Source organism: Apium graveolens, chromosome 10 (genome assembly GCF_009905375.1).
Source record: "Apium graveolens cultivar Ventura chromosome 10, ASM990537v1, whole genome shotgun sequence".
Taxonomy (NCBI): domain Eukaryota; kingdom Viridiplantae; phylum Streptophyta; class Magnoliopsida; order Apiales; family Apiaceae; genus Apium; species Apium graveolens.
In genome coordinates this window covers 131,231,185-131,303,273 of record NC_133656.1, presented here as the reverse complement: position 1 = coordinate 131,303,273, position 72,089 = coordinate 131,231,185, and the positions used below count along the sequence as shown (strand labels likewise).

The 72,089-nt window shown below is 35.6% G+C and overlaps 3 protein-coding genes across 3 annotated transcripts; 1 reads left to right on the top strand and 2 right to left on the bottom strand.

Moving 5' to 3' along the window:
- The first annotated feature begins 40,017 nt into the window (after positions 1–40,017).
- LOC141688787 (photosystem II reaction center W protein, chloroplastic-like) lies at positions 40,018–41,375 on the top strand. Its single transcript, XM_074492901.1, has 2 exons — positions 40,018–40,194; positions 40,947–41,375. Exons 1-2 carry the CDS (start codon positions 40,101–40,103, stop codon positions 41,258–41,260), a joined length of 408 nt encoding a protein of 135 aa, XP_074349002.1. The 5' UTR covers positions 40,018–40,100; the 3' UTR covers positions 41,261–41,375.
- LOC141688786 (phospholipase A1-Igamma2, chloroplastic-like) lies at positions 40,946–44,497 on the bottom strand. Its single transcript, XM_074492900.1, has 3 exons — positions 44,028–44,497; positions 42,962–43,900; positions 40,946–42,310 (listed from the first exon to the last, which is right to left on the bottom strand). The coding sequence occupies exons 1-3, from the start codon at positions 44,366–44,368 to the stop codon at positions 42,067–42,069; spliced, it is 1,524 nt and encodes a 507-aa protein (XP_074349001.1). The 5' UTR covers positions 44,369–44,497; the 3' UTR covers positions 40,946–42,066.
- Positions 44,498–66,194: 21,697 nt separating this feature from the next.
- Positions 66,195–66,566, bottom strand: LOC141691000 (uncharacterized). Its single transcript, XM_074495751.1, has one exon. It carries the CDS (start codon positions 66,564–66,566, stop codon positions 66,195–66,197), a length of 372 nt encoding a protein of 123 aa, XP_074351852.1.
- Positions 66,567–72,089: the final 5,523 nt, after the last annotated feature.

Below are 72,089 nucleotides of genomic sequence, written 5' to 3'. Positions count from 1 at the left end.
TCTTCAAGAGAAGTCATTCTTGTATGTAGAGAGCAGAAGTTAGAAATGTCATCAGCTGATAAAGTTGGAGTTTCCTGAATGGAATTGAGCTTTGGTATGATAGTGGTCTTGAGATCTGAGATATCATTCCTGATGAGTGCCAGCTGATTGTTGACAGAGGTGGAAGAAGAAGACCGTTCAACCACTTGTGCTTTGAATGATTTAGCTTCAGCTTGGCTTTTAGCAAGTTCTTCTTTTAAAGCAGCAATTTGAGCTAACAGGTTTTCAGTGTCTGTGTCTGTGTGTGCTCTCACCTGAATTTCACTCGTGTTTGGTTCACTCACCTCACGTGCTTGTGTTTCTCTCAATATAATTGCTCGTGAGGAGTCTTCCTGTTGCTGTTCTTCTGTACCTGCAATTAAAATCACCCTAGCCTCTTCAAGAGAGGTCAGTGGTGGTGCAATGGGAATTCGCGAGTCCCTATCCTCAGTCAATACTATCAGTTCATTTGAAATAGATGTCTGAATTGCTTCAGGGATAGATTGACTGAGTTGCCCTCCACTTTCTCCAGATAAATCTGCGAGTGGAGAATCCCGTGAGGGAGCCAGAGGTGTTTGATCTGGGAGGGGAGAAAATGACTCTATTAAAGGTGGCTGAGAGTCAGATTTTCCCTCAGAAGCATGTGACTGCTCTTCTGCCGTAACTATGGCAGGCACTGTAATAGACTCTATGTGCACTCCTCGCTCCGTGTCCTGAGTATCATCTACTGGTATGTATGGTTCCATTGTGAGTAATGGAATTGTGCTTGTACTCTTGGTGGATACCGATGGAGTGCTTCACACTTGAGGAGCATCTGCTAGGGATTTCCGTTCATCGTTCTTGGATCGCTATTAAAGACCTCCATCTTTCCATTAACGTAAAGCTTCTTAAGGTAAACATACTGAACTATGAATTAAATATTATTTTTCGCATGGATCCTGCAGAGGGTTTCAGATTTTTTTTTAAGATTTAAATTTACGTTTTCGTTGCGTTTATGTGCTGAAAACCCTTCAATGGCATCAGAGCTACTTGCAAAAAGTTTTTAATTCGTTTATGTATTTAACTGTTTTCGATATATGAGCATGTACGTGATTCGCCATGATTTGATGTTGATATAATATGCTTATATATGTATGGTTTTAAATATATGATATTCATGTGAGTTGTATAATCATAAGATGATTATGTAATCTGTATATATACTGATATACACATGATTTATGTTTGTTATAATTATGAAAATCATATTAGATACGGATTCTGAATTGGCTGCTGCAGATTTGCTGAAATCTGGGTCTGGTGTCCGATTTACGCAAACGAATACCCTATTCCATAGGTAAACGAGTGTCTGAACAAAACTGATAGTTAAAGATATCAACGACTCGTCTGTAAGGCGTTTGACGTCGTTTACTGCCCGTAAACAGTGATTCTTGTTTTTCTGATTTGATTCTGATTTTTCTGATTTTTGTCATATTTTTTTTATGATTAGATCATGGATAATATTATATGTTAAGATCAGATTATGTGTTTTAACATGCTTTTATGTGTTGTATGAGCATGGTGGATGGTTATGGCCTTTCGACCTTAGTGTAATGGTTTTGGTTTTGGTTTTAAATACGACTTGCATGTCGTCAATCTTTGTAATCATAAATATCGAATGTAACTCGAGTTATTCTTGTAAGTTCATTAAATTAGTTTTACTTTTAATCTATGTAATGTAAATGAAGACTCAAGAAGGCTATCCAATGGAGGTGATACAAAGAAGAAGATGAGGCATACAAGAAGTCTAAACAAAGAAGAAGACTTATGTAATAAGTAGTTGTATTTATTTTCATCACCATATTAGATTGACCTTGATCTTTATCATGAGCTTGATAAAGATCACATAGGATGGGACCATAACCAAACATATATACTTTATTGCACTTTACATTTACTTGTTTATTTAATTTTATATATGAGATATATGCTTATGTTTACCATGCGATGATAAATTTAGGTGAACTTAAATCAATATAAGGCGTACTCTAGAAAATCTAGAATATGAATCGTTTCTTGCCTTAACAATAATATAATGAATACAATCATGAGATTCTTGTGTTTATGAAACACGTAATTAAATGTGAATTTTCAATATTGAGAGAAAGGATGATTCTGTCAAAAGCAGATTTATATCTGTAAGAAAGGGGTTTTAACTGACGCCTCTTGACAATGCTTCCCCGATCTGGGAATCATCTGATTATCGATTATTGATTTGAAATATTTAATTTAAAAGGAAGAATCTCTTTATAATATGATTATGATTGTAACATAATATAATCCCTCTAAAATTAAATAATATGAAGTAGTAATTGGCCAATGACACAACGAGCTTGTGTCGGTCATAGCCTTCCAACATGGTAGAAAGTGGTTCTTATTTTTAAATCATTGTCGTTTCGTGCTACAGCCGAGGGCTTTGATTTCGAAATAATAAATACTTGTCTATTACATAGAGATGTGTACATTGAATTAGAATCTAAAGGTCGTTACGTGCTATAGCCGTGGGTCGTTGGAGACTGATTCAATTGTACGAAATGTTGGGTTAAACTTGACTTAGAATATTGAGTTTGTCATGCTACAACCGTGACTCAATTATTCAAGAGGCTAAAGTTTTATTAGGGAATAACATAAGATGTAATTGACGAGAGTTGTCAGCCTATTGAACATCACATGACATTTCGTGCTACAGCCGAGGTTGTATGATGGAATATAGGATCCCTATTCCCACTAGCATTATGAATGGTTAATTTTCACTTAGGGGTTGTATAAATTAGACAAACTAGTGGGAACCACTTATGAATAAAGCCCCAATTCATATAGTGTCTTGAAATGAAATTGAATATGTTAGGTCCCGATATGTTTGTAGAAGGGGGGTTGAATACAAACTATACCATTTAATCAAATAAAATGCGGAATAAAAAGGTGAAACAAAATTCAAGTTAAATAAAACTTTTATTAAACTTGAAAGGTGTTACAACAACGGTATCTGTTACAAGGGATTAATCTCAAATCAATTAGTACAAATCTAGAATAAATTCGACATGAACTTTTTCTATTTTTGCAATAATTAGAATCAAATGCTAAATGCGATTTGAGATTAAGTTCTAGGGATTTTGATCCGCTAGATTGTTACACAAGAACAAGATAAATAATTCTAGTGGTTTGGATTTAACTTTACAATCTAGAATTTTGATCTTAAATAAAGCAGATGAAAAATGAAATGTTTTGCTTTTGTTTCTGCTGTATTCTTGACTTGTGTGTTCTGTATGATTGATAGATTGAGTGTCTTCTGCTTTCTGTTGTTTAAGTAAATAAAACAATCCAGTTGAATCAGCAAGACTATCGGCAAGACAATCAAATGAACTGGCATGACAATCCATTTGAACTGGTAGGACTTTCGGCGAGACTATCCTTTTGAACTAGCAAGACAATCCCAATAGCTAACAAGACAATCAGAATGAACTAGCAAGACTTTCGGTATGACTATCAATTGTCATACCGATTGTCATAGTAGTCTAAATCATATTGTCTTACTGAATTATTAATAGATTTTAATCTAATAAAAATTCTGAAAATCCTTAATATTAATTCTGAATTAATTAATCAATTAATTCAGTAATTCAATAAATTAATCTTTGCAGATATAATTTATTTTCTTAATTAAATTATATGACTTAATTAATTAATAGAGAATTAATACTAATCTTGAGCAACAACCATTCTTCTGAAAATCTTCTGAAAATCACTGTCAATTATGAATCAATTCCACCACTTCAATGTTGACACTCGATGTACTGTCTGGTTCATGAGTGACTAACTTCCGTGACATTTTTTCAAGCCTTGACCTTGATACTCTTGATTTTCTTCAGACTAAATCCTTGTAATTAATTGATACCCTGACGAGATCTCTGTCACTTGATTAAATCCACAATCTTGATTTATATCACTGAGGCTTGATCAATTTCTTGAGCTTCGTCCAGTGAATTAAGTCTTCAAGTCTGTAGATGAATAATGTTTCTTAACCCTTTGACAGATGTTACTTTGTGAGATCTCTCTGACGATAGATCCACTATTTACTTATTACATTCTTATTTGAGTTGAGTTAAATCCTCGAATAAACAAATAGGCTATGACATATGCCTTTCAATCTCCCCCTATTTGCTTGTTAGACAATAACAACAAATACCTAGAGGATAACTCAACTAACAAATAAGAAAAAGATATAAACAGTAATGCAAAGTAAATAGCAGAAAAGTTCTGGATTATATTTAACATTTTCCAGATTCCAAAAGAAATTTACAAGTAAATACAAGATAGATGTTCCTCTAGCCTGAACATATAACTACATTAGTCTATCTTGATTCATAAAGCTCTAATCATATTACATTGAGTTTTGAGCTAATTGACTTCAGTTGTCTTCTCTTTTGACTTCACCTTCTTCTAAATCTTGAAGCAACTCCTTGTCAAAGACACGATCCTTTTCTGAAGTGAAGCTTGCTGGTCTGACTGGTTGAACTCCAACTGACTTCAGCTTATTCTTGAACTGATTGTACCTTTTAATATTCTTTTCACAATAAGCTTGAATCAAATCATCAGCTTGAATCTTCAACATGGATGAGTATCCAGCAGTTCTTAAATGATGTTCCATCCAGACCAGATGCTTAGCTGAGTAGTCTTTAAGAGATTGTGCATCTAGCTGACAGATTTGAAGACAATCAGACTTAAAGAATCTCACCTGATGAGGACTGTTGACCACTTGAGGACTAGCCCTGCTGGCAAACTCTTTAAGCCTTTCTCGAAGAACTTCGTTCAATTCTGAGCTTCTTTTTACTTTGTTGAGAAGAACCCAAATCTCTGACAAAGAACGATTCTCAAACAGATGAAGTGACACCTTGAAGGATCCTTCACTCTGACAATATACAAAAATGCTCATCTCATTTAGGGATCTGTCAAAAGCAGCTGTGATCCTTGAGACTTCAGTCTTTATAGCATTCATGTACATGTCATTATTAGGATTTGAGATTTCCAGCTTGTCAAGAAGATGTAGGAACTGCCTATCATTGTTAGTGCTCAGCTGAGGCATATCAAGTACTCTCCTAGCTTCATCCCATTTTTCACCAATCTTCAGTCTGACATCTCTTCTCCTTTCTTGAGCCTTAATGTCATGAAGATGTTGCTTTTGAAGAGTTTCTGTTCTTTGTATGTCTTTCCTCATGTCAATGATCTGGGAGACCTTTTTGAGTTCAACTTCTTTTCTTTTCATCTCTGACTGCTGCTGCTGAAACTCTTTCTCAAAGATAGGATCCACTGTAGCCTCCTCTTCCCATTCTCCAAAATCACTTTCCTCTTCAGCTTCAAATAAACCATCTTTATCTTCCAAGACTGGTTCAGTGGGAATGTCAAAAATATCAAAGTCATCCTGTTCTCCACTGTAGTAGACATCATCAGCCTTTCCTTTGTCTCCAGCAGAGGTATCTTTTTCTTTTCCCTTTCCACTACTCCCTTTCTTCTCCCCCTTAGTTGAGGGATCCTCTACTGACTTTCCTTTAGAACCTCCATGACCTCCATCACCTCCAGAGCCTGAGCCTCCACCAGACGGCCCTTCAAAGTAAGTTCTTTGTTCTTCATTAGGGCAGTGAGAATTCTTGATCATGAAATACAAGTATTTCATCCCTTCATTAAGATGTTCCATGCCCGTTTCTATCTTTAGAAATCTGGAGGAATCCAGTGCATGATTCATTTCAACCGGGTCTTCAAGAGAAGTCATTCTTGTATGTAGAGAGCAGAAGTTAGAAATGTCATCAGCTGATAAAGTTGGAATTTCCTGAATGGAATTGAGCTTTGGTATGATAGTGGTCTTGAGATCTGAGATATCATTCCTGATGAGTGCCAGCTGATTATTGACAGAGGTGGAAGAAGAAGACCGTTCAACCACTTGTGCTTTGAATGATTTAGCTTCAGCTTGGCTTTTAGCAAGTTCTTCTTTTAAAGCAGCAATTTGAGCTAACAGGTTTTCAGTGTCTGTGTCTGTGTGTGCTCTCACCTGAATTTCACTCGTGTTTGGTTCACTCACCTCACGTGCTTGTGTTTCTCTCAATATAATTGCTCGTGAGGAGTCTTCCTGTTGCTGTTCTTCTGTACCTGCAATTAAAATCACCCTAGCCTCTTCAAGAGAGGTCAGTGGTGGTGCAATGGGAATTCGCGAGTCCCTATCCTCAGTCAATACTATCAGTTCATTTGAAATAGATGTCTGAATTGCTTCAGGGATAGATTGACTGAGTTGCCCTCCACTTTCTCCAGATAAATCTGCGAGTGGAGAATCCCGTGAGGGAGCCAGAGGTGTTTGATCTGGGAGGGGAGAAAATGACTCTATTAAAGGTGGCTGAGAGTCAGATTTTCCCTCAGAAGCATGTGACTGCTCTTCTGCCGTAACTATGGCAGGCACTGTAACAGACTCTATGTGCACTTCTCGCTCCGTGTCCTGAGTATCATCTACTGGTATGTATGGTTCCATTGTGAGTAATGGAATTGTGCTTGACTCAGTACAGGATGCCATGGCCCTATGGCGAATTTCAATAGATTCATCCTGTTGAGAGAATGTTTCTAGTTACTGTTCATTGGCCATTTCAAAGTCCATGTCCTGTTGGGAGGACAAGGATGGGCTTTCAGATGCCTCAGTATATGTTCTTCTTTTCTTGGGAGGAGGCAGAGCTGAGGGTTCACTCACATTCAACAATACACTACTTCCTATTAACCTTCTGGGTAACATTTTAGACAGTGGGGGAGAGGTTGAGATAGGTTGTGACTCTGTGTTTGGCTCTATGACCTGGGATTGAAGCTGTGGTTCTACAACTTCATGGTCAGTCCTATCGACCACTGAGGGTCTTTCAATAGAAGTAGGAATGGAGTAAGAGTGAGGAATTACTACCTGTAATGGAAGAGCATCTGATATTGGAGGAGCCTGGGTGGCTTGAACCACTGGAGGTTGAGCTTGCTGTTCATGACCGGGAAGATTGAAAATAGGTAAGGGAATATAAGTGGCCATGAAAGCAGATACAAGTACTGGAACTTGCATGAATTTGAAGGTTGTGTCTTGGCGGGTGTAAATCTTTTTGCTTACAGGAGGGGGTTCGGTTACTGCGGAGTTAGCAAAAAGGGCTGTGTGCTCAGGTGTGAGAAGATGATCTGCTATAAGCATGAGAAAACGAGCATAGTAACACGAGACCCTATGATTTGTAGAATGATCACGTAAAGCAGTAGTAAGACGTCTCAAGAGAATGGGTAAAAGTAGTTTGCCAAAATTGATCCTTTGATTGAAACAACCGCAAGACCAATATACTGCAGAGTGGAAGTGATGTTGTGAAAGTTGGATTTAGTGCAGTTGGCAAACACTTTAGAAAGTGTATCAAAGAAAATGTCCCATTCAGACACCAAATTGGATTTTGAAAGTTTGGTTAAATTGATCACCCCCTGATAGTGAATAGCATGGAAAAAGTTTGAAATATCATTTTCAGAGGGCAAATTACAGAAATTGTCCATAGGAAAATTTAAAGCTTGATTGACGACTGTTTCATCAACCACATACTGTGTGTTTGCCACGGTGAATGAAAATGATTTAAAATCATCGGCCACAGTAGAGGTTGTGCAAATCAGTCTTAGCAGATCAACATTTAAAATCACATTTGATTTAATAGCAGAGCTAACAATCGAATGGTCATTTAAAAATCTAATTCACGGCTTAAATTTTTCTACATCACATTTATCTGGATTAAAATAACCAACAAGATTATGTGAAACAATTTGGAAATTGAGAGCCATTTAAAAATAATAATAAGATACACACTTTCAGAATTCTAAGAATAATATTAAGAAAATTCGAATTAATTAAATTAATTTAATAATTCGAATTAAATCAATTATAATCGAAAAATTTAGAAAGTAATGTATCTCGTTAAAATTCTTAATTCACAAACGCAGATTTGAAAAGCCAAAAGACACAAAACAGAAATTAAAATTAAAAATACCCAAAATCAACAAACACAAACTGATTTTTTAACAAAAATTCAACAGCACTTCTGTATGTATATACTTGTATGTATATATCACAGGAGTGATGATTTTTGTATGCTGAGTAAAAACTCGAGCAAGGAAGACAAGGAAGCAGTTGAGTTTGATTCGAATATGAGAGAGAGAGAGAAGAGAGAAAAAAACTGAAAGACTGTTGAAATTTTTAACAAAAACAAAAGAACTGATTGAATGACTTAACAAAACAACAAAAAAAACTTATAAGTAGACAACCGGTATGATAATTTGGGATAGTCTTACCGATTGTCATACCGATAGTCTTACAAGGCAAAATCAAATTAGAAAATAGAAGAAATAAAAGTAATAAAAATAATAAATACTAAATATATATAACTGGTATGACAATCTGATAGTCATACCGATTGTCATACCAGTATAAAATAAAAGGAAAATATTTATATATAAGGTTTATAACTGGCAAGACAATTGATAGTCATACCGATTGTCTTGCCATTATAAAACTATACTGATAACAAAATAAAATAATTATATACTGAAATGACTTTCAGCAAGACAATTTCAATTGTCTTGTCGATTGTCATTCTGAAAATAAAACAATTATAAACAGAATTAGTATATACATATTTATATATATATATGTACTGAAATGATTTTCAGCAAGACAATTTTAATTGTCTTGCCGATTGTCATTCCAGTAGAAAGACAATTATATACTTACAGAAAATATTTATAAAAACAAAGACAATATTTCAGAATTAATTATTTTTATTCCAAAAATAGATTTCTGTTGAATTTTAGCAAATAAAATTCATAGAAAAATATTTTTAGAGAAAATAAAATATTCTGAGATATTTGAAATTAACAAGTAGAGTAAATAAAACAGATAAGATAATATAAATTACATAGAATTAAGCAAGAAATATGATAAAATGATAAAATAAATTTGCAAATGAATTTTTCATTTATGAAAAATTCATTTGTAAATTCATTCAAGAACAGATCTCAGATATTAACTAGATTAATCACTAAAACTATTCAACATACCCAATTTACCAACTAATCTGGTAAATGTGGATTCATCAAGTGGTTTAGTGAAAATATCTGCTATTTGTTCTTCTGTTGGAACAAAAAATAGTTCAATAGTACCATTCATGACGTGCTCTCTAATAAAATGATACCTGATGTCAATGTGCTTTGTCCTCGAGTGCTGCACAGGGTTGTTGGTGATGGCTATTGCACTTGTATTGTCACATAAAATAGGAATTTTGTTCAATACAGAGCCATAGTCTCGTAGCTGGTTCCTAATCCACAAGATCTGAGCACAGCAGCTTCCAGCAGCAATATATTCAGCCTCGGCCGTTGAGTTGGAAACTGTTTGCTGTTTCTTGTTGTACCATGAGACTAGTCTGCTACCTAGGAATTGACAACTCCCTGAGGTGCTTTTCCTATCAACAACACTTCCTGCATAATCTGAATCTGTATATCCAACAAGGTTAAAACCAGATTTTTTAGGGTACCAAATACCTAGATTTGGTGTTCCCTTAAGATATCTTAAGATTCGTTTAACAATAACGAGATGAATATCTCTAGGATCCGCTTGGAACCTTGCACATAAGCATGTAGCATACATAATATCTGGTCTACTTGCAGTAAGATAGAGTAACGAGCCAATCATACCTCTGTAGCTTGTGACATCTACCTTAATAGAGTTTTCACATGGTCCAAGCTTGACAGCTGTAGTTGATGGAGTCCTTGCTGATGCAGAATCCTCTAGATTGTACTTTTTAAGGAGTTCCTTGAGATACTTGGATTGACAAATAAATGTTCCATCTAACCTTTGATTTACTTGTAATCCAAGAAAGAACTTCAGCTCTCCCATCATGCTCATTTCAAACTTGATGTACATTAACTTAGCCAATCTCTTACAGAGATTATCATTAGTAGACCCAAATATTATATCATCCACATAGACTTGGACTAATATAGTATCATTCTTATGTTTTTTAGAAAAGAGAGTTTTGTCTATGACACCTCTAATAAAGCTATTTTTAATAAGAAATTCAGAGAGAGTGTCATACCATTTTCTCGGAGACTATTTGAGTCCATAGATAGCCTTGAAAAGAAAGAAGACAAAATCCAAATGATCTGGATCTTCAAAACCAGGAGGTTGCTCTACATATACCTCTTCATCCAGCTTTCCATTCAGAAAGGCGCTCTTGACATCCATTTGATAAACTTTAAAGTTTGAGAATGCTGCGAATGCCAGAAATATCCTGATGGCCTCAAGTCTAGCCACTGGAGCATAGGTTTCATCATAATCAATGCCTTCAGCTTGAGAATACCCTTTTGCTACCAGTCTTGCCTTGTTTCTTGTAACCACACCATCTTCATCTAGTTTATTCCTGAATACCCACCTAGTACCAACAGCTTTCTTGTGTGTAGGTCTAGGTACCAGTTTCCAGACTTGTTGACTTTCAAACTGATTGAGCTCATCTTGCATAGCAATCACCCAATCTGGATCAGTTAGTGCTTCTTCAATCTTCTTAGGTTCCATCTCAGAAAGAAATCCTGAGAACAGACATTCATTTTGAGTAGCACATCTAGTTCTGACTCCAACATCTGGATCACCAATAATCAACTCAAAAGGATGAGCTTTATTCCAGACAGTCTGTCTTAGAAGATTTGATCTTGATAATTCGCCTTGAAATTCATTTGGATGTTGTGTCCTACTAGTTGATCCTTCAGCATCTCCCCCTGAGTTGTTGCCATGTTGACTTGAAGATTCTCCATCAGTAGCAGTGGTATCTCCATTGTTGCCAAAGTTTCCATCACCATTACCTTGAGTATCATCATGATTAACAGGTTCTTCACCAGCAACAACCTCAGGTTTTTGACCATGTTCTGATTCTGAATCTGACATATCACCAAACTTTAGTTTCTCAGAAGGATCTTCAGTTTGGATACTAGGGAGTTTAGTGTCATCAAATATAACATTGACACTTTCAGTTACTTTGTGTTGATCAATGATATACACTCTGTATGATCTTCTTCCATATCCAACAAAATTACCCTCATATGCCTTTGCCTCGAATTTACCACGACGATCATCTCCATCCTTGAGCACGAAGCATCTGGCACCAAATACATGAAAGTATTTGATAGAAGGTTTCTGTTCATTCAAAATCTCATAAGGAGTTTTCATGAAGTCTTTGTTGATTAGAGTTCGATTCTGAGTATAACATGTAGTTTTGACAGCTTCAGCCCAAAAGTACATTGGAAGACCTGATTCACTGAACATCGTTCTTGCAGCTTCAATCAATGTACGATTATCTGACCTTATTGCTCCATTGAGAAGTGAATTCTTGAATTCTGTTCCATTATCTGACCTTATTGCTCTAACAGGGACATTAGAATCTAACTCAATCATCTTGATATGATCAATCACAACTTGTGGTGTTTCATCCTTAGAGTGAAGAAATAAAACCCACGTATACTTGGAATAGTCATCAACTATCATAAGACAGTAACACTTCTTTGACATCGAAAGGACATTAACTGGTCCAAATAAATCCATGTGCAATAATTGCAGAACACCAGTTATGGAAGATGTGTCAGTGCCTCTATGACTTGCTTTCTTTGACTTTCCTTTCTGGTAAGCCACACATAATCCTTCTGGGGAGAATTCCAGCTGAGGCAGACCTCTGACCAGTTCTCTTTTGACAAGAGAATTCATTGTTTTGAAATTGAGATGAGAAAGTCTCGTGTGCCATAGCCAACTCTCATCTGACGATGCCTTTGCATAGAAAGAATTGACTTCAGGATTGCTTCCAGAGTTCATGTCAGCTATGAACAGATTTCCTTTCCGGATTCCCATCAAAGAGGGTTTTTCACTTTTCTTGTGCAGAATCTGACACTTCAGCTTGTCGAATAAAATATTGTAGCCATTGTCACAGAACTGACTAATGCTAAGCAGATTATGTTCAAGTCCTTGCACAACATACACATTTTCAATGATAACATTTCCAGCTAGCAAACAACCATATCCCTCTGTTAAACCTTTGCTGTTATCTCCAAAGGTAACCACTGGGCCAGCTTTCTCAACCACATTTGATAGGAGGGCTCTATCTCCGGTCATATGTCTTGACGATCCGCTGTCAAGAATCCACACTACCGGTTGTACCTGTTTAATGCCCTGCAATACAAATGGATTAGACCTTCTTCGGAACCCAAGCTTGGCTGGGTCCGGCATACTTGTAAAATTGGCCTTTATCAGGCAAAACAACATTCTTAATTTTAATATTCTCAACTTTCTCAATGACTGGACATTTGACCTTGTGAACAGCCTTGACAAATTTCTGTTTAGGCTTAGGCACAAATGTCTCCTTTCTAACTTTAGGAGGACTGGCAGTCTTAGACCTATCATGCTTTCTATTATTCACATGCTGACGAGGAGTAGTCTTATCATTAGAAACATGCTTACCATTAAAATAAGCATACATCAGATTAAAAGCACAAGATATATAATCAGGAACACCACATGCTTTATGAGAGTGATTAACAATAGGCAACTTATGCATGGTAGACATGGCATTTGTGTTATCCAACTCATGTGTGTCTGAGTTAGTCTCAGTTGCTTTCACAACCTTGACTGGAACTTTTGACACACTTGACTTGGAGACAGCTTTCTCATTAGCATTATCTTCAGCACAGATTTCTTCTTGAATAATAAATGAGGTCTCATCAAATGGTTCAGCAATTGATTCTTTATAGAGGGGTTCATCAACACCCTTAAGCACATGTGGTACTTCCCTGCCTTTAGCACAGACATGAGGAGGGGAGTTTATGCCTAATTTTCCAATAGCAGCATTGTAATCATAACCTATTCCAGATGTTTGATTAACAGCTTGCTTATTGTAAAACTCTTTGGACTTCGAACAAGAATTAAAGTAAGCTTTAACCTTAGCCTCAAGACCGGTGATCTTGTCTTTGAGAATAGTTTCAAGTTGTCTATAACAGTCAACTCTATTCTCTAGAAAAGATACTTGTTTTTTTAATTTATCTTGATTAATGTGCATAAGTCTTAATTCATTGACCTCTTTCTCAAGGTCTTTGATTTGTTGATTTAACAATTCATTATCATGACGAGCACAATCTAAGGAACCTCCTAGATGATAAACTAATTCAGCATCAGTAAATTTTACCTCTTTTCTTGACGATGAGGTGTTTGCATCACTAGCCATGATCCCAACTTCTTCATCTTCACTGTCAGTATCATCCCATCTTCTTCCCTTTGCCAGGTAAGCCCTTTCAGATTTACTCTTCTGATTAGAATCGTAAGAGTTCTTCCTAACTTGTTTTGGCTTCCTGCATTCTGTGGCAAAGTGTCCCAACTCATTGCAGTTGAAGCATCGAATGGTGCTTCGATCAACCATCCCTGTTTTATACCCACCACTACTGGTGTTAGAGGATGAAGATCCACCTTGTCTGGAATCTGTTGTAGTTGGACTTGTACTTGAACTTGGGATTCCTTTTGAATCTGACATTTGAGAATCTCTTGACAATCGAGGCCACTGACTCATCTTCCAATTGCTCCAGTTCTTCCAAGGAATAAAAATCATCTCCTGATTCATTTGTAGTAGGAGGATCAAATTCTGCTACTATCACATTTTCTTCAATCTTGGAAGACTGTACCATTCTTTCTGACTGTTGAGATTATTGATGTTGTTGATCTTCAGCTACTAGAGCAGTAGACGTGCTGACCACTCTTCCTTTCCCGTAAACTTCCTTCTGCTGAATCTGCTCCAACTCATAAGTCTTTAACACACCATAGAGCCTTTCCAAAGAAATCTCACTTAGATCTCTTGCTTCTCTTATGGCAGTAATTCTATGTTCGAGATGAGTTAGCAGTGTTAAAAGGAACTTTTTGTTGACCTCCCTGATGGAATAGTATTTACCATTAATGTTCAGGTTGTTGATCAATGCATTGTACCTCTCAAACACTTCAGTGATTCCTTCTCCTGGATTGGATTTAAAGTATTCATACTCAGAGGTTAGGATTTCTAATTTGTTCTCCCTAACTTCCTCTGTGCCTTCATTAATAACCTCAATAGTTTCCCATATATGTTTGGAATCTTTACAATTCGTCACATGTCTATTCATCAAGGGATCAAGGGAATCTACTAAAATTAATTGAAGGCTAGCATCCAGGTAGGCTTCTTCTTTTTCAGCAGGAGAAAAATCCTCAGGATCTTTCACATAAGTTCTTGCTTTGGTAATCACCACATCATTTTCTATTACCTCTGGTTCAATAACCATCGGAATTTTAGGACCCTTCTTTAACACTTCCAGATATTTGGGATTAGCAACTTGTAAAAACAATAGCATCTTCTTCTTCCACATGATATAATTTTCTTTATCAAATAGTGGAATTTAAACGGTTCCAACTTTTTGTGAAGTCATTATGAATTTTTGAATAAATAAAAATTCAAGGAGTGAAAGAAACACAAAAGTCTAGGATCTTGATTTGTTCGTTAATCAAAAGGCTCTGATACCAATTGTTAGGTCCCAATATGTTTGTAGAAGGGGGGTTGAATACAAACTATACCGTTTAATCGAATAAAATGCGGAATAAAAAGGTGAAACAAAATTCAAGTTAAATAAAACTTTTATTAAACTTGAAAGGTGTTACAACAACAGTATCTGTTACAAGGGATTAATCTCAAATCAATTAGTACAAATCTAGAATAAATTCGACATGAACTTTTTCTATTTTTGCAATAATTAGAATCAAATGCTAAATGCGATTTGAGATTAAGTTCTAGGGATTTTGATCCGCTAGATTGTTACACAAGAACAAGATAAATAATTCTAGTGGTTTGGATTTAACTTTACAATCTAGAATTTTGATCTTAAATAAAGCAGATGAAAAATGAAATGTTTTGCTTTTGTTTCTGCTGTTTTCTTGACTTGTGTGTTCTGTATGATTGATAGATTGAGTGTCTTCTGCTTTCTGTTGTTTAAGTAAACAAAACAATCCAGTTGAATCAGCAAGACTTTCGGCAAGACAATCAAATGAACTGGCATGACAATCCATTTGAACTGGTAGGACTTTCGGTGAGACTATCCTTTTGAACTAGCAAGACAATCCCAATAGCTAGCAAGACAATCAGAATGAACTAGCAAGACTTTCGGTATGACTATTAATTGTCATACCGATTGTCATAGTAGGTTAAATCATATTGTCTTACTGAATTATTAATAGATTTTAATCTAATAAAAATTCTGAAAATCCTTAATATTAATTCTGAATTAATTAATCAATTAATTCAATTAATCAATAAATTAATCTTTGCAGATATAATTTATTTTCTTAATTAAATTATATGACTTAATTAATTAATAGAGAATTAATACTAATCTTGAGCAGCAACCATTCTTCTGAAAATCTTCTGAAAATCACTGTCAATTATGAACAAATTCCACCACTTCAATGTTGACACTCGATGTACTGTCTGGTTCATGAGTGACTAACTTCCGTGACGTTTCTTCAAGCCTTGACCTTGATACTCTTGATTTTCTTCAGACTAAATCCTTGTAATCAATTGATACCCTGACGAGATCTCTGTCACTTGATTAAATCCACAATCTTGATTTATATCACTGAGGCTTGATCAATTTCTTGAGCTTCTTCCAGTGAATTAAGTCTTCAAGTCTGTAGATGAATAAAGTTTCTTAACCCTTTGACAGATGTTACTTTGTGAGATCTCTCTGACGATAGATCCACTATTTACTTATTACATTCTTATTTGAGTTGAGTTAAATCCTCGAATAAACAAATAGGCTATGACATATGCCTTTCAGAATATTTGCTAAGTGTTGTTATGTGTTCATCATTTACAGATTTACTATATTCATTATGTCTTCTGCACTATCACTCCGGAGTATACTAGATGCTCACAAGTTGACTGGTCCTAATTTTGCTGACTGGCTTCGAAACTTGAGAATTGTTCTCAGGGTTGAGAAGCTGGAATATGTGCTTGACTCACCTAAGCCTACTGAACCTGCTAGCGATGCACATAATGATGAACATGTTGTGTATCGTAAGTGGATAGATGATGCAAATGTTGCTCAATGCATCATACTAGCTTCCATGAACATTGAGCTACAGAAGAAACATGAGCATATGGATGCTCACACTATCCTTATGCATCTACAAGAGTTGTATGATGTGGCAGGGATGACAGCTCGATATGAGATATCGAAGGAACTGTTCGGTTGTAGGATGTCTGAGGGATCATCTGTGAATGACCATGTACTTAAGATGATCAATTTGATTGAACGTCTTGGACAACTTGGTTTTGCCATGGATGGGGAGCTGAGCTAAGACTTGGTCTTGCAATCACTTCTGAGTTCGTTCTCGCAGTTTGTTGTGAACTTTCACATGAATAAGCTGGATGTCAGCCTGCCTGAACTCCACAACATGTTGAAGACTGCGGAATCAAATTTCCCCCATAAGAAGAGTTCTGTTCTTCTAATTGGTGAAGGTTACAATCCTAAGTAAAGGAAGAAGAACCCTTCCAAGAAGAAGAAAGTAGGTGAGAAAAAGCCGGTTCCACCAAAAGCTGAAGACCCCAAGAGCAAAGCTGTTTGCTTTCACTGTAACAAGGTGGGGCACTGGAAGAGGAACTGCAAGGTTTACCTTGCAGAATTGAAGAAGAAGAAGGGTAGTGAGACTACCGCTTCTGATTCAGGTATGTTCATGATCGAAGTTAATATGTCACTAAGTCAAATTTCTACTTGGGTATTAGATACCGCCTATGGTTCTCATATTTGCAATTCGTTGCAGGGACTAAGGAGAAGTAGGACTCTTGAAGAAGAGGAGGTGATTCTACGGATGGGAAATGGAGCAAGAGTTGTTGTTGAAGCTGTAGGATCATTTCATTTACATATGCCTACGGGCAAGACTATTGTTCTAAATAATTGTTATTTTGTTCCCTCGATTGTGAGGAATATTATTTCTATTCCATGTTAGACTTAGATGGATTTTCGTTTGTTATTCTGAATAATAAATGTTCAATTCTTAGAGATAACGTTCTTTATGGAAGTGGTATTTTAAACAATGGTCTGTATGTATGTGACGTAGAGCATAATTTACTACAAATTGAACATACTAATAAAAGAGAAAGGGATGATGAAAATCTCACTTTCTTGTGGCACTGCGGACTTGGTCATATTAGTGAAAATAGACTGCGGATATTGCATAAGGAAGGGTTACTTGACCCCTTTGATTTTGAATCATATCCTACATGCGAGTCTTGTCTATTGGGTAAAATGACCAAATCTCCATTTAGTGGACATGGAGAGAGGGCTGCAGATTTGCTAAGATTGGTACACACAGATGTATGTGGACCAATATTTACGCAAGCCATGGGTGGATTTTCATACTTCATTGCTTTCATACATGATCGATCTAGATTCAGATATGTGTATTTGATGAAACACAAGTCTGAAGCCTTTGAAAAGTTCAAAGAATATAAGTATGAAGTGGAGAAACAAACCAAACATAGTATTATAACTCTTCGATCAGATCGAGGTGGTGAATACTTGAATGGAGAGTTTCTAGCTTATCTCAAAGAAAATGGTATAGTCTCCCAGTGGACTCCTCCATATACTCCACAGTTGAATGGGGTATCTGAAAGGAGAAATTGAACTTTGTTAGACATGGTTCGGTCAATGATGAGCTATGCGAATCTTCCAGTATTCCTGTGGGGTTATGCATTGGAAACCTCAGCATATTTACTGAATAAGGTGCCTTCCAAATCTGTTCCTCAAACTCCATATGAGATATGGAAAGAAAGGAAACCGAGTCTTAAACACGTTAAGATTTGGGGATGTCCAGCTTATGTCAAGAAAGTTGACCCAGATAAGCTGGAATCTCGATCTGTAAAATGTAATTTTATGGGATATCCTAAAGAGACTTTAGGGTATTACTTTTACACCGATCATCGGGTGTTTGTCTCCAGACATGCTACCTTCTTGGAAAAGCAGTTTATCCTTGAAGGAAACAGTGGGAGCAAAATTGAACTTGATGAAGTTCAAGAAGCACAAACTACTACGGATCAAGTGGAAACACCTGTTCAGACTGAACAACCTTCTGTGGAACAGCCCATTCGTAGGTCAGGGAGAGTGTCTCGCCAACCTGAGAGGTATTATGGCCTTGTCATTGAGAATGACAATGAGTTGTCAATCATTGATGATGACGACCCTGTGACCTATAATGAGGCTATGAGTAGTGTTGACTCAAAAAAATGGCATAGTGCCATGAAATCTGAAATGGAATCTATGTATACCAACCAAGTATAGACTCTGGTTAAGGCGCCTGAAGGTGTTAAGCCTATTGGGTGCAAGTGGGTATACAAAAGAAAGATTGGAGCAGATGGGCAGGTGGAGACCTATAAGGCCAGGCTCGTGGCAAAAGGATTCAGACAAAGGCAAGGGATTGACTTTGATGAAACTTTTTTGCCTGTAGCCCTGTTAAAATCAATTCAGATTTTGCTTGCGATTGCTGCTTACTACGACTATGAGATCTGGCAAATGGACATGAAAACGGCCTTCCTCAATGGGAAACTTGAAGAGAAAGTGTATATGACACAGCCAGAGGGTTTTCTTTCCAAGGGAAATGAACACCTAGTGTGTAAGCTGCTGCGAACCATATATGGTTTAAAGCAAGCTTCTCGTAGATGGAACATCCATTTTGATGAGACAATCAAAGAGTTTGGTTTTATCAAAAACATAGATGAACCATGTGTCTACAAAAAGGTTAGTGGGAGCGCGGTAACATTTCTTGTATTATATTGAAAGAGGAGACGTCAAGAGAGTTGACACACATAACAACGTAGCAGACCCACTCACAAAGCCTCTTTTTCAAAGTCACTTTGATCATCATAAAGACAAGATGGGTATTAGATACCAGAGTGATTGGCTTTAGTACAAGTGGGAGATCAAAAGAGATGTGTCCTAAGTCCAATCATGTATGATGATTTAGGAATAACTTTTATGTAATCTGTTTTGATTTCATTGATATTAATAAAAGACTTTTTTTGGTTTTATTACGGGCTTTATCTATTTAAGTGTTTAAATAAGATATACCATAATTTAGAGTAAAGCTTTTTATGGATTATGATGAGATCATAATAATGAGACCTAAAAGATGATAACTCTAAACTTAAATATTTCCTGGTCATAGGATGACTTACTGGTAATTAGTAATCCGCAAAGATCGGTACATACTATGCTTGCTTCATTATGAAGGTTGTCTGTTCTCATAGACATTTGTGTGGTGACACTATAGCTAGTATGTAGGTGCTTATTATAGAATAAGTTCACTGAACATGACTCACACAGCTGAACAACTGATGGAGTTCACTCACGTGTCAGCAGTTGTTCACATAGTGATAGTTGTACAAGTATCCTTAGACTTGAGGTCATCATAGTCATCTTGTGCACACTGAACTATGCTTTGGTTTAGTTTTTAGTCTCCAGGGACAATTATAAGAGCTCTACTGGGTATAGGAATTTGTACACGAAGATAGTGTATGATCAATAAAGGATCTACCCCTTCCAGTGAAGGAAGAGAATGTTCAATGTTGATCCACTTATGCTAGTTCAGGAATCTCTGGCCAGAGTGAATGAAATTAGAAAGGAGTTTATAATTTACATTAAATAGAACTAAGCATAGTGAGTGGGAAAGCAAATGATTAAATAAGATAGGCTTGACACAAGTTCCATGCCTTGTATTTAATCGTGACATTGCAGGGTAGAAGGAATTGATTGTACGGTAACTACTCACTGAATAGGTTCTTGGTATTCTAAGCAGTGAATTCGTATTATCCGGATAGTCGCGATATGCTGAGAAGTATCCCTCACGATATAGAATAAATATGATTAATTTATTAATTAATCATATTTAATGAATTAGAGAATTTATATAAATAATGATAAAACAGTTTTATTATTATTTATTTCTACTACCGGCTTAATATTGAACCTACAAGGTCACACCATAAAAGAGAATGATTTAATGGTGGAGGAATTAATTAATAATGGCTGGTAATTATTTATTTGTGAAATAAATAATTAATTAGCAGATTTAATAATTGATCGATCTTAGATCCCTATTAAATACCTCCATCTTAGATCGCTATTAAATACCTCCATCTTTCCATTAACGTAAAGCTTCTTAAGGTAAACATACTGAACTACGAATTAAATATTATTTTTCGCATGAATCATGCGGAGGGTTTCGGTTTTTTTTTAAGATTTAAATTTACATTTTCGTTGCATTTATGTGCTAAAAACCCTTCAGGATGCTTTAGAGTCCACTCGGAAATCTATAATCATAAACATATATCGTTTCGTTAGATCTTGTTCTTATTTATGGCGACTCGTACATACGCGCTACTTATTAATCGTTCTCGCAACTCATTTTACTCTTATTATTCCTTTAAGTACTCATTCATGTCACGGTCACTTTCTTTTCGAAATCCATTATGTCTGTTTACATTTCCATCGTCGGCTCCGTTTGTGATTTCTAATGGTTTTCTAATCGCGCGGTCTCGGTTCCGATATTTTTATAAAATTGAAAAATCTTTATTTTCACTTGAAAGTTTTATAGCAGTTAATGAACTCTATTTATTACTCTCTGTAAAAATTTCATGATCTTTGAATATTTTAAGTCTATCATTTCTATTCCCAAATTTTTTTCTTCGTAGCAGTTTTTGTCACGTAAATCACTTTTTCTAAAACGGTCATAACTTTTGATCCGTAAATCGGAATCAAGCGATTCAAGCGCCTAAACTATCCTCATAACATTGTATATCATAATAAAATTTTACAATTCAAGAATCTACTGTTTATACATTCGGGAAATTCTGTAGAAACTTTATATTGAGTTTTGTTTGTTTTAGCGAGGTTACGATTACAATCCGAGTTTCGTTTACGTCTTAAATCATTATACCACCCTTAACAACCATCAAATAATCATACCAACACTAAATCTTCTCAACAACATCATGTTCTTTATGCAAAAATCATCAACCTTAAAACTAATTAACTAAATATCAAGATTACCACAAATCAACCACTAAAACTAAATTTATAACTAGGATTTAAAAGGTTCTTGAAACTTAAACCTTAAATAAAGATTGGTCAAAGATTTATACATTCCTTGAAAGCTTGAGATGTGTTCTTGATGATGGTGGAGTCTTGGGGATGCTTGGTTGGGTTTATGGAACCTAAATCAACCATTAAAATCAAGAAACCTAAGAAAAGTTACTATTCATACTATTCATTATCACTTTTCTTGAATTTATTTCACCCATCAAACCTTAATAAAATGAGCTCAAAAATTTATCTTACTTTAGTTTAGGATGTAAGAATCTTGGGAATTAATAGTGGAATTTTATTATGGCTAGAAGTGGGGGTTTTGAAATTGATTTCTTGGCTTTTCTTGATGAAGCCGAATGGAGAAGAATTGGGGAAGAGAGAGATTTTGTTGCTTCTTGAATGCTACTCTTGGAAGATTTTGGAGATATGAATTAGTATATAACCTAATACTAGTAAATCTATGCATATCTTGGCTAGCTTCCTAGGTTTTCAAGCTAATCTATCTAGTTTAGATGCTAGGTTTACTATTACTAGCTTGTAGGTCATCGTGCTATCTAGTTTAGGTTACTACTTGGTAACGTAACCATGGTTAGCTTGTAGGTCAACATGCTATCATGCAGCATATCCTCTAGGGTCTGAATAGTCCTTTCACTTTTCCCATCTATTTGGGGGTGGTAAGCGGTAATCATATTTAGTCTGATGCCTACACACTCCTAGAAGCTTCTTCAAAATCGGTAGTTAAACCTTGGGTCTCTATCTGACACTATAGAAACAGGAACACCATGTCTCACTACAATTTTCTTCGAGTAAATATCCACTATCTTGTCTACAGTGTACCTTTCGTTGATTGGCAGGAAGTGCGCGGACTTGGTTAGTCTATCTATGATAACCCATATGTCATCGTGATTTTTTTCGTCCTTGGTAAACCTGTCACAAAATCCATGACTATATGCTCCCATTTCCATTCCGGAATTTCCAGGGGCCGTAATAGTCCACTCGGTCGCTAATGTTCAACCTTCACTCTCTAGCATGTCAAGCACTTACTGACCCGCTCTGCTACTTCTCTTTTCATGTTAGGCCACCAATAATATTCCTTAAAGTCATGATATATTTTCGTACTTCCTGGGTGGATCGAATATTTGGAGTTGTGCCCTTCGTGCAGCAAGTCATCCTTTAGTTCTTGCACATTTGGAATCCAAATTCGGGATGCATACCTCATGATCCCTTTCTCATCTTTCTCGCATCTGACTTCCTCACCGGTCAATGTTTTCATTTCTTCATTCATCTTCTTTTCCTGACACACTCGTATCTTTTCAGTCAGTTCCGACACTAGCTTAATCTCGAATAATCCTTCTAATCCTTTACCAGCTATTCTGAAGTCAATCTCCATCTTTTCAAATTCCTTAACTAACTCCTCAGATGTCATTATCATTTTGAGTCTCTCCTTTCTACTGAGGGCGTCAGCCACCACATTGGCTTTACCGGGTGATACAAAATTTCACAGTCGTAGTCCTTAATCAGCTCTAACCATCTCCTCTGTCTCATGTTCAATTCTTTTTGAGTAAAAATATAATTGAGGCTCTTATGGTCTGTGTAAATCTCGCATTTCTCACCGTACAAGTAGTGCCTCTAAATTTTCAGGGCGAACACTATGGATGCTAATTTTAGATCGTGGGTTGGGTATCTGATCTCATATTTCTTCAACTGCCGAGAGTCATACGCAATAACCTTTCCGTGCTGCATAAGCACACATCCTAGTCCCTTGTGCGAGGCGTCGCTGTATATAACAAAATCTCCCTTTCCATCGAGAAGAGCGAGCACTAGCGCTGACATCGGCCTCTTTTTTTATTCCTGAAAGTTTTCCTCATATTTCTTTGTCCACATAAACTTTTCAGTTTTCCGGGTAAGTCTAGTCAATGGGCCAGCTATCTTGGAAAATTCTTGCACGAATCTCCGATAATATCCTGCTAAACCCACAAAACTCCTAACCTCGTTGGGGTAGTCGGTCTTTCCCAATTGGATACCACCTCTATCTTGGCGGGGTCGACTAAAACTCCTTTGCTACTCACCACATGTCCTAAGAACTAAACTTCCTTTAACTAAAACTCGCATTTTGAGAACTTGGCGTACAATTTTTTATTCCTCAAGATTTTAAAGACTATCCTCAAATGTTCTGCATGTTCTTGCTCTGTCCTTGAGTAGATTAGAATATCATCTATGAAAACTATCACACATATATCTAGGTACTTTTTGAACACTCTGTTCATCAAATTCATAAAGGCAGCAGGTAAATTGGTTAGCCCAAATGACATGACTAAGAACTCATTATGTCCATACCTAGTGTGAAAGGCAGTCTTTGGTATATCCTCGGGTTTGATTTTTAACCGGTGATATTCTGTTCTCAAATCTATTTTGGAAAAGTGCACAACACCCTTGAGCTGGTCGAGTAGGTCATCAATCCTAGAGAAAGGGTACCTATTCTTGATAGTCAGCTTATTCAACTCTCGGTAGTCTATGCATAATCTCATACTACCATCCTTTTTCTTTACGAAACACAATCGCTATTTACATAGAAAATTCAAATACTTAGTATCATGACAAGCATGGCATTTATAAGCATGGCATTTATGCAAAAGATAGTAAAACAATCCTTTCACAACACAATAGTATATGGAGTTGGGTTCGTAACCTTTCCTGGGTACTTTGAGGTGGAGGATGCTCTAGGGTCCATTCGAAAATCTATAATCATAAACATATATCGTTTCGTTAGATCTCGTTCTTATTTATGGTGACTCGTACATACGCGCTACTTATTAATCGTTCTCTTAACTCATTTTACTCTTATTATTCATTTAAGTACTTATTCATGTCACGGTCACTTTCTTTTCGAAATCCATTATGTCTGTTTACATTTCCATCGTCGGCTCCGCTCATGATTTCTAATGGTTTTCTAATCGCGTGGTCTCGGTTCCGATATTTTTATAAAATTGAAAAATCCTTATTTTCACTTGAAAGTTTTATAGCAGTTAATGAACTCTATTTATTACTCTCTGTAAAAATTTCATGATCTTTGAATATTTTTAAGTCAATCATTTCTATTCCCAAAATTCATAATTCGTAGCAATTTTTGTCGCGTAAATCACTTTTACTAAAACGGTCATAATTTTTTATCCATAAATCGGAATCAAGCGATTCAAGCGCCTAAAAGATCCTCATAACATTGTCTAGCATAATAAAATTTTACTTTTCAATAAATTACAGTTTATACATTTGGGAAATTCTGCAGAAAGTTTATATTGAGTTTTGTTCATTTTAGCGAGGTTACGATTACGATCCGAGTTTCGTTTACGTCTTAAATCATTATACCACCCTTAACAACCATCAAATCATCAGCCCAATACTAAATGCTCTCAAGAACATCATGTTCTTTATGCAACAATCTTCAACCTTTAAACTAATTAACTAAGCATCAAGATTATCACAAATCAACCACTAAAACTGAGTTTATAACTAGGATTTTAAAGGTTCTTGAAACTTAAACCTTAAATAAATATTGCTCAAAGATATATAACTTTCTTGAAAACTTGAGATGTGTTCTTGATGATGGTGGAGTCTTGGGGATTCTTGGTTGGGTTTATGGAACATAAATCGACCATTAAAATCAAGAAACCAAAGAAAAGTTACTATTCATACTATTCATTATCACTTTTCTTGAATTTATTTCACCCATCAAACCTTAATAAAATGAGATCAAAAATTATCTTACCCTTTAGGATGTATGAAGCTTGGGAATTAATGGTGGAATTTTGCCATGGCTAGAAGTGGGGGTTTTGAAATTGATTTTTTAGCTTTTCTTGATGAAGCCGAATGGAGAAGAATGGGGAGATAGAGAGATTTTTGTTGCTTCTTGAATGCTTTTCTTGGAAGATTTTGGAGATATGATTTAGTATATAACCTAGTTCTAGTAAATCTATGCATATCATGGCTAGCTTCCTAGGTTTACAAGCTAATCTATCTAGTTTAGATGCTAGGTTTACTATTACTAGATTGTAGGTCATCACGCTATCTAGCTTAAGTTACTATTTCGTAACTTAACCATGATTAGTTTCTTACCATAGTTAGCTAGTTTAGTTAGCTTGGTTCGATACGTTTATTTATTCGTTTACGCGTTTACTCGGTCGCTTATTCATTTTCGTAATAAATTCTTGTAACCGGTTCGCGGTGTAAATCCTTTCTTATACGTTTTTTATATTTTGAAGCATCGTTCTTGGATTTGAATTTGTAGGATTTTAAATTTGTAATTATATTATGATTCTCGTAATCCTTGATGGTTTTTAGATACGATCATTTTTCAAAGTTCATTTTCTTCAAAAACTAATAGCATTTACAGAAACTCATTTGGTACGTATAATCACGTTGTCGACTCCAAAACTTGATTTCTAATGCACAACATAGGGTGGGCTAAAAAGTTTTCCCCGTTTGTCAGGGTTACTATTTATTAAACATTTTACAAAGTCTCAAAAATTCGAGTTATTACAGGTATTTTCAGTAAGGTATTGGCAGTTTGTTTGTACAAGAATTTGGGCTTTGAGGTTTGAGATCGTTCAGTATTTGAGTTTGTTGGCTTAGAAGGTTGAGCTTGGTTGATTTGGATTTGTAGGGATTGTTTTTGTGGTTCTGAGTTATCTTCCTTCTTCTCTCTTCTCCTCTCTTCTTATCATCTTGCTTTTTCTCATCCTGCTTCTTCTCTTTGCTACCAGTTGCTCTAGAAGTTTAACTTGGATTTGAGCCAGAAGGTGGTTGATCATCTTGCTTCTGCTCATCATCATCCTTGTCATCCTTTAAGTTGTATTGTAAGTTTGGCAACATGGTATTAGCATTCACAAGGTATCTGTCAAGAATTCTGATCATCTCTTCATCTTCAATTTTCTTGTTCTTTTTACATTTCAGGTCAAATTGTAGAGTAATTATCGTCCTCATGTTTCCTCTTACACAATTCTTAGGAATAGTGAAGAGTTTGCATTTCTTAGACTGAGGATAAATGTAGGCCACCCCCTTGCTTGGATAGAGATAGGCTTTAGGAAAAGCATCTATTTGAACCTTCTTAAGTTCATGTAGCAATTGAGTGTCCTCTGGAATTACTGCATGTACTTTATCAATCACTACATCCAGCTCAGATGCTCTCAATTTTTGAATATTGGAGAGAGAGACCTGTAGACATCTATCATTTCCACAGTCATTCACATTGCTACAATCCTCTTCTCCAGAAAGTTATCAACTTTGACAATCACCACTCTAAAAAAGTTGATGTTGTTGGCCAATGCTCTTTTGTAGGTGATGTAGTTGTTATGGAGAGACACCCTTAAAACTAACAGAAATTTATTGAATTCTTGATCTTGACAGGGTCCTTCTACAACTTTTAAAAGTCTTTCCTTCCCAACATCTTTTGATAATTAAACTTTGGAAGAGCTTTGACCAGTCTGAGTAGTTGATGTCAATTTGCTAGGCTCCTTTGATTTACCAGCATCCCTGGATTGTTGAATCCTAGCTTCTATATTCCCCTTAGTCTTGGGAACAAGCATGAGTAGGGGAGTTTGTATTTCTGGCCTCATAGTCTCAGGAAGTGCAGGCAATGGAATGTTAAGTTTTCCCATGATGTCTTCCAAAGCTACAGAGTTTTGCATTTGTAAATGCTTGTGGGAGTCCACCAAGGTCTTAATATCTGCCTGTTGACTCTGCACCAGAGTAGTGAGAGCTTGTACTTGAGCTGTGAGTGAATCATTGGAAGACTGCAGAGTTGAAACTTGTTGTTGGAGAGCTTGAATCTGTAATTTTGTGGATGTAGAAGGGGGTTGTTGAGAACTTGAGGGAAGAGAGGTACCACAGGTATCTTGCACAACCTGTTTGATTCCTTCCATGAGAAGAGCAGATGGCTCATACCTGCTTTGGTGGACTTGATTCAACCTGAGTTTTGTATCATTTGAACTTGTAATTTGTTGTTGAACCACCTCATGCAAAACTATGAAGGACTGTCTGATATTTTTGACATTCTTTTCTACAGAAGTCAGATCAAATCTTGCCATTTAATTAGCAAAATATTGAAATTTTGTAGTGATCTTGACTTGAGAAGGAATAATCTCATCCATCTTCTCTCTCACCAGCTTTCTAATCTTGTCTTCATGACCAGTCAATTTTAATTCTAGAGCTTTACCAAATAGGTGAAAAGCTTTGAGTTGAGCTTTGTAGACTTCATTGACTGCATCATAGACCTCTTGAGGAGTCAGGACCTTGGCATTGCTTCCCAGTATGGTTAGATATTCATCTCTAAACCTGGCCAAGACCTGATCCATCTCTAAAGAAAAGTCCGTAGACAACCAGGAATCTACATTTCCATCTTGCTCAACTTCATTAACTATTTTGTGCTTCTGCTTTTAAACTTCTTCATTGTAGGTTAGCAGAATAACTTGATATTCTTGGTTGCTCATATCTGAGATAAGAAGATGTTGTGAGATGTTGGCTAGACCAGAAATTTGATCAACAAGGAGATCATCCACAGTTGTTGGTTGAGTTTCATCTTCCTGTAACCATTTAGAGATGATGTGTGGTTGTTGTGGTTGAGAAGTAGAGGGTTGATCTGATGGGTTAGAACCACCTGTGACTAAGGTCACAGTTTGACTCACAAATTGCTCTGTGGTTTTGATAGTTTATTGTTCCTCACTTGTAGTGGGAACCTTCATTTGAATTGGAGGGGAGTTAGCCAGGTTACTGTCATGTACTCTAGACTCAAACTCTTGCTCAGTTTGTAGTGAGCTTACATTTGAATGTGCTAAACTTGCCTCCCCTCTAGCAGGATCATTGGCAATTGAACTCCTAACCTCAATTGTGAGAGCAATCTCAGCTAGGTTGTGAGGGGAGTTGTTCCCACAAGAGGAACCTCCAATTGAATTGGAGAGGATTTAGATAGCTCCCCCTCAGGAGTACTACCCTCAAACCTTATAATATATGAAGATTGATTTGCACATGAAGGTGCATTTGTATCTATCATACGGTCTTCAGTGAAAACTGATGAAACCCCTGTATTTGTGTTGGTGTCATTAAGGTCTACCCCAACATAATTATGGTTCCCGGGTGATGATTACATTTTCTAGAACCATGTCACTTGAAGTTGGCAACTCTTGAGAACTAGAATCGAGAGTTTCAATGTAGGAAGAAGAAATTTGAGATATAAGATTTTGAATATCAGTATTGAGTGTTGGCAGCTCCCCTGAGTAAATGAGGGAGCTTCAAGAGATGTGCTCTCCTTGTGTGTGCCATCCTAATTCCTCCTTCCATACACTTGAATTGTTTCAAGTGTTTGTGCAAACTCTTTACAGGGTGCACTAGGGAGAGTGCTCTTTTCAATAAAGACACCCTGTTGAGAGGATACCCCTAGAGTCTTTTCATGTCCCTGTTTTACAATTACATCCTTTTGAGAGGATGCATAGGTGGCTTGAGTGATCAGCTCATATTGTTTAGCCTTCTTTGTCTTTTTGACCAAGGGAGACTCAATTTATGTTTGTTCCTCACCACTCACATTTATGATTGTCAGGTTTACTTGCTTTCTCTTCTTTTTACTCACTTCACCCTTTTGAGATGATGAAGTGATTAGCTTCCTAGCTTCTAAAGGTACAGAAGGAATGGTCTTAGCATTGGTAGGTCCCTATTGGTGTTCCTGTGTTTGTACTTCCACAGGTTCAGTGACCATTGTTGTACTAGATTGTGCAATATTTGTCCTTATATCAGTCATGGGGTAAGGATAGGTCCTAAATCTCTCCAACATGAATGAAGTTAATTTAAGCCCTACCTATACCTTATTCTTTGTAATAAGTGATCCAAATAGAATTTTGGATACTTGTTTACAGTTGCCTATTAGTGATCTATCTATACCTTCTAGCATATGTATGTCATTAACTCTATGATTTAAAGCAGACATATTAAATCTAGGAAGAAAAAATTCCTTATCTCTTGATGCAAAAGGCATTGTTAGCCTGGTACTCAGTTCCTCCAAGATGTAGTGACCTACATTGATCTGCTTGTTATGAGCCATTGAGTAGACCAACTTTTGGACAACACTTGAAATGTTGTCAAACCCTGACTTTCTGCAGGTGAATGCCTTTATTAATGAATCAAATAAAAAGGACCATTCCCTTCTTAGGTTCTTTTTGTTCAGGCTTGCCAAGTTAATCTTCTCAGAATAATTGATGAAGTCCATGAATTCATAAAGCTCCTCCTGAGTTGGAACCTCAACCAGCTTGTCAATAGGGATGCCCAAATCCATGTTGATATCACCCTCAGAAATCTCCACCGGTTGGCCCTTGATTGAACAGTTTACAAAAATTGAAGCACCCTGATTGTCATACACCACTGTCCCGGTCACAGCTATAGTCCAGAAATCCCTTAGAACATCCAAGTAGAGTATGGGATTTGCAGTAAGAGCCCCCACAAGGTATGTCTCTGACAGAAACTTCACAAAGCTTTTGAAAGTTTCAGGAGCCCGGTTTGCATCTAAGAGTGCAAGAAAGTTGGTTTCCTTAGGGATAAAGGGTAAAATAGTGTTTGATTCCATTGATTAGTATATGAGGTTTAGTGGGTAAGAGAAATTTAAGAGAAAAAGTTCAAAATGAGAGAGAAATTGGTTTGAATATGAGAGTTCAAGGTCACTTAGAGTTCTCGAAAGCGTAAAAAGCTGTATGTATAGATGTCTGAGTATTTATAGTAAAAGCAAATGACTTATCGAGAACTCAAAAATAAACGTTTGGAATTTTCTTATCGAGAAGTCATTGTGAAGAGTGAATTATATATCGATAAGTCATTTTAATTTACTCTTTTAGAGAACTAAAATTGACTTGTCGAGATGTCAAATAAATAATCAGTTTGTCCTAAATGGACTGAATTATTTCCAATTTTTTTTGAATAAATCAAAATAAAATCAGAATGATTTAGTCAAAAGTATTTTACCAAAATAATTTATTAAATTAAATTATCTCAATTCTGAGTTATTTATAAGTCTAAAATTGTACTTTTAGAGAAATCTGCAAGTTAACACTTATAGAGAACTCTATAATGACTTATCGATAAATCATAATGAAGCTCATCGAGAAGTCCTTCGAGAAGTCAGAAAATTGACCTATCGAGAACTCACTCGAGAAGTCCCAAAATGACTTGTCGATAAGTCAGTTAAACTTATCGAGAACTCAGTTCTCTATATACTTTTGATTGCTTTGATTCTGCCTTGTGCTAATTTTACATATTGAAAATGCAAATCAACATTTAGAAAGTTTTCTTAGAATTGAAAAATTCCAAGCTAAATTTTGAATTTTGAAAAATAAATATGCAGAGATTTCTGAAATATTTATAATTCATCTTCCAGTAAATTTTCAATTAAATCAAATTAATTTTGATTTATTAGAAATTGATCTGATACAAAATATTTAGCTGAGTTTTTGCCTTAGGATGAAGAATTTAACATCCCTATTTCACCTAAAAGTCTAGTGAAAGTTGTTTCATCCAAAGGTTTAGTAAAAATGTCAGCTAACTGTTTTTCTATTGGAACAAAAATTAGCTCAATGGTACCATTTACAACATGTTCTCTAATAAAATGGTACCTTACATCAATGTGCTTTGTTCTAGAATGATTAACCTGATTAGCCACAATAGATATAGCACTAGTATTATCACACATAATTGGAATTTTTTGTAACACTAGGCCATAGTCCATTAGCTGATTTTTAATCCAAAGCACTTAAGCACAGAAACTTCCAACAGCTATGTATTCAGCCTCAGCTGTGGAAGTTATCACAGATTGTTGTTTCTTGCTATACCAGGATACAAATCTTTGTCCAAGAAAATGACAACTTCCACTAGTGCTCTTTCTGTCAACCCTGCATCCAACAAAATCTACATCTGTGTATCCAACAAATTCAAAACCTGTTCCCTTAGGATACCATAGTCCCAAGTTTGGAATCCCCTTTAAGTATCTGAAAATCCTCTTCACAGCCATCAAATGTGATTCCTTTGTATTGGCTTGAAATCTTGCACACATACATGTAGCAAATATGATGTATGGTCTACTTGCAGTTAAGTACAGCAAAGATCGAATCATTCCTCTATAGCTTGAGATATCTACACTTTTTCCCCTTTTATCTTCATCTAACTTTATAGTTGTAGACATATGTGTAGATGCAGGTGAGCAATCAACCATACCAAACTTCTTTAACAAATCCTTGACATACTTAGTTTGGCTGATGAAGATTCCATCACTTCTGTGACTGACTTGGAGTCCAAGGAAATTACTTAATTCCCCCATCATACTCATTTCATATTCACTCTACATAAGCTTAGAGAATCTTTGCCAAAATTTTCATTTATAGAATCAAAGATAATATCATCCACATAGATCTGAACTAGGATCATATCATCACCATGCTTCTTGTAGAAGAGAGTCTTGTCAATGGTACCTCTAGTGAATCCATGTTTAATCAAAAATTCCGACAGTGTGTCATACAAAACTCTAGGTGTTTGTTTTAGTCCATAGAGAGCCTTGAGTAACTTGTATACAAAATTTAAAAATTCTGGATCTTCAAATCCAGGTGGCTGTTGCACATAAACTTCTTCTTCCAACTCACCATTAAGTAATGCACTCTTTACATCCATTTGATACACCTTGAAATTGGAGTGTGCATCAAAGATCTTTATTGCTTCAAGTCTTGTAAATGGAGCAAAGGTCTCATCATAATCAATTCCTTCCTCATGTGAGTAGCCTTTTGCAACCAACCTTGCTTTGTTTCTGGTAACAATTCCATTTTCATCCATTTTTTTTCTGAACACCCACTTTGTTCCAATTATACTCCTGTTCATTGGTGCATGAACCAATTTCCAAACTTTATTTCTTTCAAACTGATTTAGCTCTTCTTGCATAGCAGATATCCATTCAGGATCAAGTAGGCTTCCTCGGTTTTCTTAGGCTCAACGTGAGACAAAAAACATACATGAAGACATTCATTTGCAGTTGCACTTCTAGTCCTCACTCCAGCATTGGGATCACCAATAATTGCATCTGCATTGTGATTGTTATCCCAATTCCCTGTGTAAGTTTATTGACGTGTGTTTTCTGCTTCTTCTTCATTATTGGCATGACTCATAATTTTCTTCTCTTTCTCCCCCTGAGTTTCTGCTATAAAATTCAGGTGTTTGAGATGAGCTTCTATTCTCATGATTCACTTGACCAGTAGACTCTTCAATAATTCTGTGATTTATGTTGACTTCAGCTTCATCCTCAGAATCACTATCAATTTTGTGATTTTCAAATTGTAGGGTCTCAGCTTCATTTTCACTAAGGCATCCCAAGCCTGGATATTTGTCATCAACAAAAGTAATATTTGTGTTTTCCATAATTTTCTTTTGTTCAATCACATAGACTTTGTATGCAGTTCTCTCCAATGAATATCCCAGAAAAATTGCCTCAAAAACTTTAGAATCAAATTTTCCCACATATTCAGAGTTGTCTTTCAAAACATAGCACTTGCTTCCAAACACATAAAGATGCTTCACAGTAGGCATTTTTTAGACAATATTGAGTAGGGTGACTTGCCAAGATTCTTGTTAATGAGATATCTTTTTTGAGTATAGCATGCAGTGTTCACAGCTTCTTCCCAAAAAACTTGTTGGCAGTTTTATATCTTGCAGCATTGTTCTAGCAGCCTCTACTAGTGTTCTGTTCTTTCTCTCAACTACCCCATTTTGCTGAGGTGTTATAGCATCTGAGAACTCTTGAACAATGCCTTTGTCTTTGCAGAATTCAGTTAAGGTTACATTCCTGAATTCTGTTCCATTATCACTCCTCAATCTTTTCACACAATTTTGATCTTCATCCTGCTTCTTAATCTTCTTGATGTGTTCAATTATGATGTGTGGAGTTTCATCTTTAGAATGCATGAATTCTACCCATGTATATCTTGAGTAGTCATCCACCATCACAAGTGCAAATCTCTTTCTTGAAATTTACAGGACATCAACTGGTCCAAATAGATCCATGTGAATAAGTTACAAAGGTGCACTTATAGAATTCACAGTCTTACTCTTGTGACTTGATCATTTCATTTTACCCTTTTGACAAGCATCACAGACTTCATCTTGAACAAACTCCAGGTTTGGCATATCTCTCACTAACTCCTTCTTTACTAGAGTATTAATTATTTTGAAATTCAAGTGAGACAGCTTCTTATGCCATAGCTTGCTTTGCTCTACATATGCCTTGGTGTAGAAGTAATAAATTCCATCCTCATTTGCTGAGTCCAAGTCTGCAACACATAAGCTTCCCTTCCTTTCTCCTTTTAGAGAAACTTCACCAGTCTTTTTGCTGATAAAAGTACATTCTCCTTTTGTCAAATGAGACCTTGAATCCTTTATCTGCAAAATGACTAACACTAAGAAGATTCACTTCAAGACCAGCTACCAGTGTTTCATCTTCAATGATAATATTTCTAGAAATCAATTTGCCATATCCCATTATAAAACCTTTGTTGTTGTCTCCAAAAGTCACTAATGCACCAGCCTTCTCCTCAAATTGTGATACTAGGGCCATATCACCTATCATATGTCTTGAGCATCCACTGTCTATAATCCATATGACTTTCTTCCCTTTGCCCTGCACACAATGAGGATTAAGTGTGTTTAGCAACCCAAGCAGTGTTGAGTACTTTCTTCTTGTTAACAGAATGAGCAGAACTAAAATGAGTTATTTCAGAAAGAATAGTGTTCATGGACTGTTGTGTATTCTCCCTTTTTGATGCAGACCCAACATTTACTTCTTTGAGGCCTACTCTTAGCCTATGACAACTTTTCATTACTTTCAAGTTGCAAGGGATGCAATCAAACGTGTCACAGAATGAGTAGTGATTATTTGCATTTGCTTCATTGTACTTGCATGCTCCTTCTACTGGCTTGCTAACAACCTTTTTACAAAGGTGAGTTAGATGATTCATAGAGCCACATCTTTGACATTGTTTCCTTGGAGCATCTGCAACAAATGCAAAGTTGTTGCTTTTGTTTATTCCAATCTTCCCATTTCTATTCTTATTTTTCTTTCTTGCATCTTCATTTTTTACTTCCTTGGCAGGTGTCTTGGAATCTTGGTTGACAATGGGCTTTTTTTCAACTTTGGAAGATGGAGTTGTTTCTGTTTTTTCTTTTCATTGTCTTCACCAGCAATTTCTTGCTTTATGATCAACTCTTCTTCACTAAAGTCTACTTCACATGCCTTGAACATACGTGAACCAACCTTTCTCAGCATAGCTGGGACATCTTTATTTTTAGTTGCTTTTCCTTTTCCACCTACAGCTTTCTTGTTGTTATTTAAAGCATCATAATCAAGACCAATAGTTATGTTAACACATGGCTTGTTCTTCTCATGGTACTGACCAACCAACTCAGATGCATTCCTGAAAGACTTCAACTTTACTTCATTCTTTTCCAGCTTCTCCCTCAATACAGCTTCAATTTCAGCATTACACTCCAGCTTGTTTTTCAGATATTCATTTTCTTGCTTGAGTGACTCAAGCTCTATAAGCAGCATATCCAGCTTTTGCTTCTCACTCTCAAGTTTCTCATTAGCTTTTGTTAGCCTACTGACTTCCTAAGTAGCTGCTACCAAACTACTGTGTATATGAAACATCTCCACACTCATCTTTTTCACAGTCTCCTTATATTGACTAACATTTAAATCAATAGTGGTTAGAGTTGATACCTTTGATTTTGAAGTGGATGCTTCTCCATGCTCAAAGGCCATTAGTGCATAGTTTCTAACTTATTCATCCTCATCATCATTATCAGTGTCATCCCAACTCTTTACTTCTGCAATATAGGCTTTTCCAGACTGTTTCTTTAAGAGAGCTTCATACTTTGCTTTCAGTTTCAAGTAAGCTTTATCCTTCTTCACATTTTTGAGCTTTCAGCATTTAGTGGCAAAGTGACCCAACTCATTGATAAGTGGATTTTATATCTACTTAGAACGCTTCATTACAAGCTTAAGTTGGTGATTAGGACTCAAGTTGTTGCTATTTTGATGTATTTTTGTGTTTTTGCATCTCATGCACTAGTTGGAGGAAGAATGAAGCTTTTATTGAATATATGCTGAAAAGAGCCAAGAATTTGAAGTCAAGGCCATTCCCAAATTGTAGAGGATCTTGAGAGCTTCTCGTGGGCTATTGGATCGTCGAAATCGGACGAACGGAACTCAATCTGCAGTCAAATAAGAAAAGGAGCCAAAATCCAGTAGCACGGCGCGCCCGCACTGGAGTGCGGGGCGGCCGCGCCATACTTCCAAAAACAGCGCGCGCCCGCGCTGGTATGCAGAGTGGCCGCGTTGGTCCGTTCAGCCAGAATCCTGATTCGAGTCTGTTTTGCAGATTTTGAAGCCCAGTTCGATCCAGAAGCTTATATATACCAATAAAAGACGTTTTTAATAATAGGGAGACAATGTAGAGCCATACGAAGACCTAGAAGAGCACAAGACGGCTACGGAGAAGAAGATTTTTGTATTCTTCAGTATAATTGATACTTGGATGCTTGTTTTCGATTTGTCTTTGAACCCTAGTACTCTTATTTTGTTTTATATCATATTTTCATTGGAACCCATGGTGATGATGAGTTCGGTTATGAACTAATCATTATCATGGGGTTCTAACGAATTCACTTATGGATTTCTATAGTTAATTTATTTCAATATCTTGGTGTATGGTGATTGATTGATATCCTAGTATTGGTTGTGCTTATTCGTCTTATGTGCGTAGCTAACATATAAGATAGCGTGTTAATCTCTATTGAAGAGATAATGAATATAGAGATTTAGAACTTTCCATGCTAGCATTAGTTCATGTATTTGTTATGCATGATTCGTAGGTAATTTTAACCATCTTACTTGCCCTATGTAATCACGATAGGTAACTTGCGCATTAAACCTTTATGTTGTCAAATTCTATAGACATATGAGGGCTCAATATAATTGGTGTCTATTCAGCTTCTATCTTTTTTATGGATATCTGGTAGTAGGGTATTCGTACAACGAAAGTTGGAGTTTACTAGTTTCGTGTTATCAGATTAGTTGCCATCACCATTGCATGCTAAGGTTAAGAACAATGACTTTGAATGAAGTAGTAATGAAGTTAGAATCCCATGTTTGTCTTATATAGTTAATTCAATCACTTTTATTCTCTTAGTTATTTGCATGTTAGTTTAATCTTAGTTATAAACATCTCAACTTGTCACTATCTTAACATTGAGCCATAGCCATACCATTGTTGCATAGGTGCATAATCTTAAGTTAACTAAACCAGTCCATGTAGGAACGAATCTGATTTATATCTTATACTACTTGCAAACGCGTATACTTGCGTGTAATTTTAGCGTGTATTTTCGCCCTAACACTCATCACAGTTGAAGCCCCCTATTTTTGATCTGTCTAAAGATCCTGTTTTGTAGCCACCTTTTCTAGCTGAATTATACTGAGCTTTTGGTTTCCAATTATTGTTGTTGGAAGATTGTCCCTTGCCTTTGAAAACCCTTGGCTTTTTGACTCTTATGTTGGAAAATTTCCGAGCCAAGTAAGCCATGGATTGGTCCATTTCATCTAGCTCATCCAAGGTGTAATATTCATCTTCCTCCAGCTCCAATACAACTTGCTTTTGATGTCCTTTGTTCTTTTGTTCCATAGCTTCAATAACCGGAACTTGATCATCTTGCTCATCTTCACTTTCTTCTTTGTCATGTACAATCAAAGCACTTGAACCATCAACAACATGTCCATGGTGTGTTTTCAATGACTTTCTTTGCAGCATTTCAAGTTAATAAGTTTTCAAGATTCCATATAGAACTTTCAAAGTCATTCTGCTTAGTTCCCTTCCTTCTCTAATAGCTGATATTTTCTGTTAAAGATGGTCATGAAGAGCTAGCACGAACTTTAGGTTAACCTCCTCAGTTTCATAATATTTATCATGTAACTGCAAGTCATTTATCAATTTATTGAACCTCTCAAAAACTTCAGTAATTTCTTCTTTTGGTTTAGCCATAAACCCTCATACCGAGAAACAAGAATCCTCTTTTGGTTTGACCTAACTTCCTCTGTTCCTTCACATAAAATCTTTATCTTCTCACAGATCTGTTTGGCTGTATCACAGTTGACAATGTTATTGTACATTACATTGTCAAGTGACTCTATTAAAATCAACTACAAGCCACTGTCCAGAGATACTTTTTCTTTTTCAGTTTCAGTATATTCTGAAGGATGTTTAGGAGCATAGTGTGCTAGAATGACCATGTCTCCATCTGTAGATTCCTCAACTCTTACCATGGGGGTGAAAGGCCCATTCTTCAGGATCTGAAAATATAATGGGTTGGTCATCCTTATGAACAACATCATTTTATTTTTTCATAATGTGTAGTTAGATCTTCCAAAGGTAGGGATTTTGATACTGCTAAGCTTCTGTGTATTCATTCTTCCAAGATCTTTGATCTGTTTTCTTTCAAATTTTGCTCTGATACCACTTGTTAGGTAATGAATACAACGCAGAAAAGGGGGGTGAATGTGCTTTAAATTATTTTAAGCTTTTTGAATTGTTATAGATGTGGTGAACAAAGTAATCTAACTTTTAGAGATAAAGTGTTTTAACAGAAATAATAAAACATGCACATGAATACACTATCTTCAAAACTTACTTAATTTTCTATTAAAATCAAGTATGTCTTGCTACAAATTTCTGGGTTCTTTGTTGATAAAGAACTCAGCTTCTTTCTTGAGAGAGTTACAAGATTTTTTAGATTTATTTGTTACAAAATAAAACAAGGCATCCAGTGTGTACTTTATAGAACAGTAAACACAGGTTTTACACATGGTGCAATAGTATGTACTAAACCCTACTTTAAGTAAACTAAAACTTTACATTTCTGGCTTAGTGCACTTTTGCAAATCGTGCATGTCTGTGACTTTACTTTGTCAGTTAATCTTGGTCTTTGATCCTGTACTCTTCAAACTGCTTTTTATAGACTTTTTAAATTAGTGATTGATTTGTTTGTTGATTGATAATATTGAATTTTTAACTGGTCTGCATTTTATACTTGAGTTTTATATCGAGATCTCCAGTATGTTATATAGAGAACTCGACATCTCGATAAGTATAATGACTTATCGAGATCTCTTATTACTCTATAGTTGTTTTGACTTATCGAAGTCTCTGAGTTCTCTATAAGAGAATTTTTCTTGTCAAGATCTCTGAATTTCTGCATGTAGAAAAGACTTGTCGATATATCTAAATGCTCTATTGTAGAAACAACTTGTCGATATCTCCAATTTTCATATCTTTCTTCAACTTGTCGATATCTCTGAGACTTCTCTATAAGCTATTTTTGATTTGTCAATAACTCATTCTAGAGTTCTCGAATGACTTTTCTATATGACATGATCTGTGACTTGTAGATTTCTTGACTTAGAATATTTTTCTCAAAACAGATTTATTCAACTCCAAGTTTCTTCACATTGTCTCTGAGGCATGATCTTCATGATCTTCTTCGTGAGTCTATTCTTAGGCTTGAGACTGTTTACAGAAAAATACTCCATTCTAATATATTTACACTTTTACAGACTCAAGTAATACAATACAAAATACAAACTTAGATTATCATACAACTTATTTAGGGTTGTCAATTTGACTTAGTCTTGTTATAGTACATGCATGTCTTGCCCAACACATAGTAATAAGAGACACAAGGGACACATGTCCTTCGTAAAGAATTTTTTTACATTTTTTTATTATTTTTTTTTGAAAATGATAGAATTGTCCCCTTAAAAATTAAAATATAAAAGGATAATTTTCAGAATTTACTCAATGTCCACTTAAATTAAAGTTTATGCATCCGCTCTGTTTAGAATAGTTGATATACAAATCCTGGCATTATTACTTAAATACGAAAAGGCATTATTTATGCATCAACCCGCTATGCCTAATTTAGCTTTCGGGATACAAGATATTATATGTTATTAGGCGTTCTTTGTAATTTAGAGCCATTGATCGTCTTCTTTGCGGTCTTGTTTGTTAATTTTACAAATGATCATTAACAATTCATAATGAGCATGAAACAAAATAAAACGAAAATATGAATTCATAATTTATGTAAAGGTTGTGTAAATTATCAACTCACGCACTCATACTACATGAAAACCGAGAAAAATTGACCTTAATTTGATCACGTCGCCTAGAAAATTTGATCATTTGATTTATTAGTTAGATACTCCATTCAAGATAATTTTTTTCAATTATATTGTTTAAATTTAGACTTGAACGAAACAATTTATTTATATTATTCAAGCTCAAAGCAACCAATCAAACTTTTTTTTTTGTAGAAATTTCGACCATTTGGGCTTAAGATCTAGGAACACTTGTACAGAAGCACGGCCCATTAGGTATGGAACCCCTTAAAAGGCCCATAAATGATCACCTTAGGCTCGCTAATGCATGATATATATTGTAATATTGAATTGTCTAACTGTGCTTGGAATAGACAGGTTTTCTAACATAATCAATAGGAGTGATTCAGAACTATAGATTTTAAACAACAAGTTCCACGTGGAAGCACACAATTGGGTGATGATGGATGAGGTGCAATCTGCAAATCTAGTTGTGTGGTGCCACTCAGACTGCACAATTATTTATTTTTAAAATTCAAAGTGCATGAAACCCCCTGCATTTTTCCAAGTGAAGTAGTGTTAAAAAGAAAGAGTTGAATTGAGATCATTTTGCACAGAAATGGCCACCACAATCACTGCTGCTTGCACTGCCATCAACCATGTTGGACTGGTTCAAAAGGCACCCATTGTGAAAGCTTCTTCTCCAATTCTTGGTAAAAATGATCTTTTTATATAACTTTTTAAGTCTCTAGTTTTGTCTTTTTAAGTTATAAATTACAGATTGAGCTTTACTGCCATTCCAATTATCTGATTGTTAAATCCCAGTTATATATCATTTTGCTAATAATTAGCTAGTCATTGTTTATCTGGCATGGGTTCTTTAATCTTTATAAGGTGAGGGAAGTCCTCATTTGAGCTACTTATTTAATTGTCAGAAAATGTCGACAGTATTAGTTGTGTATGACCAAGATCATCCACCGCCAGTTCGGCTAAAACATCTCATTACTGACAAATTAAACTGATGTTCCGAATGCATCCTGTACTGCAAAAAATTAACGCTGATTAATTATCTGTAGAGTGTACAGTGGGAAAAAGGATAAAGGAAGTAGAGCGGAATGAGTTAAGAGTTTGATTATCAATATCTCATTATAAGACTTTCTCACACCCAGTGCCCCCTCCAGATTGAAGCAAAAGGGAATAATGAAATGAGAAAGAACATACAGACTACTACACTAGGCAAACCGAGTTTGAGATGCCACCCAAAGGGTTTAATCAACATACAAGAACAACCTTACAAACTTAAGCCATCATGCCTAATAACATACTATATCATACATTTTACAATCATTTTACATTTGTATTCTAAATGGAACTTACATTATAGTCACAATGTAGTAAATGACTTGCCTCCACTCTTCACTAGAAACGACGTACATTATTGTTAAGCACGATCTTATTATTGCAGGGTTGCCGGTCATGGCAAAAGCGGGAAAAGTGAGATGTTCGATGAAAGGAAACAATGTGGCACAAGAGGGCATCTCAAAAGTGAGCATGGGAGCACCATTGATAGCTGCAGCTAGCGCGGCAGCCATGTCAAGCCCAGCAGCAATGGCTTTGGTGGATGAAAGATTGAGCACAGAAGGAACGGGGCTTCCATTTGGCTTAAGCAATAACCTTCTCGGCTGGATCCTTCTTGGTATGTTTGGTTTGATCTGGTCACTCTACTTTGTTTACACCTCTGGCCTCGACGAGGATGAGGAATCAGGATTATCCCTCTAGACTTTAAACCACTTTAAACCCAATAATTCCTATTCGCAAATGAATTTGTTGCTGTATTTCTCTGTATAATTCCTGCTCGCAAATGAATATATTGTGGGTACTGCTTCAATACTCAGTTTCGTAAGTGTTCTTTGAATTCACGAAAAATGTGAGGTATCTATCTCGCTGCAAGCTTCACGCATCGAGTTAGTGCTAATCAGTTGAGGTGCAATTTTTGTGTTTTTTTTGAGTTGTTCACTGGATTAGTGCGTCTCACTCTCAGTAATGAACAAAGGAGCACTTTTTGTTGTTTTGAGTAGTTCACTAGAATCGTGTGTTTAATTCTATTATAATTGGTATTGTGCAAATGATTTGGTTCATAGTTTTATATAAAAAATTGTACCAAAAGTTTGGGGTAAATGGAAAATGAGAATGCTAAATTTTCACTTCAGATAAGGGAGAGAATTTGATTTATTACGTTTTATTATAATAGAATTTTGGCATGTTGAAAGTGCGTCTGCTGCTATAGTGAAGATAAGTTTAAATTATTTTATAAAATATAAGCATCAAATATAATAAGTTTAACTAATTGAATAAGTAAAATATGATATTAACGGAATAATACTCTCTTTGTATTATTCAAATATTTACGAGGAACTGAGAACAATCCTCAAATTTTTTTATGAACGGGCCGCAAAAAGGAACAAAAAACCTTCAATCAAACAATAAATCTGAACTGTGAGCTATATATATCATAATTTATTTATTTACAAATAACAACAATATATTATTGTATACATAAAAGAAATAATGGGAGAAGGAGGGTTTTAATGATTAGCTAGACCTAATTGTGTGAGGTGATGGTGGATGATATGATGAGAATGATCATCAAATTTGGGCCTCTCTCTTTGAATCCAACGCCCATCTTTGGTTCTGGTCATCCCTTTATTCTCATCTTGTCTCCAGTGGGGTGGAATAAAATAGTGATCTTTCAGAAAATCACAAGCCTTGTTCACCAATGCAATGTCCCTTCCTGTTGCTAACACAAATCTATGCCCTCTTCCATGATACCTGATCATTTAAACACTTCAGGTCATGTTGGCCACTCTGGTTACTCTGTTAGTGTTGCATGATGTGCTATAAACTATGCAAACTAATAAAGATAATAAAAAACAATTATAAGATCAGTTTTCCAGCTGTGTGCAGGATGCTAAAGACAAATGCCTGGGTTTGAATATTAATTTTTGTCTACTTTTTAAACCAGAAATCCAGATTTGGTCTGAGCAATATCTTCATAAATTATTCAAGTAGTACTTTGTTCCTTACTTTCCTATCTCCCCATTTCCTTGTGTGCTGAGCTAGTTTCACATTCAACTCAATGACAACACTAAAATAACCCAACTCCCCCCATACATCTTCCTACAACTTCCGTGCGAGAAATCTCCCAGAAGTACCTCACATCTCTCTGGTGGCTAAGTTGGTGACTTGACATGATAATCAAACCAAACGAAACTTAGGTCGGGGGAAGGCTAATATGTACGCAATCCATGTTGGAGCTAACCGTTTTCGTTACTGCTCTAAGTGCGTGATAAATAAAAATAGTATGAGATAGATAATACTATACGATACTATCAAACTTTTCAAGTTTGGATTCTTTTTCTAAGAAATTTGGTCAAAGCTAACAAAAACTTGATCGAAGTTGAAGGAGGAAATAAAACTAACCCGTCAAGCAAATGCAGGTGAGCCTCCAAATTATGAGCACAAACCATATCAGCGTTTCGTTTTAAGAACGGAGAGTTGTTGTGATCCAACGCCAATTCCACTCCGACGTGCGAGTAACTCCACGGCGATCCTTTCACAAACTTCATCAACATCGCAGGCGAAGCCTCATTGAAAATCATTCCAGGTGCCTTTGGCACCATGTCATGAACATTAACAACTCTCAACACTTTCACCCCCAGCAACTCAACCCTTTCTTTAAATCCAACATTTCCTACCCGTGGTCCGGAAAATGAGAATACGGATACCGGTATAGCCCGAGTATCCGCCATCACATTTATCCCCGTTTCGACAATGTCATAAGCACTTAATAATGCAAGTGCACTCCCTAGGCTATGACCCGTAATTGTAATGCTCATTTCCTCATTGGAGTACATTTCTGTCAATCTCTTGATTTCAGCCAAGATTTGTTCTCGAGCAGAGTACTTGCAGAACTTGCAATTCTCATCCTTATCGGTGTAAAGATCGAGAAACCCCGATTCGACTTTAACATCCGAATCAGGGCACGGAATATTCTCCGATGAAATTGGTCTCAGATAGTCCATTAAATCCGCAATCCACTCTAGCCGTGTAACAGTGCCTCTCCATGCAACTGTTATATCTCTGCGACCCAAACGTTTCGATAATCCGTCATTTGAGACCGCAACATAGCCAATCCAATTAGCATTCTTGCTCCAAACTTTTGGCCACCTTGATTTCTTGAAAAAGTTCGGTAAATTGATATTAGATGTCGCATATAAGTACCTTGACACATCGTAACCCTGGTCCGGTATGTTTAATCCTTGAAAAAAATTGTGCCGATTAAATCTACAACTTCCACAGTATTTAGAAAACGGATCAAAATCGAAACCGTCGTAACAAGCCTGTGCCATTTCGCCATACCTGTAGTGGCGTCACCAAAAAAATTTATTTAGTTGGAATAAAATTTAAACTATACTCTACCCACACATATGTTAAGTTATCAGTTATTCTATAACGTTTATGATAGAAGTTTGTACATGAGACTTACCTGATAAGCTCGGTTCGTAGAAGAGGATCCATTGGATCAAGCAACCCAACCCAATCATCTTCACCATGAATTTCTCTCCAACAATCAGATAATTTCCTTTCATCTTGTTCTTGCTTTTTTATAACAGCAGCTTCTTTTGCATCACCACTAAACACAAACTTGCTTTTATGAAGTTGATGAGAGACTAAAGATGCAAAAACCACATTTTTTCTAGATACAACTTGACCTATAGATTGTTTTGGCAAGCATTTTTGTAACTTTTGACTAAAAAATGGTGACAAAACATTAGTTTTGGATGGCTTATAGGGAAGAATGCCAAGATTGCATATAGAAAATGCCATAGATCAAATTTTTTATTGGAGCTAAACTTGTTGGATATAGATATACATAAATGGTTGGCAATTGGTTAGTTGTTTAGCTTTTTTTTGTTGAATGAGATTGATGAGCTCAAATGCTAGTTGCTTTTATCTATAGTAACTTACCAAGGCACTAAATAATAATTATACAAGATGACCTACTGGCTTTTTGGATGTTGTCGACATGGGAATACATTAACAAATGTATTTACGTGTATTGATGCTGTGTAGTCTTATTTTTTTATTTACACGTTTGTCTTTGAAAATCTACAAGTATCTCCATATATTTTTATCAAATAATTTCATGAAAATATATTTTTTACATCCAAATAAACACCAAGACGCAAGAACACTAAAATTGTAAGGCAACTAGTACAACTTTGCATGACAATAAATAACTTGAAAATAAAATGTATTTAACTTTAATTAAATTTGATCTTGTTTTTAATACAAATTATACCTTACAACTAAACTAGTATGATCAATAGAATATAATTTTTTAAACCACTGCTTATATATTAATAACCTTTATTGATAATTGAAACCCTAAAAAGGCCACCAACTTTTGGTTTCACTTATTCATTTATGTATATGTTATAATTATATTTTTGTATGTCTTTTAAATATACTAAAATTTTTGGTTACATCTTTTATTATATATATCTTGTACCTTTACGTGTCTTATAATTCTATTAAATATGATTTTATTTTTGTTATCGTACATTTCTACATGTCTTATCCTATTAAGTTTTGTTTTATTTTTGTTTCATCTTTTTGCCTTTAACCTTTGTATTCCTAATTTTCTTATGTATTGTTAATTCAATATATTATATGACTATAATAAAAGTAATTTAAACTTTTTAACTTTTTTGAATCATATACTTTTTTTTAATAGAATTACTAAAATTTTATTGTAATTATATTTTTTGATTTCTAAACAACACCCTGACCATCCTAATTTCATATATAAATATAGATACACTCCTACTTGAAAATATATTGTTTTTAGCTGTTTTGATTTAGTATGATTAGTATAATTCTGCTTTAATTATACTTCTTGATTTCTAAGTATCACCTAGGTATTATTCTTTAATTTCAATATAACTTATAATATTATATGTATTATTTTACGCGTTTTTTAATTGTAATTCCTATATTTATTTCAACATATAGTTGTACGATGCCCGGAAACTAGATTCCCAAAAATACATATTAGCGTGGAATAGTGGTTAAAATACCGACCAACTTATGTGTACTAATATTTTGTTTGAACTATACACACGTTTCTTAAACGTAATTACTGTAATTAAAGTTTTGAATTTGCTGAATACGAATGTTCAACATGCGTATCATATATATTAAAAGAAAATTATAAGAACATGCATGCTCGACATGTTTATGCCTATATATATACAAAACATGCATTTTCATGATATATTATTTATATTCGTGTTTAGTGGGAATTTTGAGCAATCTTTCCCGATGGATAGTTTAGGTTGGGTTTTTAAAGTAAAAATTAGAAATTTTGACATAGCACCCATACTCTTATAATTTTTAAAAATTATTTAAATTAATTAACTCGGTTCGTAATTCGCACCGGTTATCAACCAGTGTAAATAAAACCAAAATGTATAATTTCTAACATTAGTTGAAGATCCGAAGTCACACTAGCATCTTCCATTCTACATGTAGCAACATGTGGGGAGCATGATCGCAATAAATATTCATGGTTGTTGCAGCCTATCTAAAATTATTTGTACTGTCATTTTTCCTCTGCATTTTTAACCGCGTGCTTTTAAATTTATGTTTATAAATTAAATTCGGGTCATCGGTCGTTATTTGTGTTCATCGATTAATGTTGTAAAAATGCTATATTACAATATATAAGATACTATTTATGCCTGTGTAGTTAATAAAATTTAGTTAGACCAACATGTTAAATATTGACTAAACTTTTCTCTGCACATATAAACAATACATCACATTTCTACTAAACTCAGCATCGGTTATTTTTATATGGGGCCTTGACCTATCGCAGGCCGTAAGTAGGGCCCACATTATATATATGTATAATCTAATTTTATTATATATATGTTTAAAATCCAAAATGAAGCCCATCAATTAAAAACATAACTCAAGTTTTTTTTGTTTATTTGAATTGATCAGAGTAATATATATGACTTTGACTTTGTTTAATCAATTTATCATTAACGAGCTCTATAACTCGTGTAATGCACGGGCATACTTTATATTCCGTAAATTAAATTTTATTTTTCAGTTGTAATTTTTAACAGTATATTTATATTGTTATCTGATGGATAAAATATGTATTTATTTATGTATATGAGCATGAGTATTTGTTATGTGATTGCAATATTATTACTAGTATTTGTTTTAACTGCAATTATTAACAGTATATGCATGTCATTGCCGGGTGGATTGAGAACGTATTTGTTTGTGTATATGACTTATTTTTGGGGTGTGGTGATACTTGGGTTGGACATGTTCTTGGAAATTTGACATTATGCTGAAACAATAGAGGCCGAAAGTGGTATTTTTTGTTGTTAACTGCTAATGACGATCCATGGGGGTTGTTGTAGAACTGTTTGTGATATTTATTGTTATCCACTACTAAGGGTGATCCATGGGGTTGCTGTAAAAATATTTATGGTTGTTTGAGATACTGCAAAATAAAGTAGTCTATACGCTTATAATTTTATTTTTGATTGTTATTCAAATATTTATTTTTGACTTTAGTATGTTTTCACATTCCTCATTCAATATTAACATATACATATTTTTGAACATGCTAGGCTCTTTTGGTTTCATTTTAATTTGATACAAAAAGATTACTAAGATTATCTGCTTCAATTGATACCATTTTTTCAGGTCGTGATGTGTAAGGACGCAACCAAACACTAATATAAACCAACATGATCATATGTTTAATTAAGGTTATAAGCCAAAAATTATATGTGTGTCTATGTTCATTTTCTAACATACATTTCAAAGAAAACAACACTTGAGAAATAAAAATGGTACATAACTCACGGTGGACGATAGAGAAAATAATAACAAGATAACTTGGAGGTCGATTACTTATGTTAGATATTGAATGCTATGAAATATAACACAGAGGGGGTGAATGTGTTTTTTGGATTTTTCTTGATTTTAAGTTTTATGGATTGAACAAAGCAGTTTAAGAAATATAGATATTATGTTTAACATAATGAACATAAACACAATATATCAAAAACTCACTTAATTGCATTCATCAAGCTTGTTTTGCTACAAATCTTTGTTCTTAAAAAAATAAAAACTCAACTTCTATCTTGAGAGAATACAAGAAATTCTAGATTTGTTTTGTTTATTACCTGTGAACTAAGGACTCGTGCATGCTTTATAGACTAAAAACTCGGGTTTACAAAACTTGTACTAAAATGTAGTGATAAATTTCTAAAGCAAACTTGTCTATTTTGTTTTCCGAAGTTAGCAAATTTATGCAGAATCTTGGAGGTCTGTGACCACCCTTTGTCCAGTTAATCTTGACCCTTGATCTTGTATTCTTCAAACTGCTTTGTAGAGTTTTCAATTCAGTGAATGAACTGTTTGTTGACTGATAATCTTGAATCTTGAACTTGTCTGTATTCTGAATTTGAGATAGTATGTCGAGATCTCCAATTATTCTATGGAGAAGTAACATATCGATAAGTATAATGACTTATCGATATCTCTGAGTTCTCTATAGGTATATTTGACTTGTCGAGATCTCTAGTTCTTTACATGTGGAATGACTTGTCAATATGTCTTAGATCTCTACAGGTATAAATGACTCGTCGATATCTCTGAGATCTCTATATACACAATTTGACTTATCAATATATCTGAGATCTCTATATGGGAATTGACTTGTCGATATCTCCAATTCTTCACATCTTATTTGACTTGTCGATATCTATGAGATCTCTATATGCAGAAATGACTTTGTTGCCCAGTAAAATAATTGTTTAGGGGGGTTGGATACAATTACTAAATAAATCGATGTATTATGAAAGTAAAGTAAGAACAGATGAATTAAATAACAGTTTATATTGATCTTTAAAAAAAATGTTACAAAACTCTCTCAAGAACAATATTCTTGAGAGCTTCTAGGTTATACGAATACTCGAGTTGTGCACACCACATTGTGATAACCTATTCTGTGTTTATATACTACTCAGCTACAAATCAGTCCGCTATCAATTACAAGATATGTTACAATATAACTCTAATACTTTACATATCTAAATCAACTACGATCCTATAAATCAGCACCTTCTGATTTATCTCGCAGTCATGACTTATCATCCAAGTCATTCTCAACGGATAGCTTTGATCAACGGATAAATGCTTTAGCTTCAACGAATAATCATTTATGTATATCAACGGATGATATCGAAGCTTTCAAAGGATAATGATATTACAGCAGTTGATCATATTCTGATTGTGACATAGATCTTGATCTTCGACTTAGCCAATTCTCAACAATCTCCCCCAATTTATACTTTGCAGAATAAGCATGAATTCCAATATAATTGTCTAGTGCCAAAAACCAGATAGACAAAATAAGTGATATAAATCTTACTTTATTTCAGACTTTGATATTCATATTTCTTGATAAACTCTGCAATACCTCTGAACAAAAGCTTTAACTCTGTCATCAATCTTTTTCAATAGAATATTTTCTAACTAGATCTTCAAATTATTTGTATACTCTGTTTTGTCAGATAATTGATAGATATCAACCCTCAGACTTCTGATTTATGATCTTTCTGTCATCATGTCATCAGGATTCATAGTTATATGTCTCTGAGTAAGAACATTTTCAATGACAGCTTCACCTTTCTTCATGTTGATTTCTTGCCCTCTGAAATTTATGTATTTAGGAACATATGATCCGAAATAATATCGACCATCATTCAGTATCCTTCTTCTGATATTGGCAAGAATCATGTTTGACATTAACCTAGAAGTTTCTTCTTCAACTATTAGTAAATAATGAATGTATTTCAATTCTTTTGTAGACATGATCATCAGTTCATCAAGTGAAAGAACTTGAACTTGATCATTTTGCAATAAGAGTAAGATCTTCTGTTTAGATTCAGAACCATGATGTTTGTCAAGAATAATCTTCACAACTTCAAGTCTATCCAGATGATCAGCAGTTATTTCCTGATCTGGACTATCAGCAAATGTGAAGTTCAACAACTTTAAGTTGACAAGATTAACTTCATGATGTCCTATTCCAGCTCTTGTGAATGGTTCAATCAACTTCAGCTTCTTAGCTTGTTCTAACCAAGTTTTCTTATCTCTCATGGTATTAGAACTAAATAAACCATCCATCCTTATTCCTCCAGGAGTAAAACTCAATTTATCATTACAATTAAGATCATAATTTTTTCTCCATTTGCATTTGTTCATGATCTTTGGAAATACTTGAGCTCTCCATTCTGCTCTTTCCTGCAACATCTTCTTATTTGTACTCCTCCATCTAATCCTTTCAGATCTTTTAAGCATATTCTTATATTCTTGATCTGCTTTATCAACAATTATTCTGATTTTTCCTTCCTGGGCCCTTTCTTCTCTTTCCGAAACCATTTTTTCTTCCTTGAAGTTTTCAGCATTAACAGCTTCAGCATAAACAGAGAGAATCTGTAAATCCATCCGAAATAGAATTTTTTCTTTTTCAGTCTTCACAGGATCAGGAATCACTATCACTCTTTCAGTGTCAGGAAAATCATGAGAACTTGTAACTTTGTCATCAGGAATTGAACTAGGAGTAACAAGAGCAACTTCCATGTTAGATCTATATGATCTATCCTTAGAGACTTGAGTTGAATGTGTCTTCTTTTAAATTTGAATTTCAGTTCCAGATTGAACTTTCACATTATCAACTTTCACAGCATCATATGTCTCATTTTCTTCTTTATCACCATCATCATCAGAATTGGTATTTCTCCTCAAAATTGATTCAGGTTGACATTTTGTCTTTGATACAATCTCCCCCTTTTTGGCATCTAGACTTTGTTGAAGAGAGAAAATAACATCCAACTTGGAATTCGTGGCAATCTGGCCAGCCTCCAAAGATGTTAGTTTTTCAGACATTCGATCTTGTTTTGCTTCCAAGCTAAACATTCTCTTTCACAAACTACTTTGTTTGTTTGTACCTTTAATAGTCATAGAAAGATCAGCAAGCTCTTCTCTGGTTTAAACAGTATCTTCCTTAAATGCAGAGACAGAAGAATGCAGTCATTTGACTAAAACTGTAGTAGATTTGATAGATGGTTTAATATCAGTATGTGAAACCAATTAAACAGCATGATCAGCTAAAGATTGAGCATATTCCATAGATATATTTTAACTGGGTAATCTCCAAGAGTGATTCCATTCATAAGCCCTATGAGGATGTAGAATAGCAACATAAGCAGATGATGAACCAAAAGTAGAAAATTTAGATGCTTCAATACCAGCTTTCAAAACAGCATCATCAGGATTATCATTATCAGAATCATCTTGATCACCAGAATATCTCTTTGGAATATCAGAATCAACATCAGAATCAGGAACTATGCCTTTGAGCTTTAAATCAAAATTTGACTTAGAAGGCTTAGTTATCTGTGTAGATCATGTAAGAAAAGAACCATGAGTACCTAAATATCTCTGTTCTTTTAAAGTGAACTCATCACGTCTCACTTCACTTTCTCATGACTTTTAATAGTCATAACTTCCTTAGAAGGATTAATTAAATCATGTCTCTCATCTACCTCTCCTTTTTCTAGGTAAGAATCATGCCTCTCTTGAATTCTATTTTTCACTAAATCTTTTCTCTCAGTCTCACATGAAAATCTTAGAGAAGTTTGTTCTACAGAAATAAGAGGTGGATGAGAAGAGTTGTCTGTGATCATATTACTGGAGGTATTACTTTGTAAAGGTCTAATCACAGTCATATAAGTAGATAAAATAGAGTTTAGAGGATTTGTACCTTGAGGAGTATCAACAATTGGTATAGCCTTGAGTGATTGTACCAAGATTGTTTCAATCTTATCTTTAGAAGTGATCAGTACAACTGTAGAATCAGGAATAGCTTCATCAAGAATTTTCCTTGTGTCAGGAATGTGCTGCTTATCAGAAATTGATCCCTTAGTAGAATTTGATACTAAGTCTGCAACAGAACTTTGAACTGTTGGTTCATGTGTGACTTGAGGTGTAGAAGCTACTTCAATCTTTTGAACTGAAGGTTCTTGTGTGCTTCCCTCAAAGATAGGATCATTAATAACAGCATTCAATTCAACAATGTGCTTTTGATGAGCTTCCATGTCTTGTACTATCTTCTGAATATCATCAACCACAGAACTATGACTTCCTTGAGCAATGTCAGGAATAGTTAGATGTGATAATTAGCTTGCACCTACACTTTGAGCAGGTGATTTTCGTGTAGTTGGGGGCTTTAACAGGTGCATCTTTACTTTGATAAGATGGCTCTTGTGTACTGTACCCCTTCTGTGGTGACTGAAGTTTGATCTTCTTATATTGAGAAATAAATGAAGTCTTTGTTTTCCTCTTGATAGACTTCTGCAGATCAACTTCCTTAGCAATTTCAACTGTCTTGGATGTGTGAGATGTAGAAATTGTCTGATCAGGATTTATCACAATCTTATTAGGAATTTCTTGAGACATGTCAGGATTTGTCAAAGATTTGTCAGGATTTGTAGATTCCTGAACCAAAGCAATATCAACCAACACTTTAAGACCATATGGTTTCTTGTGAACCTTTTCTGCTAACTTCATTAATCTTCTTTTCTTAGGTTTAACAGCTACAACCTAATTTTGGTCTTCTCCTGTACTAGCACCAGTAACCTCCACTGGTCTAGCAGGCTTCTTGAATATAATTGGACCATCAATGTCACTTTCAGTGTTTGATGATTCAACAACGAGCTTAATACCAGCTCGAACTTTCCTTTTCTTGCTTTCTGCAAGCTTCTTTATGTGTGTTACTTATGAAACACTTTTCTTCCTTACTTCACCTTGTTGCTCCAAAGATATAGTTGAGAGTGAAACAGTCTTTAGACCTGATTTTCTCGGAGACAAATCAGACTTAGCTACTGTCTTTGATTTTTCAACTGATTCTTTTTTAGAAGAATCAGAGGTGATATTGTGTTTCGATTTAAGTGAAGAAAAATGGACACTTTGGTCAGGAACATGGTTGATTGTGCCCTGTCCCATAGCGTCGGGATTTGGAAAATTATATTTGTTAGGCATTTTGTTGGACAAAAATACCCATAATTCTCGAGATAAAATAGTTCCTCTCCTCAAAGTATCTTTCCTTTTTGCTAAATCAGTCAGAGATTTAAAATTGATTTGAAAGATCATTAGTAATTCATCATTTTCAAAACTTTCACCAGGTAAAAGATATGTAAAAATCAATTGTAAGAACCTAGTGTAACAAACACCACCAGCTTTATCACAAAATCGAGATATTAGGAATTGCATAATAGTGTTACCATAATCAAAAGCATGAACAAATATCAATGAAAAAACCTATATGCAGTGACGATAATGGAAGAGCATCAAAATTAGATACCTTATTCAGAAAAGCTCTGCTTATACAGTGAAATAAGAAGTTCCATTATTTCCTGAGCTTTGTTCTGAACATCTCCCGATCCTTAGTGAAATCAACGGCATGACCAATGTCTCTGACCCAGTCAAAGAGTGTCGAAGTGGGAGTCGCAACTGGAATCCTGCCATTCAACGCATGCAATTTCAAAGCTGCCTCAACCACAGTAGCATTGATATCATATTCCCGATTTTCGTATGTGAAGAGAATGACCCATTTCTCAGCATCAACTATCGAATTCTCCGAAATCTGCATAATATGTTTAAACCAAATTCTAGAAGGAGCAGTGGAGCATATCCAATATCACTATGGGCTAAGAAATCCTGAATTACTACGAAAACATCAAGAATATCAGTTTCATGCAAAGGGGATTTGAAATTATTAGCTGGAAAAGTCTTGTGATTAAACACATACTGAAAGGCATATGTCATAGCCTATTTATTTATTCGAGGATTTAACTCAACTCAAATAAGAATGTAATAAGTAAATAGTGGATCTATCGTCAGGGAGATCTCACAGAGTAACATATGTCAAAGGATTAAGTAACATTGTTCTTCTACAGACTTGATGACTTAATTCACTGGAAGAAGCTCAAGCAATTGATCAAGCCTCAGTGATATAAATCAAGATTGTGGATTTAATCAAGTGACAGAGATCTCGTCAGGGTATCAATTAATTACAAGGATTTAGTCTGAAGAAAATCAAGAGTATCAAGGTCAAGGCATGAAGAAACGTCACGGAAGTTAGTCACTCATGAACCAGACAGTACATCGAGTGTCAACATTGAAGTGGTGGAATTGATTCATAATTTTCAGTGATTTTCAGAAGATATTCAGAAGAATGGTTGCTGCTCAAGATTAGTATTAATTCTGTATTAATTAATTAAGTCATATAATTTAATTAAGAAAATAAATTGTATCTGCAAAGATTAATTTATTGATTAATTGAATTAATTGATTAATTAATTCATAATTAATATTAAGGATTTTCAGAATTTAAATTGGATTAAAATCTATTTAAATTCAACAAGACAATCTGATTGTACTAATATGACAATCGGTATGACAATTGATAGTCCTACCGAAAGTCATGCTAGTACAAACAATGGTCTTGCCAAAAGTTCTACTGGAAATTTGATAGTCCTACCGAAAGTCTTTCTAGTTCAAATGGATTGTCTTGCTGAGCTAATTGGATTGTCATTGCAGTTCATTCTATTCGGCTGTTTGATAAAAAGAAGCAGAAGCAACATAATTCATAACAAGAGCATAACATTGAATATCTTTCAGCAGAACACAGAACAAAAGAAACCTGCAGATAAATTATTACAAATTTACAGATCATTTATTTCTAGTATTTATTGTTAAATCCAATCCACTAGAAATACTTTTCTTGTTCTTGTGTAACTATCTAGCGGATCGAAATCCCTAGAACTTAATCTCAAATCGCTTTTAGCATTTGATCTTTTTATTGCAAAAATAGAAAAAGTTCATGTCGAATTTATTCTAGATTTGTAATAATTGATTTGAGATTAATCCCTTGTAAACGATACCGTTGTTGTAACACCTTTCAAGTTTAATAATAATTTTATTTAACTTGAATTTTGTTTCACCTTTTTTATTCCGCATTTTATTCGATTAAACGGTATTGTTTGTATTCAACCCCCTTTCTACAAACATATTGAGACCTAACAATTGGTATCAGAGCCTTCTAATTAACGTACTAATCAAGATCCTAGGCTTTTGTGTTTCTTTCACTCCTTAAATTTTTTATTCACTCAAAAACTCATAATGACTACACAAAAAGTTGGAACCGTTAAAATTCCACTATTCGATAAAGAAAATTATGTTATGTGGAAGAAGAAGATGCTATTGTTTTTACAAGTTGCAAATCCAAATATCTAGAAGTGTTAAAGAAGGGTCCTAAAATTCCGATGGTTATTGAACCAGAGGTAATAGAAAATGATGTGGTGATTACCAAAGCAAGAACTTATGTGAAAGATCCTGAGGATTTTTCTCCTGCTGAAAAAGAAGAAGCCTCCCTGGATGCTAGCCTTCAATTAATTTTAGTAGATTCCCTTGATCCCTTGATGAATAGACATGTGATGAACTGTAAAGATTCCAAACATATCTGGGAAACTATTGAGGTTATTAATGAAGGCACAGAGGAAGTTAGGGAGAACAAGTTAGAAATCCTAACCTCTGAGTATGAATACTTTAAATCCAATCCAGGAGAAGGAATCACTGAAGTGTTTGAGAGGTACAATGCATTGATCAACAACCTGAACATTAATGGTAAATACTATTCCATCAGGGAGGTCAACAAAAAGTTCCTTTTAACACTGCCAACTCATCTCGAACATAGAATCACTGCCATAAGAGAAGCAAAAGATCTGAGTAAGATTTCTTTGGAAAGGCTCTATGGTGTGTTAAAGACTTATGAGTTGGAGCAGATTCAGCAGAAGGAAGTTTACGGGAAAGGAAGAGTTACGGGAAAGGAAGAGTGGTCAGCACGTTTACTGCTCTAGTAGCTGATGAACAACAACAACAACCACAATATCAACAACAATCTCAACAGTCAGAAAGAATGGTACAGTCTTCCAAGGTTGAAGAAAATGTGATAGTAGCAGAATTTGATCCTCCTACTACAAATCAATCAAGAGATGATTTTTATTCCTTGGAAGAACTGGAGCAATTGGAGGATGAGTTAATGGCCCTGATTGTTAAGAGATTCTCAAATGTCAGATTCAAAAGGAATCCCAAGTTCAAGTACAAGTCCAACTACAACAGATTCCAGAAAGGTGGATCTTCATCCTCTAACACCAGCAGTGGTGGGTACAAAACAGGGATGGCTGATCGAAGCACCATTCGATGCTTTAACTGCAATGAGTTGGGACACTTTGCCACAGAATGCAGGAAGCCAAAACAAGTTAGGAAGAACTCTTATGATTCTAATCAGAAGAGTAAATCTGAAAGGGCTTACCTGGTAAAGGGAAGAAGCTGGGATGATGCTGACAGTGAAGATGAAGAAGTTGGGAATTTTGCTCTCATGGCTAGTGATGCAAACACCTAATCGTCAAGAAAAGAGGTAAAATTTACTGATGCTGAATTAGTTTATCATCTAGGAGGTTCCTTAGATTGTGCTCGTCGTGATAATGAATTGTTAAATCAACAAATCAAAGACCTTGAGAAAGAGGTCAATGAATTAAGACTTGTGCATATTAATCAAGATAAATTAAAAGAACAAGTATCTTTTCTAGAGAATAGAGTTGACTGTTATAGACAACTCGAAACTATTCTCAAAAACAAGATCACCGGTCTTGAGGCTAAGGTTAAAGCTTACTTTAATTCTTGTTCGAAGTCCAAAGAGTTTTACAATAAGCAAGCTGTTAATCAAACATCTGGAATAGGTTATGATTACAATGTTGCTATTGGAAAATTAGGCATAAACTCCCCTCCTCATGTCTGTTCTAAAGGCAGGGAAGTACCACATGTGCTTAAGGGTGTTGATGAACCCCTCTATAAAGAATCAATTGCTGAACCATTTGATGAGACCTCATTTATTATTCAAGAAGAAATCTGTGCTGAAGATCATGCTAATGAGAAAGCTGTCTCCAAGTCAAGTGTGTCAAAGGTTCCAGTCAAGGTTGTGAAAGCAACTGAGACTAACTCAGACACACATGAGTTGGATAACACAAATGCCATGTCTACCATGCATAAGTTGCCTATTGTTAATCCCTCTCATAAAGCATGTGGTGTTCCTGATTGTATGTCTTGTGCTTTTAATTTGATGTATGCTTATTTTAATGGTAAGCATGTTTCTAATGATAAGACTACTCCTCGTCAGCATGTGAATAATAGAAAGCATGATAGGTCTAAGACTGCTAGTCCTCCTAAAGCTAGAAATGAGACATTTGTGCCTAAGCCTAAACAGAAATTTGTCAAGGCTGTTCACAGGGTCAAATGTCCAGTCATTGAGAAAGTTGAGAACATTAAAATTAAGAATGTTGTTTTGCCTGATAAAGGCCAATTTTACAAGTATGCCGGACCCAGCCAAGCTTGGGTTCCGAAGAAGGTCTAATCCATTTGTATTGCAGGGTATTAAACAGGTACAACCGGTATTGTGGATTCTTGACAGTGGATCGTCAAGACATATGACCGGAGATAGAGCCCTGCTATCAAATGTGATTGAGAAAGCTGGCTCAGTGGTTACCTTTGGAGATAACAGCAAAGGTTTAACGGAGGGATATGGCTGTTTGCTAGCTGGAAATGTTATCATTGAAAATGTATATGTTGTGCAAGGACTTGAACACAATCTGCTTAGCATTAGTCAGTTCTGTGACAATGGCTACAATGTTTTATTCGACAAGCTGAAGTGTCAGATTCTGCACAAGAAAAATGAAAAACCCTCCTTGATGGGAATCCGGAAAGGAAATCTGTTCGTAGTTGACATGAACTCTGGAAGCAATCCTGAAGTCAATTGTTTCTATGCAAAGGCATCATCAGATGAGAGTTGGCTATGGCACAAGAGACTTTCTCATCTTAATTTCAAAATAATGAATTCTCTTGTCAAAAGAGAATTGGTCAGAGGTCTGCCTCAGCTGGAATTCTCCCCAGAAGGACTATGTGAGGCTTGCCAGAAAGGAAAATCAAAGAAAGCAAGTCACAGAGGCACTGACACATCTTCCATAACTGGTGTTCTGCAATTATTGCACATGGATTTATTTGGACCAGTTAATGTCCTTTCGATGTCAAAGAAGTGTTACTGTCTTGTGATAGTTGATGACTATTCCAAGTATACGTGGGTTTTATTCCTTCACTCTAAGGATGAAACACCACAAGTTGTGATTGATCATATCAAGTTGATCGAGTTAGATTCTAATGTCCCTATTAGAGCAATAAGGTCAGATAATGGAACAGAATTCAAGAATTCACTTCTTAATGGATTTTGTACAGACAAAGGGATTACCAGACAATTTTCAGCTCCTAGTACCCCTCAGCAAAATGGAGTGGTAGAAAGGAAGAATCGTACATTGATTGAAGCTGCAAGAACGATGTTAAATGAATCAGGTCTTCCAATGTACTTTTGGGCTAAAGCTGTCAATACTGCATGTTATACTCAGAATCGAACTCTAATCAACAAAGACTTCATGAAAACTCCTTATGAGATTTTGAATGAACAGAAACCTTTTATCAAATACTTTCATGTATTTTGTGCCGGATGCTTCGTGCTTAAGGATGGAGATGATCGTCGTGGTAAATTCGAGGCAAAGGCATATGAGGGTATTTTTGTTGGATATGGAAGAAGATCATATAGAGTGTATATTATTGATCAACACAAAATAACTGAAAGTGTCAATGTTACATTTGATGACACTAAACTCCCTAGTATCCAAACTGAAGATCCTTCTGAGAAACTGAAGTTTGATGATATGTCAGATTCAGAATCAGAACATGGTCAAGAACCTGAGGTTGTTGCTGGTGAAGAACCTGTTAATCATGATGATACTCAAGGTAATGGTGATGGAAACTTTGGCAACAATGGAGATACCACTGCTACTGACGGAGAATCTTCAAGTCAACATGGCAACAACTCAGGGGGAGATGCTGAAGGATCAACTAGTAGGACACAACATCCCAATGAATTTCAAGGCGAATCATCAAGATCAAATCTTCCAAGATAGACTGTCTGGAATAAAGCTCATCCTTTTGAGTTGATTATTGGTGATCCAGATGTTGGAGTCAGAACTAGACGTGCTACTCAAAATGAGTGTCTGTTCTCAGGATTTCTTTCTGAGATGGAACCTAAGAAGATTGAGGAAGCACTGACTGATCCAGATTGGGTGATTACTATGCAAGATGAACTCAATCAGTTTGAACATCAACAAGTCTGGAAACTGGTACCTTGACCTACACACAAGAAAGCTGATGGTACTCGGTTGGTATTCAGGAATAAACTAGATGAAGATGGTGTGGTTACAAGAAATAAAGCAAGACTGGTAGCTAAAGGGTATTCTTAAGCTGAAGGCATTGATTATGATGAAACCTATGCTCCAGTGGCAAGACTAGAGGCCATCAGGATATTTCTGGCATTTGCAGCATTCTCTAACTTTAAAGTTTATCAAATGGATGTCAAGAGTGCCTTTCTGAATGGAAAGTTGGATGAAGAGGTATTTGTAGAGCAACCTCCTGGTTTTGAAGATCCAGATCATTTGGATTTTGTCTACTTTCTGTTCAACGCTATCCATGGACTCAAACAGTCTCCGAGAAACAGCCTATTTGTTTATTCGAGGATTTAACTCAACTCAAATAAGAATGTAATAAGGAAATAGTGGATCTATCATCAGAGAGATCTCACAGAGTAACATATGTCAAAGGATTAAGTAACATTGTTCTTCTACATACTTGATGACTTAATTCACTGGAAGAAGCTCAAGCAATTGATCAAGCCTCAGTGATATAAATCAAGATTGTGGATTTAATCAAGTGACATAGATCTCGTCAGGATATCAATTAATTACAAGGATTTAGTCTGAAGAAAATCAAGAGTATCAAGGTCAAGGCATGAAGAAACGTCACGGAAGTTAGTCACTCATGAACCATACAGTACATCGAGTGTCAACATTGAAGTGGTGGAATTGATTCATAATTTTCAGTGATTTTCAGAAGATATTCAGAAGAATGGTTGCTGCTCAAGATTAGTATTAATTCTCCATTAATTAATTAAGTCATATAATTTAATTAAGAAAATAAATTATATCTGCAAAGATTAATTTATTGATTAATTGAATTAATTGATTAATTAATTCAGAATTAATATTAAGGATTTTCAGAATTTAAATTGGATTAAAATCTATTTAAATTCAACAAGACAATCTGATTGTACTAATATGACAATCGGTATGATAATTGATAGTCCTACCGAAAGTCATGCTAGTACAAACAATGGTCTTGCCGAAAGTTATTTGATAGTCCTACCGAAAGTCTTTCTAGTTCAAATGGATTGTCTTGCTGAGCTAATTGGATTGTCATTGCAGTTCATTCTATTCGGCTATTTGATAAAAAGAAGCAGAAGCAACATAATTCATAACAAGAGCATAACATTGAATATCTTTCAGCAGAACACAGAATAAAAGAAACCTGCAGATAAATTATTGCAAATTCACAGATCATTTATTTCTAGTATTTACTGTTAAATCCAATCCACTAGAAATACTTTTCTTGTTCTTGTGTAACTATCTAGCGGATCGAAATCCCTAGAACTTAATCTCAAATCGCTTTTAGCATTTGATCTTTTTATTGCAAAAATAGAAAAAGTTCATGTCGAATTTATTCTAGATTTGTAATAATTGATTTGAGATTAATCCCTTGTAAACGATACCGTTGTTGTAACACCTTTCAAGTTTAATAATAATTTTATTTAACTTGAATTTTGTTTCACCTTTTTTATTCCGCATTTTATTCGATTAAACGGTATTATTTGTATTCAACCCCCCTTCTACAAACATATTGAGACCTAACACATACTTAATCGCAGAAAACGAAGAAGCAGATTTAGTGTTAGCCATTCAAAAAGTTAGGGTTTGTGTAAAGAGAGAGAAAATCGATAACAAGCAGTTCGTGTATAGTGTGTGTCTTATAAAAGAAAGATAATGATTTTAACTCAGTAATAGATAGTAAGACACTAATACACATGGCATGTGTTGATTGAAGAGAATATATAATACAAAAGTTAATGTGTAATTCTGGTAAACATGCACGATTTTCAAGGAGAATATGTGATATGGCACCGAAAAACTAGCAAACATGCTACCACTTTACAAGCTACTCAATAATAATGTACAAAAATAATTCGCAAATATATTTAATGTAAATCAAGTATTACTTAGGAAAAATATTTGAACAAAATCATAACATACTCACAACCAATGTCAGAATTACATCATCGGAATTTAATGTATCAGGATCTGACATGAAGGTCAGAATCTGACAACTCAATTCTTCTCATAGTTAACCATCCGAAGCTCATTAAGTAATTTTCCAAACGTTGCTTCTGGTAAAGGCTTGGTGAAGATATCAGCTACTTGTGATCAGTTGGAACAAAATGAAGTTCAATTGTTCCTTCGTTGACATGCTCCCTGATAAAATGATATCTAATACTGATATGTTTTGTGAGTGAATGTTTTACTGAATTACCTGTCATTGTTATTGCGCTTTGATTGTCACAAAAGATAGGAATATTGTATAAGACAATCCATAGTCCATCAGTTTATTTCTCATCCAAAGAATCTGAGCACAACAACTGTCAGCAGTAATGTATTCAGCTTCAGTTGTCGATGTAGAGATTGATTTCTGTTTCTTACTTTGCCAAGCTACCAATCTACCACGTAAATACTGACAGCCACCTGAGCTCCTCTTCCTGTCAATTTTGCATCCAACAAAGTCTGCATTAGAATAGCCAACTAGACTAAAATATGATTCTCTTGAATACCATAGACCAAGAAATGCAGTTCCCTTCAAGTATCTCAGAATCCTCTTTACAACAACTAAATGAGATTCTTCGGGCTTGGCCTGAAATCTTGCACACAAGCATGTTGCATACATAATATCTGGTCTACTAGAAGTTAGATAAACTAACGAACCAATCATACCTCTATAGACAACAACATCAATTTCTGTAAATTGGTTTGGATCTAATGTTGTAGCAGTGGCCATTGAAGTTGCAGCAGTTGAACTTTCTTGCATATTGAACCGAGTCAATAAATTCTTTGTATACTTAGACTGATTAATGAAAATTCCCTCATCAGTTTATGTAACTTGTAGTCCAAGAAAGTAACTCAACTCTCCCATCATACTCATTTGATACCTTGACTTCATAAGATCAGAAAATTTCTTGCACAGATTATTGTTAGTAGACCCAAAGATAATATCATCAACATAAATTGCACCAAAAGTAGATCAATACCTTTATTTATGTAAAATAAGGTTTTTTCAATAGTATCTCTTTTGAAACCACTTTCAATCCGAAATTTAGCAAGTGTTTCATAGCAGGCCCTTGGTGCTTGTGTGAGTCCATATAAAGCTTTGTCAAGTCTGTACACATGATTAGGAAATTTTGGATCAATGAAGCCATGTGGTTGCTCAACATACACTTCTTCTTCTAATTATCCATTCATTTTTTGTGTGCAGCATATGCTAAGAAAATCCGAATAGCTTCCATTCTTGCCACAAGAGCAAATGTTTTATCATAATCAATACCTTCTTGTTGCGACTAGCCCTTTGCAACAAGTCTAGCTTTGTTGCTGATTATTATGCCATCGAAATCTATCTTGTTCCTAAAAACCCATTTTGTGCCAACCACTGATTTATTCTTTGGCCTTGGAACAAGTTTCCAAACTTCATTCCTTTCAAACTCATATAACTCCTCCTGCATTGCTTGAATCCAATCAGGATCCTTAAGTGCATCTCCTACTTTCTTTGGTTCCTCATTAGAAAGAAAGTTGTGATAAAGACATTCATATTCAGTTACACTTCTAGTTTGGACTCCAGCCATAGAATCTCCTATAATAAGATCAGATGTATGATCTTTTATCCATTTTACAGGATTTGGTAATTCAGTCTCATTTCCTGATGCTCCCCCTGCACTTGTGCTATCATATCCCTGTGAAGCTCCCCCTGTATCAGTGTTGCTTGTTCCTGATTGGGAAGGACTTCTGGTTGAAGACTTGTCACCAGACTGATTTTGGTTTTCAGTTGAATGATTTCCTCGTGATGAGCTATCATTTGAGAAATTTGAGAAATTTCCAGTAGATCCTGTATTTTCCGGTTCATCTTCTTCATCAGCGTTTGAATTACTAGTGTCATCACATTTTGTCTTTGGATTTTGCTTCCCCTCAACATGTGGATCTTCATGAACTAATACTAAATCAGGATCATAATTGTCATCAAGATCTGACTCATTTTCAGGATTTGACTTGTCTCCAGAGTCGGGTAATTTATCTGATCTTAAGAGATCTCCTGATTTGAGTCTTTGTTTGTAAACACAAGTTCTTCATGCGAGTCTTCTTCAATTCCAGTGATCTTCTTGTCATCAAAGGAAACATGAATTGATTCAACAATTGTCCTCATTCTCAGATTGAAGACTTTGTATGCTTTTGATGAAGGATATCCAATGAAAATGCCTTCATCATCTTTTTTGTCAAATTTTCCAAGCATTTCAGGATGTGTTCTTAGAACAAAAACTTGCATCCAAAGATATGGAGATGTTTTAAGCTTGGCTTCTTTTCCTTGATCATTTGATAAGGAGTTAATTCATGTCTGTTGATCAAAGTTGAATTCTGAATATACCAGGCAGTGTTGACAGCTTCAGCCCAAAAGTATGTTGGTAGATTAGCTTCCACTAGCATAGTCCTACCAGCTTCAATAAGCGTCATGTTTTTCCTTTCCACAACATCATTTTGTTGAGGTGTTCCAGGGGCTGAGAATTGTTGAGAGATTCCCTTGTAACTGCATATCTCATCCATCTTGTTGTTTTTGAACTCTGTCCCATTGTCACTCCTCAGAATTTGGACTTTGTACTTTGTGCCATTTTTAATCAGTCTCAGATGATCCAAGAGAATTTCAGTTATTTCATCCTTACTGTGCAAGAAAAACGCCCAAGTAAATTTAGTGTATTCATCAATAATAACTAGAGTATATGTTAGGTAGACTTCAAGTGCAACATTTGATATGGCTTTTTGATGGATGATTCTGACTTGCTCTTGAAAGAGGTTCTTCTTTGCTTAACTTGTTGACATGCATCATAAAAACCATCAGGGGAGTAGTACATGTTAGGTAGACTACTTACCAAATCTTTCTTCACCAGTTCATTGAGATTATTGAAGTTGAGATGAGAAAGCTTATTGTGCCAATTCTAACTTTCATCTACTGATGCCTTTCCAACCAGGAAAGTTTCTGGACCATCAGTATTTGCATGACATTTGGCTTCGTAAATATTTCCGTGTTTGTAAGCTTTGAATACAGTTTTCCTTGTGATCTTATGAACTACTTCATAGTGCATATTAAATGTTTCTGTGTTTGTAAGCTTTGAATACAGTTTTCCTTGTGATCTTATGAACTACTTCACAGTGCGTATCATAGAACACATCATAGAAACCTCTGTCAGTGATTTGACTAATGCTCAAAAAATTGTGCTTCAGTCCATCTACCAGAGCTACGTTTGAGATGATGACATTTCCAATAATAATATTGCCATATCCCGGTGTTTATCCTATATTGCCATCTCCATATGAAACCATTGGTCCAGCTTTCTCCTCATATTTTGACAACAGGGATTTATTTCCACTCATATGTGTTGAACAACCACTGTCCAAGACAAGCACATTCTTCTTGTTTCCCTGTAATCATAAATATGGAAATCAGTCAGAATTTTTTAGAACCCACACTTTTTGGGTTCTTTTTGACATCTTATGCATTTTTAATTAGCAGACCTTTGTCAGGATTTGGTCCGTCAGGATTTGTCTTGACATTTTTGACTCTATAAGAAGTATGCACATTCATTTTAGCAGTTCTATTTAAAATAACAATTTTATTGATTTTGGGCAAAGGATCATAATTGTTGTGATACAAACTATGATAATTTTTACAAGTGTAAATAGAATGTCAACTGCTTCCACAATGAGAACAAAGATTTTGTGGTTTGTATAATACTAATCTACCACTAATTTCAGATTCAAAAAATTTAAAAATTTTCCTTTTAGGCTTTCTGCAATCAATAGCAATATGATTAGTATTACCACGGTTAAAACAAGCTTTCCTAGGTGCATTAGGAATGTACTTATAGTTGTTTATTCCTTATTTTCCATTTCTATCTCTCTTAGACCTAGGTTTGGGATCCTTAGATGTTACCTCACATATCTTCTTGTCTAACTGACACTTATAGAGAAGTCCTACATCTTTACCTTTCTTTTCTTGCATTTTAGGATCTTCTTTTATTTTAGCAGGGACTCTAGGTTCAGCTTTTTCTTCAGCATTATTCTTAGAGGTAGAACCAAATTCATGAACTGACTTAATTCCTCTTTTATCAGGTCCAACAAACTTAACTGGAGTAGTGTTATTAATAGATTTATTGATATTCATATCAGCAAATTTGTTATAACCTAGACATTCTTTCTAGTTTTTATCACTAATGAAATCATGAACTTTCTTTCCTGAGGTCATCCAAGTTTTAAACACATCTCTTTCCTATTCTAGAACTTTCTCTAGTCTAGCATACTTGACATTTATCTGAGTTTCATTATGTTGTGCTTTCGTACATGCCTTTTCATGTTCATTCATGCAAACTAACTCAGCTTCTAAGAACTCATTTCTTTCTTTAAGCCTCTTATTATCAGCAATCAAACTATCACATTCAATAGTCTTACATTTAAAAGTAACATGCAAAGAGTATATGAAAGTTTTCAGTTCAGACATATTATCAATATCAATAGGAAATATAACTAAAGGTACCTTATCAGTTCCTGAGGCATTCTGTCCATGAGCTGCCATGAGTGCATAGCATTCATCATCATTGTCAGTTTCTGATGAATCCATCCAATCTCTGTTGGAGTTTGTTGTGACCAAAGCTTTTCCGGTTACCTTGGGAAACTCACTAGCCAGATGTCCCATTTCATTACAGATGTAACATGTTACCTTGGTCTTGTCAAACTTCCTTTCCTTGTTGTACTGACCATCACTATTTCTGAACCTGTCTTTTCCTTGACCAGAGATCCTTCTGTTGAAACCACCTTTTCTTTGTGGTTTTCTAAACGTCATCCTTCTGAAACCTTTCACAAATATTGCAGCCATCTCGACCACTTGAGGATCATCCATATCGATCTCAGAATCCTCGTCAGTATCTGTGTCAGGATCTGATATATCATCGGTATCTAACTCTTCAACAATGTTCCTTCTCCTTGAACTCTCACTCATCTTTTCCTTCCTTTGTGAGTCTCAGCATTAAGAGCCACAACCTTCATCTTCTGACCTTTTCTATTCTTCCTTTGTTGGATCTCCAAGTCATGAGTCTTCAGCATCCCATACACTTCATCCAGAGTCAGAGAATCAAGATCGTATTGATGCCTGATTATTGAGGCCTGTATATCCCAATCTTCTGGAAGAGCTCTCATAACTCGGTGTTTGAGTCTTCCCTTTCATATTCTTTTCCAACCAATAATAGACCATTTAGTAGTGTCAGAAATTTATCATATATGTCAGTAATTGACTCATCAACCTTGGCATCAAATTGCTCATATTCTGGCATAAGAACAACTCTTCTATTTTTCTTTATTTCCATCATACCTTGGCACTGTGTCTCTAAGGCATCCCATATCTCCTTTGCAGTCTTGCAGGTAATAACTATGTTTGACGTTACATTGTCCAAACTGTTGTGCAAAATATTCCTGACTTTAGCATCTTTAAGCATAACAACTTTTTCAGCATCTGACCACTTTAATTTTTCTTTTATGGCATAGTGCTTAGGAGCATCTACACACATAGCCACATTTTTCGTAGAATATGGAGGTCATGTTTTAATGATATCAACATATGAATCATCAATGGCTACAAGGAACATCTGTTATCCATAATCTGCGATTAATACATACAAAATATACGAATAACAGAAAGAACAATAAAAAGATATAAAGGAGAAGTTCTCGAGTCCAGCGCATAATTGTCTCCTTAAAGCTATTATGGCCCTCACCGTTTGTGCGAGTCATTAGCCTCCAAGGATAAAACGAGAAAACGGCGTTGCTAAACGATAATATATAGGCTCGAGGGAAACGTGTGCGCTACTTTACGCATAATTAAATAAAATGCATTAATTAATAATCAAATCCGTAATTGGATCAAAATTATTATTACGCCAAATCAATTATAATAATACGTAATCAAAAACGAATTAAGAATTGAAGAGCCCAAGCCCAGTGGAAATTAAATTTAGCAAAACTAGTCCGTAATTATTCGGGCCAATTTTCTGCTACATTCGTGTCCGCACGTCGCACACGCAGGCAAGCTCGAAATCTTCGCAAGCCTCGGATCGCCCCTCGAAAGCCCAAGATTTGCACCCCCCTGCGCGCACGTAGGTGTTGGAGCAATACATAAGTAACACATTTGAACACTACATAAGTGTTTTACTATATAAAGCTATGCATTCTCCTTTGCAAATTTAATGTGGGACTTTCATTATTCTACACAAATTTCCACAACTAAGGGACTAACTTTGGATGATCATATCTCATCCATCTCTTAGTCATTTTGAGTGATTCAAAGTGCCTCGGAAAGCTCTCCCGGAGGAGAACACGTTCCAATCGTCACTTGTCTCGCGCACGCGACATTCATCCACTCAAACTATGGCTGAAATTGACTCGACAATGTGGGACTACTACCCACATTTTCCAACAATCCCCCACAGAATGAGATTGGCATTTCAGTAGCACACACCAGATAGACAGGCACGGAGTTTGACTTGGTGATAGTTTCTTCGATCAAATATAGCATACGATAGGTCGAGAATGATCCTTAAACCTTCGCTCGAATAAGCATACCGACTTTACTGGTAGACAGTAGACATGCTTGTCCTTGAACTGTTCGACCGTTTGTGTAAATGATGATATACTTATCACTATATCCTTTCTAACTCGTTCAGTTCTCATGAGTATGTCCATTTTGGCTATGGAACATCATCCTGGTTCTGCAGGAGTTTCTAAAGAATTGTGCCCCGTAATTCTCATTTGAAGCGGCCCCACTTCTCTCCCAAATAGGTGATCTTTATCTTATAGAGTAACCCGTATTTACTCAACTGAATTCCATGCGTTCACTCCTGAACTCCATGTATTCTCTAAAAGTTCATTAAAATCTCAAAGGCTTAACCTCATACTATACGGGTCTCACTGTTTCCTCATCATAGGAACAGGCCAGGGGTTTCCCCCACAGTGATTTGGTCATCATGATTTAGTTGGCCCATTAAACCAAGTCCTTGGGATCTCCATTCAGCATTGGTTGGGTGGCTACCATGACGCCGTTAAGCAACAGGCTTAAGGCCCATCCCTCTCGATGATTTCTTAACCACTTCTCTTGATAACCCTTTGGTTAGCGGATCCACGATATTATCCTTTGACGGTATATAGTCAATAATGATAATTCCGGTTGAGATCAATTTTCTAATGGAACTATGTCGTCATCGTATATGACGAGACTTTCCATTGTACATGGTACTCTGTGCTCTGCCAATAGCGGATTGACTGTCACAGTGTATCCCTATTACTGTCACAGGAATTGGCCATCTTGGAATATACTCTAAAAATTGGCGTAGATATTCAGCCTCTTTGGCGCATTTATCTAGTGCCATGAACTCAGCTTCCATCGTGAAATGAGTTATCACAGTTTGCTTTGAGGATTTCCATGAGATTGTCGCGCCAGCTAGTGTAAACACATAGCCACTCGTAGACTTTAGAGCCTTCTTACTGGATATCCTGTTCATGTCAGTATATCCCTCTAATACTGCTGGATATCTTCCATAATATAGTCCATAGTCTCGAGTTCCTCTCAAGTACCTCAGTACCCTTATGATCGCTTTCCAGTGATCAGTTCCCGGATTACTCATAAACCTACTCAAGTTGTTGATTGAGTATGTGATGTCTGGTCTTGTATAACTCATTAGGTACATCAGACTTCCAATTATCTTCGAGTATTCCAACTGGGAAACCGCTACATCTTTATTCTTGGATAGATATAAAGTCATATCCACAGGTGTCCTAGCTTTCTCAAGGTCATCCTTAAGAAACTTCTCAAGGATCTTGTCAACATAATGAGGTTGACTCAGTGCGAGTCCTTCTATGTTCTAGAAATTTAAATTCCTAGAATCACATTTGCTAGTCCCATGTCTTTCATGTCAAATTTTGCCTTTAACATGTCCTTTGTAGATTTGATCACTTTATCATTGCCTCCGGCAATAAGTAGATCATCCATATTCAATGTCATCATGACATAACCATTGTCATTATCCTTGACATAACTGCTTTCATTATCTTTGTAAAAGGCACAACTATCATATTCATTGATCTTGAAGCCATTGTCTAGCACGACCTCATCAAATTTCTCATGCCATTTCATAGGCGCTTGTTTCAAGCCATACAGTGACTTCACTAATCTACAGACTTTCCTCTCTTGATCCGGGACAATGAATCCTCCAGGTTGTTCCATATAGATTTCCTCATCTATATTTCTATTTAGGAAAGCTGTTTTCACATCCATTTGATGTACTACTAAATTTCGCATTGCAGCGATAGTAAACACCATCCTTATAGACGTTATTCTCGTTACTGGAGAATATGTGTCAAAGTAGTCAAGACCTTTCTGTTGCTTGTATCCTTTAATTACAAGTTTTTCCTTGTACTTGTCGATAGTACCATCAGTTTTCAACTTCTTCTTGAAAACCCACTTGATGTCTAACGGTTTACAGCCATTTGGCAAATCAACTAATTCCCAAGTATGATTCTGCAGAATTGAATCAACTTCATTTTTAATGGCCTCTTTCCATATGGGGCCATCGGGTGAGGTAACCGCTTCCTTATAGGTTTTCGGGTCACCTTCCTCGAGCAAATATGTCATAAAGTCAGACCCATAGGATTTCTCCGTACTTTGTCTTTTGCTCCTCCACACTACCCCCATATTTTCGTCCTCACTTTCTTCACTCTCATTATTGTCCTCTATAGACTCATGAGCTCGTTTAGACGTTGTAGGAGGTTCGTTTCCTGGATTACAGGGAAACGCCGTCTCAAAAAATGAGGCATTCCTAGATTCCATAATAGTATTCTTCTGAATGTCAGGAATCTTGAAATCATATATGAGAAACCGATATGCAGTTCTATGTGGTAGGTATCCGATAAAGATACAATCCATATTCTTTGGACCAATATTCACCTTCTTAGGTGTAGGGACCAGTACCTTTGCCAGGAACCCCATACTTTCAGGTGTTGGTAACTTGGTTTCTTTTTCTACCATGTTTCATAAGGACTTACATCCTTATTCTTGCATAGAGTAATATTTAAAATATTATTCGCGCTTAAGATGGCTTCCCCCTACATCGACTGCGGAAGTCCAGAGCTTAGCAACATCGCATTCATCATTTCTTTGAGAGTGCAATTCTTCCTCTCAGCCACTCCATTTGACTGAGGGGAGTATGGTGTAGTGGCCTCATGGATTATGCCATGTTGTGAACAGAATTCCCCAAAGGGTTCAACATATTCACCTCCACGATCACTTCTTATTGTTTTGATTTTCTCAATTTATTGTGTCTCAACTTCTTCCTTATAGATTTTAAATTTATCTATAGCTTCGCCTTTGCTTTCCAGCAAATATACTTAGCAGTATTTTGTACAATCATCTATAAATGTAATAAAATACTTGTTTCCTCCTCTAGTTGGAGTGAATTTTAAATCACATATATTGCTATGTATTAGGTCTAGTACTTTGGTGTTTCTTTCCACACATTTAAATGATAATCTCGTTAATTTTGCCTCAACACAAGTCTGACAGTTATGTTTTGTATCAATTGTTAATTTTGGTATGTATTCTTTTACACTCAACCTTCGCAAAGTGTCATAATTAACATGTCCTAATCCAGCATGCATAAATTAGGAGATTCAAGTAAGTAAGCAGAAGAATTCTTCATTTTATTATCGTCCTTAATGGACATAACATTGAGCTTAAACAACCCATCCGTTACATAGCCCTTGCCTACAAACATACCACTCTTAGACAAAATAGCTCTATCTGACTCAATTATAATATGAAAGCCATGCTTATTCAACAAAGAACCGGACACAAGGTTTTTTTGAATATCAGGCACATACAATACATTCTTCAAAGTCAGATTCTTCCCAGAGGTCATCTTCAGAATCACCGTGCCTTCACCTTCAATGGTAGAAGTCGCTGAATTCCCCATGTAAAACTTCTCACCAGCATCGGAAGCCTTAAGAATAGAGAAAATCACCTTGTCTGAGCAAACATACCTAGTAGCACCAGTATCAATCCACCACTCACGCGGATTAGAGCCGACTAGGCTCACTTCAGAGACCGTAGTACGGAGGTCTATGTCACCCATTTCCTTGGACATGTGATCGACCATGTTTGCTTCTTTCTTCTTGTTGGCCTTTTTGGGCTATGACCTATAACCCACTTTATCTCAGTTGTAGCACTTCCCTTGGAATTTCGATTTTGAAATCCCTCCCTTGGGTGCCAGTTTTGCCCCTTTACTAGAAGTGGCCTTCTTTGGCTTGGAGCTTTCAACGTGCTCCACCATGTTTGTCTTCTCAGTAGCAATATTCATCTTTTTCTCAGATCCCCTGTTGTCTTCTTCTATACAAAGTCTGAGGATCAGATCCTCCATGGTTATCTCCTTTCGCTTGTGCTTAAGGTAGTTCTTGAACATTTTCTATGCAGGTGGCAACTTTACAATCACAGCAGCAACTTTAAAAGATTCACTAATGATCATTCCTTCAGCATGAATTTCATGAATGATCCCCTGCAGTTCTTGCATCTGACTGACCACAGTCTTAGAATCCGTCAACTTATAGTCAAGAAAATGGCCAACAATCAACTTCTTTGCCCCAGCGTCCTCGGTTTTATACTTATGGTCAAGTGACTCCCATAAGGCCTTAGCTGTTGGCTTCAAGCTATACATGTTATATAACGAGTCAGCCAAATAATTCAGCATATAATTCCGACATATATAGTCGGAGTGCTTCCAAGCATCCATAACATACAAAGTCTGCGTGTTGCTCTCACCAGTGAGCAATGATACCTCTTCCTTCAGGAAGCGATCCAAATGCAACGTGGTCAGATAGAAGTGCATCTTTTGCTGCCAACATTTGAAGTTCGTTCCGTTGAACTTCTCAGGTTTCTCAGCGTGTGCAGCAGGCACAGTTGGCATAACAGGTGTAGTAGGCACCGCATGTGTGACAGATGGTATATACGCCTGTACTACAGGTGTATGCACACCAGTAGGTATCGCATG

Bases quoted from the DNA above. Each gene is read 5' to 3' on its own strand.
- LOC141688787 (XM_074492901.1), top strand. From the start codon at position 40,101: ATGGCCACCACAATCACTGCTGCTTGCACTGCCATCAACCATGTTGGA. The intron at 40,195-40,946 runs GTAAAAATGATC...TTATTATTGCAG, and splicing joins AGCTTCTTCTCCAATTCTTG to GGTTGCCGGTCATGGCAAAA.
- LOC141688786 (XM_074492900.1), bottom strand. From the start codon at position 44,368: ATGGCATTTTCTATATGCAATCTTGGCATTCTTCCCTATAAGCCATCC. The intron at 43,901-44,027 runs GTAAGTCTCATG...ACGCCACTACAG, and splicing joins CTACGAACCGAGCTTATCAG to GTATGGCGAAATGGCACAGG. The intron at 42,311-42,961 runs GTTAGTTTTATT...TTAAATGATCAG, and splicing joins CACCTGCATTTGCTTGACGG to GTATCATGGAAGAGGGCATA.
- LOC141691000 (XM_074495751.1), bottom strand. From the start codon at position 66,566: ATGTGTGTAGATGCTCCTAAGCACTATGCCATAAAAGAAAAATTAAAG.